The sequence below is a fragment of the Choloepus didactylus genome, chromosome X (genome assembly GCF_015220235.1).
Source record: "Choloepus didactylus isolate mChoDid1 chromosome X, mChoDid1.pri, whole genome shotgun sequence".
Lineage (NCBI taxonomy): Eukaryota > Metazoa > Chordata > Mammalia > Pilosa > Megalonychidae > Choloepus > Choloepus didactylus.
Genome location: NC_051334.1, coordinates 167,617,688 through 167,689,776, shown reverse-complemented (window position 1 = coordinate 167,689,776; position 72,089 = coordinate 167,617,688). Strand labels below are relative to the sequence as shown.

General features: G+C 41.6%; 1 protein-coding gene across 1 annotated transcript; it reads right to left on the bottom strand.

Annotated features, from left to right (window-relative positions):
- Positions 1–14,905: 14,905 nt before the first annotated feature.
- LOC119522962 (piwi-like protein 1) lies at positions 14,906–57,308 on the bottom strand. The gene is given in 21 exon segments (XM_037821701.1): positions 14,906–15,022; positions 15,170–15,317; positions 17,376–17,501; positions 20,995–21,148; positions 21,308–21,378; positions 28,537–28,640; positions 28,758–28,958; positions 40,860–40,932; positions 41,323–41,469; positions 41,471–41,529; positions 42,675–42,789; positions 43,515–43,632; positions 43,725–43,851; positions 51,341–51,449; positions 51,875–52,072; positions 52,736–52,816; positions 53,873–53,994; positions 54,364–54,578; positions 55,073–55,198; positions 56,769–56,880; positions 57,231–57,308. Coding segments are annotated over 21 exon segments (2,601 nt in total).
- Positions 57,309–72,089: the final 14,781 nt, after the last annotated feature.

The following is a 72,089-nucleotide window of genomic DNA, read 5'->3' as shown; positions in this document are numbered from 1 at the left end:
TAGCAATTTCTCTTGCTATTTCTTCTTTAACCGACTGATTGTTTAGGAGTGTGTTGTTTAACCTCCAGGTATTTGTGAATTTTCTCAGTCTCTGATGGTTATTGACTTCTAGTAGTATTCCATTGTGGTCAGAGAATGTGCTTTGAATAATTTCAATGTTTTTAATTTATTGAGTCTTGTTTTATATCCCAGCATATGGTCTATCCTGGAGAAAGTTCCATGAGCACTAGAGAAGTATGTGTATCCTGGTGATTTGGGATGTAATGTTCTATATATGTCTGTTAAATCTAATTCATTTATAAGATTGTTTAGGTTTTCAATTTCCTTATTGGTCTTCTGTCTGGTTGATCTATCTATAGGAGAGAGTGATGTGTTGAAGTCTCCCACAATTATTGTGGAAACATCAATTGCTTCCTTTAGTTTTGCCAGTGTTTCTCTCATGTATTTTGTGGCACCTTGATTGGATGCATAAACATTTATGATTGTTATTTCTTCTTGTTGAATTGCCCCTTTTATTAGTATGTAGTGGCCTTCTTTGTCTCTCAAAACATCCCTGCATTTAAAGTCTATTTTATCTGAGATTAATATTGCTACACCTGCTTTCTTTTGGCTGTAGCTTGCATGAAATATGTTTTTCCATCCTCTCACTTTCAATTTCTTTGTGTCCCTGTGTCTAAGATGAGTCTCTTGTATGCAACATATTGATGGTTCATTTTTTTTAATCCATTCTGCGAATCTATATCTTTTAATTGGGGAGCTTAATCCATTTACATTCAATGTTATAACCGTGAAGGCATTTCTTGAATCAGTCATCATATCCTTTGGTTTATGTTTGTCATATATATTTTTCCACTCTATTAATATCCTTTAATGTACCCATACCGAATCTCTTTAGTACTGAACCTTTCTCCAATTCTCTCTCTCCTTTCTTTGTTTCTCTGTGTGTAGGGCACCCTTTAGTATCTCCAGTAGGGCAGGTCTCTTGTTAGCAAATTCTCTCAGCATTTGTTTGTCTGTGAAAAATTTAAGCTCCCCCTCAAATTTGAAGGAGAGGGGGGCAAGATGGCGGAGTGGTGAGGAGCAGAATTTCGTCTCTCCCCTAGAGCAGCTGGCAATTACCCAAGAACTATATGAAACAGTGTTTTCGGGGTCTCCAGTAACCAGTCACACATCAGACGCAAGTTTGGAATTGGAGGAAAAGCTGAGATCGCAGCGAACAGTGTAAGTTCCCCGGACCAGGGGTCTGGCGCCCCTCCCCACCCAGACTTCACAGACACTCTTGCTGCCGGCTCCCTGAAAGGGGGAAAAAACAAAAACCAAAAAACAGCAATCTGCTGAGGGCAAGAAGAGAGGCTCAACGCAGCCTCAACTGCAGAATTAATTAACAAATTAATTAACTAATTTTAGGAGCTAGGGTGGAAAAGAAGGGCTGGGCTCTGAGAAGTGGGAGCACGTAAAAGCGGGCACCCATTCCCAGACTCCAAAAAAGCCATTTTTTTTCCCCTACATTTTGTCCCTTCTGGCTTCTCACTGATCCCTTATCTTTTTGCATTTCAATAGCCCCCGGCAGGGGTGGAACTGAAGCTGTTGGAGAGTAATTATCAGACAATAGCCCAAAGCATATCTTTAAATGCTCTATTCTGACACTGACAAAACTTCAAGGCTGGGGAAAGGGTTTTAAAAGAGACTCTTTTTTTTTTCTTTTTTCTTTTTCTTGTTTTTTTTTTCTATTTTTTTTTTTAATCTAAAAGTAATATATGTGGTTATTTTCTATCAGAAAGCCCAGGTTGAGGGAATAGGCTGGGCTTGGGGGAGACAGAGTGTACCTACAGTGTCTTTGAGTTCTGTATTCACTGAAGGTCTCCACCCCCGTCTTTAATTGGCAACTCAGGCTGACCAAGGAATCTACCTGGAGAGGCCCCAAAGAGGAGAGGGGAGAAGGGAATAGTGCCCCTGAGAGATAACTGGAGTTCTGAGGATTGGGAGAGTGGAGGGAGGTCCAGCTCAACTGGCAGTCCTCGATTTGGGAACTCAGACCCCAGGGGCTGGAATTCAGATTCCGGCTTCAGTCAGCCACGCCCCCGACAGGATCAGAGTCACCAGGAGAACTAAAGTCTACATACCTCCTTACACTGGTGGGGGAGCTGAGTGCTGGCCAGCGCCACCTGCTGGACAGGAGAGGAAAAGCAACAATTCTAAAGGCCTCATAGGAGGGTCTCATTCTCAGGAAAACTCCATACCCTCCCAATGAGACCTGGGCCTCACTAGACTGGGAAAATCTGACTAGGGTTGACCATATCTGAGGAGATCCACTCACAAAAAGGTTACATAGAGGTAGAGCAAGAAACAGAAAAAACAAGAGGGGAAAAATTCTGATCAACTAAATAGAACCTAAGTTAGAGGTCTAGAATAAGTTGAACTGAATAACAGAGACCAGAGAACAAAGCCAACCAACAAGAAAACCACTAGGTAAAAGATAGAAAACAAGCTCCAAAATAAACTAATCAAGAAAATCAGATGCCTAGACAACTTAAGATAACAAGCCATACCAGGAAACACGAAAACATGGACCAGCCAAAGGAACAAACTAATAGCTCAGCTGAGATACAGGAGTGGAGGCAACTATTGCTAAATAAATTCGATGAAATGAAGGAAGATATAGCAAAAGAGCTGAAGGATATAAAGAAGACACTGGCTGACCATAAAGAAGAATTCATAAACTTAAAAAAACAAATGGCTGAACGCATGGGAATGAAGGCCACAATGGAGGAGATGAAAAACACAATGGAGGGACACAACAGTAGATTTGAACAGGCAGAAGAAAGGATCAGTGAACTGGAAGACAGGTCATTCGAATTCATACACACAAAAGAACAGATGGTGAAAAAAATGGAAAAATATGACCAGGGTCTTAGGGAGCTGAGTGACAACATGAAACGCACAAATATACGTGTTATGGGTATCCCAGAAGGAAAAGAGAGGGGAAAAGGGGCAGAAGGAATAATAGAGGACATATTCACTGAAAATTTCCCAACTCTTATAAAAGACAGAAAATTAGAGATTCAAGAAGTACAACGTACCCCAAATAGAATAGATCCCAATAGACCTACTCCAAGACACTTACTGGTCAGATTGTCCAATGTCAAAGACAAAGAGTGGATTCTGAAAGCAGCAAGAGAAAAGCGATCCATCACATACAAGGGAAGGTCAATAAGACTGTACAGAGTTCTCTGCAGAAACCATGGAGGCAAGAAGACAGTGGCATGATATATTTAAGATACTGAAAGAGAAAAACTGCCAACCAAGAATTCTATATCCAGCAAAACTTTCCTTCAAAAATGAGGGAGAGATTAAAACATTTTCAGACAAACAGACACTGAGAGAGTCTGTGAATAAGAGACCAGCACTACAAGAAATACTAAAGGGAGTGCTACAGGCTGATAGGAAAAGACAGGAGAGAGAGAGTTGGAGAAGAGTGCAGAAATGAAGATTATCAGGAAAGGTAAAAGGAGAGGAAAAAATAAGATATGACATATAAACTCCAAAAAACAAAATGGTAGTAGAAAGTACTGCCCTTACAGTAATAACACTAAATGTAAATGGATTAAACTCCCCAATAAAAAGACACAGACTAGCAGAATGGATTAAAAAACAGGACCCATCTCTATGCTGTCTGCAAGAAACTCACTTTAGACACAAGGGAAAAAATAGACTGAAAGTGAAAGGTTGGAAAAAAATATTTCATGCAAACAACATCCAGAAAAAAGTGGGAGCGGCTATATTAATATCAGACAAGTTAGACTTCAAAAGCGAAACAATGAAAAGAGGCAAAGAAGGACACTGTATATTGATAAAAGGGTCAATTCATCAAGAAAACATAACAGTCATAAATATTTATGCACCAAGCCAGAATGCCCCAAAATTCATGAGGCAAACACTGCGATCACTGAAAGGAGAAATAGACACCTCTACAATAATAGTTGGAGACTTCAATACACCACTCTCATCAATGGATAGAACATCTAGACAGAGGATCACTAAAGAAACAGAGATGTTGAATTGTATGATAAATGAACTAGACTTGACAGACATTTATAGAACACTACATCCAACAACAGCAGGATACACTTTTTTCTCAAGTGCTCATGGAACATTCTCTAGGATAGACCACATGTTGGGTCACAAAGCAAGTCTCAACAAATTTAAAAATATTGATATGATACAAAACACTTTCTGAGACCACAATGGAATGAAGTTGGAAATAAATAAAAGGCAGAAGGTCATAAAATTCACAAACATATGGAGGCTAAACAATACCCTCTTAGAAAACCAGTGGGTAAAGGAAGAAATTACAAGAGAAATTAGTAAATACCTCGAGGCAAATGACAATGAAAACACAACTTATCAAAACTTATGGGATGCAGCAAAGGCGGTGCTGAGAGGGAAATTTATTGCCCTGAATGCCTATATTAAAAGAGAAGAGAGAGCAAAAATTGAAGAGTTAACTGCTCACCTGGAGGAACTAGAGAAAGAACAGCAAACTAACCCCAAAGCAAGCAGAAGGGAAGAAATAACAAAGATTAGAGCAGAAATAAATGCAATTGAGAACAGGAAAACAATAGAGAGAATCAACAAAACCAGAAGTTGGTTCTTTGAGAAAATCAATAAAATCAATGGACCACTGGCTAAGCTAACAAAAAAAAAGAGAGCAGATGCAAATAAACGCAATCAGAAATGGGAAAGGAAATATAACTACCGACCCTGCAGAAATTAAGGAGATAATGAGAAGATACTATGAGCAACTATATGCTGATAAACTAGACAATTTAGATGAAATGGACAACTTCCTAGAAAAGCATAAACAACCAACATTAATTCAAGAAGAAATAGATGACCTCAACAAACCAATCACAAGTAAAGAGATTGAGTCAGTCATCAAAAAGCTGCCAAAAAGGAAAAGCCCAGGACCAGATGGTTTCACATGTGAATTCTACCAAGCATTCAAGAACAAATTAGTACCAATCCTGCTCAATCTCTTCAAAAAAATTGAAAAAGACGGAAAGCTACCTAACTCTTTCTATGAAGCCAACATCACCCTAATACCAAAACCAGACAAAGATACTACAAAAAAAGAAAATTATAGACCAATTTCTTTAATGAATATAGATGCAAAAATCCTCAACAAAATACTCGCAAATCGAATCCAGCAGCACATTAAAAGAATTATACACCACGACCAGGTGGGATTTATTCCAGGTATGCAAGGCTGGTTCAACACAAGAAAATCAATTAATGTAAATACACCACATCAATAAATCAAAGCAGAAGAACCACATGATCATCTTGATTGATGCAGAAAAGGCATTTGACAAAATTCAACATCCTTTCCTGATGAAAACACTTCAAAGGATAGGAATAGAAGGGAACTCTTTCAATATGATAAAGGCAATATATGAAAAACCCACAGCTAACATCACACTCAATGGGGAGAGACTGAAAGCTTTTCCTCTAAGATGAGGAACAAGACAGGGATGCCCACTATCACCATTGCTATTCAACATTGTGCTGGAAGTTCTAGCTAGAGCAATTAGGCAAGAAAAAGAAATAAAAGGCACCCAAATTGGAGAGGAAGAAGTAAAACTTTCACTATTTGCAGATGACATGATTCTATATGTAGGAAATCCAGAAAAATCTACAGCAAAGCTACTAGAACTAGTCAATGAATACAGCAAAGTAGCAGGCTACAAGATCAACACGCAAAACTCTGTAGTGTTCCTATACACAAGTAATGTTCAACAAGAGGAGGAAATCAAGAAAAAAATCCCATTTACAATAGCAACCAAAAGAATCAAGTATTTAGGAATAAACTTAACCAAGGACACAAAAGACCTTTACATGGAAAACTATAAGTAACTGCTAAAAGAAATTGAACAAGACCTAAAAAAATGGAAGAACATACCATGTTCATGGATTGGAAGACTAAATATAGTTAAGATGGCAATTTTACCTAAACTGATTTACAGATTCAATGCAATACCAATTCAAATCCCAACAACTTACTTTACAGAAATAGAAAAACCAATAACTAAATTTATTTGGAAGAGTAAGGTGCCCCGAATAGCCAAAAATATCTTGAGAAAGAGGAATGAAATGGAAGGTCTCACACTACCTGACTTTGAAGCATATTACAATGCTACAGTGCTCAAAACAGCATGGTACTGGCATAAGGACGGATATACTGATCAATGGAATTGAATTGAGTGTTCAGAAGTAGACCCTCGCGTCTACGGACAACTGATCTTTGATAAGGCAGTGAAGCTGAAGGAACTGGGAAAGAGCAGCCTGTTCAATAAATGGTATTTGGAGAACTGGATATCCATTTCCAGAAGAATGAAAGAGGATGTCCATCTCACACCTTATACCAAAATTAACTCAAAGTGGATCAAAGACCTAAACATTAGCACCAAGACCATAAAACTCTTAGAAGAAAATGTAGGGCAATATCTTAAAGATCTTGTGAAAGGAGGTGGTTTCTTAGACCTCACACCCAAGGCGCGAGCAACCAAAGAACAAATAGACAAATGGGATCTCCTCAAAATTAAACACTTTTGTACATCAAAAGACTTTGTCAGAAAAGTAAAAAGGCAACCTACACAATGGGAGATGATATTTGGAAACCACATATCAGATAAGGGTTTAATATCCTGAATATATAAAAGAATCCTGCATCTCAGTAACAGAAAGACAAACAATCCAATTAAAAAATGGGCAAAAGACATGAACAGACATTTTTCTGAAGAGGAAATACAAATGGCTCAAAAACATGAAAAAATGTTCAACTTCACTGGCTATTAAGGAAATGCAAATCAAAACCACAATGAGATATCATCTCACACCTACCAGAATGGCCATTATCCAAAAAACAGAAAATGACAAGTGCTGGAGAGGATGTGGAGAAAGAGGCACACTTATTCATTGTTGGTGGGAATGTAGAATGGTGCAACCACTCTGGAAGACAGTGTGGAGGTTCCTCAGGAAGCTAAATATAGATTTGCCATATGACCCAGCTATTCCATTGCTGGGTATATACTCAGAGGAACTGAAACTTAAGACACAAACAGACATTTGTAAACCAATGTTTATTGCAGCATTATTCACAATTGCCAAGAGATGGAAACAGCCCAAATGTCCATCAAAGGACGAGTGGATAAACAAACTGTGGTATATACACATGATGGAATATTATGCAGCTGTAAGACAGAACAAAGACATGGATCATGTAATAATGTGGATGAACCTTGAGGACATTATGTTGAGTGAAGTTAGTCAGAAACAAGAGGACAGATTCTGTATGGTCTCACTAATATGAACAGACATTAATGAACAAACTTTGGGAGTTAAAAGCTGACAACACAGGCGACCAGGAGACAGAAAGAGGGCAGAGACCAGCCATTTGATGCTGAAGGACTACAGGATGTTTAGGATCGATTGCATAGACCCAGAAATAGATAGCATAATACTGTGTGATGGTAGCACAGTATTGTAAGTACACTGAACATAGATGTCTGTGAGTAAAGCTGAAAGACGTGGGATAGGAGAATGTATGACACCAGAGGTAAAGATAGATGATAAAGACCGGGACTGTATAACGTGGCCAAAACTGGAATGGCCAATGACTGTTACTAAATATACAAATATAAAAATGTTTTTGCATGTGGGAAAGCAAATGAATGTCAACCATGTAGAGAGTTGAAAAGGGGATGGTATTCAGGAAAAAACATAATCTAAGCAAACTGTAGTCTATGGGCAACAGTAACATTGTAATATACCTCCATTAAATGTAACAAAGGCAATATGCCAATGCTAAATGTATATGAGAGGGGGATATAGGGGAGGAATATGGGATTCTTGGTAGTGGTGTTATTTGCTGTCCTTAGTAGTATATTGTATTGTATGACATGTTATTTTTCTTTCTATCATTTTCTTATTGCTAAAAAAACACAATTTTTCTTGTAGTAATCAATATGTTCAAGTGCTGATTGTGGTGATAAATGTACAACTTCATGATGATACCATGAACAACTGATTGTACCCTGTGGATAAATGTATGGTATGTGAATATAACTCTATAAAATTGTAGGAAAATATATATATAGGAGTAATAGCGTTGGAGAAAACATGTTGAGAGGCATGATGCCTCACCAATATGGACTAACTACAATGTGTAAACTCAGAATTGAATCTTAGAACATAGGCTAACGTGGACATAATTGTGATAGTCCCTAGATTGTAAGCTCTTACAGCAGTTAACTCTATCCCTGAATTGTAATGCCTTTCTCTAAACTTTGAGATGCTGATCCCCTAGCGTATAACCTGATTGGTCTTTGGTACAATGCATATCTCTGAGACACCTGAAACTCAGAGCTAGAGCTCGGCAGATATGAATGTCAGTATTAGTGCATACAGCCACTGTCAAAAAAAAAAAAAAAAAAAAAAAAACTGAAAAAGAGCCCAGACTTCAATTAGTGATATGAATGAAGCAGGTCTGGTTAAGACCAGGGCAAGCCAGGCCAAAGGGTAAAGGTTGAAACTGATTGTGTTTTAAAACTTCAACTTCCATATGAGACCAAGGGAATAGATATCTATTTGGTACAGGATCTAAATTTTCTAAAAGGTACAACTCTACAGTCGATTTGTTCAAACACCACAATTGCCTGGAACTTTGAATAGGAAGTGAGATACGGTAGGTTAGTATAGGCTGGAGTGAAATAGTGACACATCCCAGAGTAATTTGGGCAGATAATAAAAAATGTATTTACAGCCTCCCTCTCCGCAGCCCCGAGGATCTGGGGGAAGGTGCGGATGTGTTGGACATCCTCACCTGGACTGGTGTTGATGTCACAAACATTGGGACTGGCAGTTTGATGTGCTGAGCCCTCGAGCATGGGACTTGCCCTTATGAAGCTCGTTACTGCAAAGGAGAATCTAAACTTGCATGTAATTGTGCCTAAGAGTCTCCCCCTGAGTACCTCTTTGTTGCTCAGATGTGGCCCTTTCTCTCTCTAACTCAGCCATCTCGACAGGTGAACTTGCTGCCCTCCTCCCTATGTGGGACCTGACTCCCAGGGCTGTAAATCTCCCTGGCAATGCAGAATATGACTCCCGGGGATGAATGTGGACCCGGCATCGTGGGACTGAGAGGATCTTCTTGACCAAAAGGGGGATGCAAAATGAGATGAAATAGTTTCAGTGGCTGAGAGATTTCTAATGGAGTCGAGAGGTCACTCTGGTAGACATTCTTATGCACTATATAGATAACACCTCTTAGGTTTTAATGTATTGGAATAGCTAGAAGTAGGTGCCTGAAACTACCAGACTCCAACCCAGCAGTCTGGACTCCTGAAGACAATTATATAATAATGTAGATTACAAGGGGTGACAGTGTGATTGTGAAGACCTTGTGGATCACACCCCCTTTATCTAGTGTATGGATGAATAGAAAAATGGGGATAAAACTAAAGGACAAATGGCGTGGGATGGGGGGATGATTTGGGTGTTCTTTTTTCACTTTTATTTTTTATTCTTGTTCTGGTTCTTTCTGATGTAAGGAAAATGTTCAGAGATAGATTGTGGTGACAAATGCATAACTATGTTATACTGTGGACAGTGGATTGTATACCATGGATGATTGTATGGTGTGTGAATGTATTTCAATAAAACTGAATTTAATAAAAAAATACCTTATGCATAAAACAAAAAAAATTTGAAGGAGAGCTTTGCTGGATAAAGTATTCCTGGTTGGAAATTTTTCTCAGAATTTTAAATATATTGTGCCACTGCCTTCTCGCCTCCATGGTGGCTGCTGAGTAGTCACTACTTAGTCTTATGCTGTTTCCTTTGTATGTGGTGAATTGCTTTTCTCTTGCTGCTTTCAGAACTTGCTCCTTCTCTTCCGTGTTTGACAGTGTGATCAGAATATGTCTTGGAGTGGGTTTATTTGGATTTATTCTATTTGGAGTTCGCTGGGCATTTATGATTTGTGTATTTATTGTGTTTAGAAGATTTGGGAAGTTTTCCCCAACAATTTCTTTGAATACTCTTCCTAGACCTTTACCCTTTTCTTCCCCTTCTGGAACACCAATGAGTCTTATATTCGGACGTCTTATATTATCTATCATATCCCTGAGGTCCGTTTCGATTTTTTCAATTTTTTCCCCATTCTTTCCTTTGTGCTTTCGTTTTCCATTCTGTCATCTTCCAGGTCACTGATTCGTTGTTCAACTTCCTCTAGTCCTGTACTATGAGTATCCAGAATCTTTTTAATTTGGTCAAGTTTCTTTAATTTCCATAAGATCATCTATTTTTTTTATTTAATCTTGCAATGTCTTCTTTATGCTCTTCTAGGGTCTTCTTGATATCCTTTGTATCCCGTACTATGGTCTCATTGTTCATCTTTAGTTCTTTGAGTAGTTGCTCTAGGTGCTGTGTCTCTTCTGGTCTTTTGATTTGGGTGCTTGGGCTTGGGTTATCCATATCGTCTGGTTTTTTCATATGCTTTATAATTTTCTGTTGTTTTTGGCCTCTTGGCATTTGCTTAACTTGATAGGGTTCTTTTAGGATTTGTAGACCAATTGAAGTCCTTATCTCTAATTTACCAGATCTACAGCTTCGTGGAGTACACTTTCTCTAACTAACCAGCAGGTGGCGTCCACGGGCCACCTGTTCTCCACAAGCCAGTTCTCCCCTGCTTTGCCTTTGTGGTGAGTGGGGGAGTGAGTCTTGTGGGGTCCAATTGGTGTACCAAGCTTGCGTCTGTAGTTGGTATTGCCCGCCCTGTATATGGGTCGTGTGTCTGGGCGGTCAGGGGGGAGGGTGGCTCTAACAATCAAATCTCCCTGGTGTTCCTGGAGTTTTAAAGCTGCTGCAATAGTCTAATCCTTCAGTTCAGTCCTGCCACAGTTTGTCTCTGCCACTGACCCACAAGTCCTTGGTATTGGAGTACGGCTCCTGAGACTTGCGAGTGGGTCCCTCTTCCAGGCCGTGCACCCCCTGGTCCTCTGTTGAGGGATGATTGTGCTATGTCACAGGTGAGTGCCGTCCCCCCAGGGCAGTTTTGGGCTGCTGGGCTGTGTAGGGAGGCTCCCAGTCTGCTGAAATGATGGCTGAATGGGGCTTTGTTAATTCACACTGCTCCACCTTCCCAACTCTGGGACAACCAGCTGAGGTTGCAGGGAAGGCTAATGTCCATGCCCAGTTTTGTGGTGTGCGCCTGTAATTTGAAGCACTTCCGTCACACTGGGTTGTCTGGGGCAGCTCTGGGCTATGGGGCTGGCGATGGGCAGGAGTGTTTCCTGTCCACCAGGATGATGGCTGTGAGCGGACGCCCCCCCTTTTCTTGGGAAGTTGTGGTGTTTAGTGAATTTTCTCAGCCACTGGATTATTGCCCTTTGTCTCAGAGCTCTCTTAGTTCTGCTCTTGTCTTGACCTGCCCAAATTGCAAGTCTTTGAGGCTTTCTGTATTGGGCTTCTTAGAGTAATTGTTTTAGAAAAAGAGAAAAAGATTAAAACAAAAAAAAGGGCCCTCTTCACAGATCTAATGGGTTATTGAAATGCTAAGAGACAAAGCAATTAGGGCCATTAAGGAAAGGTCCACAGGGCAGAGAGATCAGTTTTTCTTTGGGATTTGCATATGAGCCTCAGGGCCTGAGCCTTGCCCTTCCCCTTTCTATGTTCACTAGAACTCCAAAAAGCCTCGGCTTTTATTTTGGAGTTTTTCTTGCTGTTTTCTGCTATGCCTGTCTCCTCTCTTCTGGGCTGGCTGCTCTCTATTCTCTGGTGTCTGGTCTCAGTCTATCTATGGTTGGAGTTTGGATCAGTAGAATGAGTTTCCGATAAGAGCTGCCACTGCAGTTCTCCCTTCTCCTTCCCAGCGCTGACGGCCCCTCCTCCCATGGGACTGAGCCTGGCAGGGAAGGGCACGGGTCCCCTGGCCGCAAAAACTTACAGACTTCACTGATCTCAGCAGTTCAACGTGTTCATGAATGTTGTATGAAGTATGCCCAAAGTCAAATTTCTCTGTGGTGTACAGTCCACGCAGTTCCTGGCTTTCTACCTCTTTATACAGCTCACCAATCCGCCATCTTGCCCCCTCTGCCCAGAGCAGGATTTTGAGCAGAGATGTGACCTCCTCACTCTGGCTTCTTGTGGAAATCCCATCAAAGAGTGTGGGGGAGAGGAAAGGGGAAAGCTAGAGCAGCCCTTCCGGAGGCTCCTCCTCCAACTCAGGAAAGGTGACAGCGGATGAGACCAGAGCACCAGGACTTCTGAAGGTGGAGCCAGTAAGACCAACTGAGGAATCCACAGTGGGGTACGAGACGAAGAGAGCATTCAAGGGTGGGTCCCAAGGTTTTTGCTTGAACCTCTGGAAGAATGGAGCTCTAGGTTCCTAAGTTGTGGAAGGTCTGAGGGGGAATCACGGTGAGGTTTTTGGACAAGTTTGAGATACCTATTCAACCAGAGGTTCTCAAGTGTGGTCCGGGACCTTTGGGGATCCCTGAGACTCCTGTGGGGCTCCGTCTGATCAAGACTTTTTGTACTTACTTGCTTTTCACCCGCATTCTCTCATGCACATACAGTGGCATTTTCTAGAAGCTACATGACATGTACTGTTGGCTTTCTGACAGTTAATGGCATGTAGGCTTATGTATTTTAAGTTTGGATTTATAATATGGTAAATATAAATAGACAAGCCACAAAAAACAAAAGCTCTTTGGGGGTCTTCAGTAATTTAAGAGAGTAAGGGTGTTGAGACCGAAGGGTTTGAGAAACTTTGGAGTAGACACCCACTAGGCAATGGCGAGGAGGCAGTTGGTGCTGTGCCTGTTTCTAGTTACAAGGAAGAACCCTGGGGTTCAGTCAAAGCCTGTGCTCTTCTGAGCGCTGCCATGAATTCCCTTATGTTTGCTCGGGGTACATCTTGCCTCTCCAGAGAGAAGTGCAATGGCCGCTTTCCTCCAAAAACCAATTCACCTTTAACAAGCAGAGTGGACACCCACTGTGTTTCTGTCAATTCCATCTTGACTGTAGCACTCAAATTTCCCTTTGAGGGACCATTCCGACTCCCCAGACGGTGCTGATCTTACCCAACGACTCCAAGGCAGGCCTCATGGGACCCAGGCCCAACCCACCAGAGCAGGGCACCCACCTTGGAAGGCATGTTCTTTTCACTGGGAAGAAGCCGAGACCTAAGACCAGACTTTGCGCTGGCCAATTCAGTCACATTATTAAAAGGAAGCCTTTCTCACTGAAACCAAGGCAGAAGAAAGCAGAACCAAGCGAAACAGATTTCCCAGAGTCATTCGATTAACTAGACCCTAGATACCTTCTAACTAGTCTTTGCCAAAATTCTCTAATAATCCCCTGGAATGTGTTTAATAGATCACCTGGCTTCCCCCCCTGGATATTCTGATTCTCAGGCCTGGTTTGGGACTTTGTATTATTACAACGCAAACCAAGGTTGAGTTAAGGATGAGTGAGATAATTTTAAAAGAATCAAGTAGGTTAAGGAACCTGGGCTTATAGCCCAGAACAATGTTAACAACAGTTACTAGCTCAGCAACTAAAAGGAAAATAAAATGGTTTTCATTCATAGCACATAAAGCTCAATCCAAGAGGCACTTGTACCATGAGGCCACGTACAGCAACGGTTGAGACCAGCCCCTCTACTGACAGCAGCTCCGGTGGCCCATGTGCGCGCATGAACGTTTACATCCTTTACGTTCATCTGCAACATCTAAAGATGTTCTGACATAAAACTCATTAACTTTAAGACTGCTTTTTGCAAAAGTTCCTGCAAACTCTGTAAGCATGCACATGTAAATGATACAGGCTTCCTAGTCTGCATTTCCTTAGAAGCTGTGGATGCTCACTGTGTGGCAGGCGCAGCATTTCCTAACAGAAGTGTATTGTGACATTAAAATTCACAAGTGAGAAGAATTTACCTTTCTAAATGGAGTCATATCCTTTTGACTGAGTGTATTCTCCAGTAGTTTTTAAAAACATTAAATGGAAAGAAAACACCTGTTTTCAGTAAGAACAAAACTACACAGTTATTGAAATATGGTAGCAGTTGCTTCAATTTTATTTTATAAGGAATAGAATGAGGGCAGAGAAAGGGGAGATGATGCTAAACAAAATAAAACAGTATTAATATAGGTCTTGACTACTTGCGTCTTTTGTTAAAGAGCCTTAAAATGTTTCTTTGAACAGAAATGTAAAACTTTTCAACTATCTTTTTTTACCTTCATACCACCTAGGCACAAAAAAATTTTTTTAAGGAAAAAAGCTTATATTCCCATACAGTCTCACACCTTTCCTATACCTTGTATAGGCTACTTATTAATAGTGGCTTTTATCTTTAAAATGTAAGAGCCATCAGATATCCAAATAAAATGCTACTTATGATTGCAGTGAGGTTCCTACTATATGCCTTTTATCTCCTTTAAATTCAAAATAAATATTTCAAAAAATAAGGCTAATCTAGGTTTCCAAGTGGAACTTGCTCACTCCTGAAAGTACTTTCAAATAAACAGCCAACACTATTTCCAAATAGTGTGAGCGCCGGTTTATAATACAAAGTACTTTATCCACATTTTATCAAAACCAACAGAAAATATCCTTACTACACACTTATGAGAGGCAAACAAGATAAAATATAAAATCTTAGTTTTATCTATAAAATAAGTCAGTTAATAACAATGTTAGGAATAGACTCCAGATCTCTTAATTCCCTTCCCAAGTTTCATCTAGAAAGGTAACAGTTAAAAAAAAACAAAAAGCTTTAAAAAATTCCCAAAGTTATAATTTCAAAAGAAATAAGCAGCTACATCTTGTCGTCTTCTGTCGGTTAGAGGTAGTAAAGGCAATTTGAGAGTGACAGATTTGGTTCTCTGTGAATACTCTGGCCCACAAGGAACGCCAGTTTGTGGGCATACTGGCAAGGTGCAGGAACGCGGATGACACTCTTTAGGGGAAGGAAAGAAAAAGGCTCTATTACTCTATATCTAGCTTCTCTAAACTGTAAATTTCCTTATTAACCAAAATCTTCTTAAAAGATAATTCCATTTGGAAAAGTGAATCTCACTAAACACCAATAGATGAAAATACTTACTGGCCAGTTATAACATACATGGCATAGCTTCTAAGTTAGTCGCTGGATGTGGTCAGGTTTCAGGCCACTGCTGTCATAGATGACATTATAATGTGTGGGAGAAACACTACCACTTCTCACTGCCTGGCTCACAATAAAAAAATCATACCTGGAATTACAAAACAACACACGTAAGGCTTCTCTTTTTGAAAGCTATAATTAAGATGATTCAAGTTTCTCAAAGTGCAGAGATCTTGTACAGCTATACAAACTAATCCCTTCAAGACGTGACATGCTGCCTTGAAGTTCAGGAACTTGTTATCCATGAATAGAAAGATGTTGAAAATACTAGTATTTTTAGATCTTAGCTATTCTTCATTGATGCCGCAAACACCTGCTATAGCTGTAACTGCTGTGCACAACACAACAATGGTTCAGTCTTTCCACCTCCACCTTCCTGAGAGATACCACACTGAGAAGAAAAGCGGGCTCACAAAGGCAGCACTCAGGGGCTGGGGGTCGAATAAGGTCTAGTTTTAGGGACCGTTATTCCCAAAATAGGATTTCACCACAGAACCTTTTCCCATCTTGCAGTTCCCATTGTTATCTAACAAAGATCTACTTATCTAACTGTATTCATTAAGGATTTAAAGCACATCTTCAAGAGGAAGTAGAGAACATGAAAGAATACACACAGAACTAGTATAAGACCCAAATGGCAAAGCAAAAACCAAGTAGTACAAATATGAAGGCATACTTCATTAGATTTGTTCATTTTCCAGGTACCAATGAAACATCAATCCAGAGATGTCCTAATTTTACCTAATAAAGATCTAAGGAAATGAACTCTGCAATTTCTTATATCCATCAAAACTAAAATTATAAAATCAGAATGATCAGAACAGATCCTATAGTTTTTTTGAAGAGTAAGAGGTACAGAAATGTTTAACTTGCCCAAAGGAGCAGAAAAATCACAACAGAGGTGGAATCAAAACCCTTAGTTCCCAATTTAAGCATTTATCATTCAAAGAATTGGTCATTAAAAATGATTCCAGTATTCCTCAGAAGCGGACTTCTCCAAGTGTTTGAATGTTAAGTTTTAAATAGCATCTCTCTAAATTTTCCATGCTTCATAATTCAACTTGAATTTTACCCACTTGATTTAAAGTCTGCTATGCCTGCAGGTCAACTCTACATCTGAGTGGTGGTTACCAGAGTAGTAATCGTGTTAAAAAGTACCATGAGGTCATTCTGAACAGTTAAAGAGAATCCTATAGGGGATGAATTTGCTGTGTTAATATGTTTATGTAGTTTTGTCTTCCAAGGCTGATTTTCCCCCTTAGGTTGTAATCTGAATTAAGGCCATGGATGACATCTGCCCAAGTCAGAAGTCAAAAACAATGCATCTCACAATAAAGGTTTCTATCCACATCCCTTCAAGAGCTGAATAAAGAGAACTGAAGTCTGTATTCCATTAACACGTGGACTCACACAAGAAAACAGCGTTCCATATACAGACTCTACACCTAAGCCAGCACTTCATCCTAATTAAAGCCACTTTCTTCCAAAAAGGCTCCAGAACATGTATGTGCACAGAAGGAAACACGGCGCCCTGACACTCCATGCTCCTCTCCCTCCCCCTCTCCGGAAGGGCTTTGAGGAACTTATTGAGTAAAAATGAACCGAGTTTCCTGATTTCACAGGGGAACCCGTGTGCTGAGGCCACCATGCTGACACTGGGCAGTGCGTGCGCCTGGTTCTCGCCAGCAGCCGCCTCCTCTCACCACAGAGCATGGCTCACTCTTACGGCTCACTCAGAAGCCAGACTTCTCTGCACCTGTGTTTCAGATGAAACTTCAAAACCTTTGGACAACTGCATCACAGGGCTCAACGTTCGGATTAGAAAACAAGAATCTATGGAAGAGGTGACAGATGTAAAAAAAAAAAAAAAGGCAAAAGCAACCTACAGCAGCAGCTCTTAACCTCTGCATATACAATTACTACCACAGGCAAAAACCCTCTTCCCCCAAGGAAAAAACTGCACAGAGAGAAAATTATATTCCCAGTTTCAGGTACTAAGCTAAGAAACCATGAGCTTTAGTAATAATGTTAGATCATATTAGCTGAAGAATTCAGTATTTTTAAGAAGAAATGTGTAAGAACTAAAAAGTAAATGTGCTAAAACACACATGGAACACAAGTCCCCGTCTACTCACACAGAACTTACCATTCTGGCCTGGTGACCTCAACATCAATAACCGTTCCAGGAAGTGGATTTTGAAGTCTTCCTCCAGACTGAGCAAAAAATCTGGCGTTCACTCGTTTCTTCACCACAATTACTGTTAGTCCTGGGCTTAAAGATGATGATGAATGCAACTACATTTAGTCAGTCACATTTTCAGGCATTCAGATATTGAATTTTTCAGACATTGATATACTCTGCTTAAAAAGAACACACATGCCTACTGGAGTACATAGAGTACACAAGTTGTGGAGGAAGTGCCAGCTTCAGGGACCAACAACCGGACTGAAGGCTGGGCCCAGGGTGCCTTCGGGCTCCCCTCTGGCACACTGCTCTTCAGGGGGCGTGCTCTACCAAGTGGGAACGAACCCTTCAGGAAGTTAGTGTGGGCAGTCTCAATGTCTAACCTACCAGTTTTAAAAGTTACCATTTGACCAGTAGCAGAAGAGAGAGAGCCCAGGAATGGCTTCATCACCCCCTCAGCCCACTGCCCACTGAATCTGACACCACAACTCTCCCTCTTTTTTATCCTTTCACTCCCAACTCAATTCTTTGATCAGCTTCCCCACTTTGAGAGTAAACTTCTGAACCAGGATACTCTCCCCCAATGTGAACTTTCAGCTCTACCTTAAATTAAATCCACGGTCTATAAAATGCCTTTTGATCTTCTAAGGTCAGTCCTTTCATTGGCTGTTATCAAGCCTGCTTGAATACCTTTCACACCCTTTTCTCCCACAAAGGTTTGTTTCAAGTCATAAAGAAGAAACGGATCAGAGCACATCAAGCAGTTAGAAGAGGTGACATGAGTCCTCCAGAGACACAGCCATCACTATTGCCTCAGTTTTTCATGTGCCCTTTTCCGACGGCAGCACCAGCTCCTCAGGAGCATTAAAGCTGCTTATCCCACACATTGGGAGCAGAGCACTTTCCATGCGATACAAGCCCTACTCATGTTTGTTCAGTAATTCTGCTGATGTGTTTTTCAGTGAAAATTAAATAGGGCAGCTGGTTCACAGTACACTGTCTGGCCAAAGGGTCAAAAAGGCCCCAAATTGGGAACTTCTGTTCATTAACAAACCCAACTGAGCTCCTTCGTGGTAGTGGATAGCCAAATCTAGGAAAGGAAAGTGATTTTCCTTAAAGGGGGGGATGCTTTTGGAATATCACTGTCCACCCGTGTAGACCGATTGCTGCTCTGCCCAGCTGAGCCAACTCTGGATCTAACATCACAGCAAAAAAGCAGAAAAGCCTCAGGGCCCTCAGTTTCAGAGACATCACCACTTAGAGAGATTACGTTCCAAGTACATAAACTGTGATGGCGACTTGTTGGAAAGCATCGGTCCCAGGAACAAAAAGTTATAAGGTGGGAAATGTAATCCTGAAACATCACAAGAAACAATTTAGCAAAGGTGGACACAGACAAGTCACAAACATGGTGTGAATTTTTCTTTTTCTATTAAACATGCTAAATCCACTAAGTTATGATGCATCTTCATAAAGGTTAAAATCAGTATTCCAATTAAAAAGCAAATATTATGGTATGATAACTAAACTTTGTTAATGTGAGGAAAAATTCTCAGACATTATTTTACTTTTATATACAACTTTGAGCTTTTTTCTAGAAGAATTATCCACCATTAATTGAGTGCTTTTTGGGTACTGTGTGAAGTGCCAACTTGTTAGTAGTTGTTTCCCATTTCACTGATGAAGGCAGGTCTGGGATTCACTCAACTCGGATTTTAAGACCTACTGCCCTTGACCACTGATCTCTACGACCACCAAATAACACAATTCACCGTTAGCTTTATGTAAGGCACTTGCACTCGTTTGTTACACATCAGTTCAAGTTGCCCTTCTCTGCAACACTACATTCCTAGTAGCTAAAGAGGAGCGTGGCAGGAAAGACCCATGGCTGGCAGGGACACCGCTCCCCCTGCCCCCAGTCTCCACGAGGCTCTGTTTACAGGTAGTCACCCTTCCAAGGGCGGGAGTCCCTCCTCCAGAGTCACCTCCGCTGCTCCTGCTGGGAATCACACCCACAGGACTCCAGGAACCACAGACGCAGACTCCACTGGCCAGTCGTGTGTGTGCCCAGCGTCTCAGCTCAAGAAATAAGATGAGCTTGAACTATTACCCTACTCTTCCTGAGTTTCTTTGTCTCTGGGTAAGAGAAGGCAGTGAGGATTAGAAAACACCAAGTGCTAAAGTAGTCAATGATGAAAGAAGCAGTCCATTTAGACCTTCCTCCACTCCTGCCAGACCTCTCCAGAGACAAGCCTCAAGTAGAGAAAGTATGAAAAGCAGCCTACAATACTGCAAAAGCCAAAAGCAAGTGTAATTAACACCAGCACTCACACATGCATTTTCTCTCTAAAAGAATTTTAAAGCATTAACAATTTTTAAAGGGGTAGAAAAGAACAGTAATCTTAACTTCCAAAATATTAAAAATGTTTAGCCTTTTAACCTGAAACACAATTACTTCCAAGAAGATTAAAAAATCCCTGACTTACTGTGGGAAATTAGTGGCATCACATTTCATGAAGAAATTTCCAGGATCAACTCTTGCCGCGTGTGTACGGATTTGCTGACGTTGACCTTGGACTTTTCCTCCTGTAGGTAGGCCAGCTCAAGAACTCAAAAACAGTCTCTTGATGCCCACCCCACAGGCCATGTAAATCAAACCATGCCCCAGACATGGGCAGTGGCTTTCAAAAGCCCCTATTTCTGTTCTGAAGTCTATGATACCAAATGCTGGCTGTAAAGGCCAGGCAAAAATAAGCAGTGTTTAAATATGCATTTGCAAGCATACACAAACAGGCCTCCCTGAAAATTAACCCTCAGATCTCTACTGTTGTGCCCCAAGCCCCTAATAGAACCACAGCTAAGTCCCTGATCACCACTTACTTAAAACCTGACACTGAGAAACATCAACAGTTAAACAACATAACTTATTAAAAAGGCTACCTTGCGATGGATACTTTGCTCAAATGGCACTGACAGTTACGTCTGTCTGTGGGAGAACAGAGGAAGGGAAGGCAAACCCAACCGAGGTTTCAAGGAGAACAAGCACCGCCACTTTCAGTACAGGTCACACCACACTTGGTTGCCTGTATCTTCAAAAAGGAGGAAAACAGAACCGTGTCTTCTTAGGAGTCTTATCAATCATCATACTAAGCAAGTACTACTCCAGTCATGTTCACAAGAAAATTAAGCAAGCGTTCAGCGTAAAACGAGGTCTAGAGAAATTATGGCTGAGGCCATGTGGAATGTGGAGCTCAGTACCCCAATCTGCAGATGCCTATGCGTGGTTTGGAACGATTGGCCCCTTGCCCCTCAAGGCCTCAGGTGAGGAAGGCAGAGGGACTGGATTTGTCAAGGCACCTCAGTGTGTCATTCCATTGTTCCAATCCTCGGCACCCAGCCCTCCCCACCACCAGGAAGAAGCCCCAGGGTAAGACATTCCACCCTCCCCCTTCCAATCCCATAAGCTCCAGTGCATCGCTCAGGCAGGTTCTCACTTACCTTCTCATCTTGTTGCACTGACTTCAAGGATAAAAAGGTGTGACTTTATGAAAAGAAAATGCTTTACAATTTGCATGCTTACTTGTAACCTCTACCAACAGATTTTAGGCAATCCAAAAACTGCGGTACTTCATAGTTAACCAACGTCTTCAGCTGCCCATCTCCAACCCCATCCCGGTACACAATGATCCGACTGGGCATGTATTCATTGCAGCTATTCCAAGCCCTCAGAGCCGCTGAAACAAAATCAGAAGAGTGGTAAATAAATTCACACAGAACAGAAATGGTGTGTTTCTCCCAAATTCTAGGCACATTTTCAAATAACACAGCTCTTAGGATAATTTCTTGAAGACTGCAGTTTAGAGACCAGAATGAAAAGACTACAGAAAGCTCACCTTGCAAGCAGACCTTGAGGCCATCTACTAGCTCCTGTCCTCTATCTTGAAATACACAGCAAGAGAACCAACTATTCAGAGAAAACCATGACTAAGGTGAGATTCAAACTGTCTAGATGTTTTTCCTTTCTGAATTATTCTATAATTAATTTGCTCTTGTCAATTCAAGATCCTCCGTGACTTTTTTTATATTCATTTTATTGAGATATATTCACATACTACGCAGTCATACAAAACAAACCATACATTTGATTGTTCACAGTACCATTACATAGTTGTATATTCATCACCAAAATCAATCCCTGACACCTTCATTAGCACACACACAAAAATAACAAGAATAATAATTAAAGTGAAAAAGCAATTAAAGTAAAAAAGAACACTGGGTGCCTTTGTCTGTCTGTTTGTTTGTCTGTTTCCTTCCCCCATTTTTCTACTCATCCATCCATAAACTAGACAAAGGGGAGTGTGGTCCTTATGGCTTTCCCAATCCCATTGTCACCCCTCATAAGCTACATTTTTATACAATTGTGTTCAAGATTCATGGGTTCTGGGTTGTAGTTTGATAGTTTCAGGTCTCTACCGCCAGCTACCCCAATTCATTAGAACCTAAAAAGGGTTGTCTATATTGTGCATAAGAGTGCCCACCAGAGTGACCTCTCAGCTTGTTTTGGAATCTCTCTGCCACTGAAGCTGATTTCATTTCCTTTCATTTCCCCTTTTGGTCAAGAAGATGTTCTCCATCCCACAATGCTGGGTCTATATTCCTCCCCGGGAGTCATATTCCACGTTGCCAGGGAGATTCACTCCCCTGGGTGTCAGATCCCACGTAGGGGTGAGGGCAGTGATTTCACCTTTCAAGTTGGCTTAGCTAGAGAGAGAGGGCCACATCTGAGCAACAAAGAGGCATTCGGGAGGAGGCTCTTAGGCACAATTATAGGGAGGCCTAGCCTCTCCCTTGCAGCAACATCCGTGACTTCCTTTAAAGATACCTGCTAACATCTCCAAATACTTTTATGATACCTTACACTGATGTAGCAAGATACAGTAAATCCCTTATAGGCATCACAAACTAAGCTTTCTTTTATTTTAAGTCTGTACTATAGTCCATCTGCTGGGGAGAAAATAAAATTCAAACCATAATACCCAGAGACGCTGCCTAGGCTGACATCCAACTGCACACAGAAGCACACTCTTACAACTGTGGCCCTTGAGAGAGCAGTAATCACAGGTTTCATTCCTCTAAGATTTAAAAGGTCTTGAAACATGCCCATTAGCAATATGAACAGATTGATATGCCTCCGCTTTCATTCTTTTCTATTCTTGACTCAAAGAAAAGCACTGAAAATATAGTTTTACTATGTTGAAATACAACTGAGGAGATAAACTGAAAAGGTTTTCCAAAACAAAGTCAACGTGGAAACATGAGATTACATTTCAGTGGCCCAAGGAGAGTACTAAACACAGAAGGTTTTAGGGATGGTCACATTTAATGAGATGCACCCCAAGTAAGCTGCCACACAATTTGAAGATTGCAGAATGAGGGCCACTGGAGAAGTTTTAAAAAGGTAGGGCAGAGAGAGAGAAACAACCATAGAGGCTTAGAGGAAAGCCCCCAGAGGAGCCGAGAGAGCCACTTAAGCCAGGAGCTGAAAGCAACGAAGCCCACGAGAGAAGGACCAGCAGACACAGGGCTTGTGCCTTGCTATCTGACAGAAGAACCTTGGATTCCAGCAGCCCTTCTTCAGAGAAAGGCTGTTGATGCCTTAACTGGGACATTTTCATGGCCTTAGAACCGTAAATTTGTAAACTATTAAAACCCCATTGTGGAGGCGGGGAAAGATGGCAGACTGGTGAGCTGTAGGTTTTAGTTACTCCTCCAGGAAAGTGGGTAAAAAGCCAGGAACTGCGTGGACTGGACACCACAGAGCAATCTGTCTTTGGGCATACTTCATACAACACTCATGAAAATGTCGAACTGCTGAGATCAGCGAAATCTGTAAGTTTTTGCGGCCAGGGGACCCGCGCCCCTCCCTGCCAGGCTCGGTCCCGTGGGAGGAGGGGCTGTCAGCTCCGGGAAGGAGAAGGGAGAACTGCAGTGGCTGCTCTTATCGGAAACTCATTCTACTGATCCAGATTCCAACCACAGATAGACTGAGACCAGACACCGGAGAATCTGAGAGCTGCCAGCCCAGCAGAGAGGGGACAGGCATAGAAAAAAAAAAAAAAAAAAATAACACGAAAAACTCCAAAATAAAAGCAGAGGATTTTTGGAGTTCTGGTGAACACAGAAAGGGGAAGGGCGGAGCTCAGGCCTTGAGGCGCATATGCAAATCCCGAAGAAAAGCTGATCTCTCTGCCCTGTGGACCTTTCCTTAATGGCCCTGGTTGCTGTGTCTATTAGCATTTCAATAACCCATTAGATCTCTGAGGAGGGCCCATTTTTTTTTTTTTTTTTTTTTAATCCATTTTACTTTTTCTAAAACAATTACTCTAAGAAGCCCAATACAGAAAGATTCAAAGAATTGCAATTTGGGCACGTCAAGTCAAGAGCAGAACTAAGAGAGCTCTGAGACAAAAGGCAATAATCCAGTGGCTGGGAAAATTCACTAAACACCACAGCTTCCCAAGAAAAGGGGGGTGTCCGCTCACAGCCACCATCCTGGTGGACAGGAAACACTCCTGCCCATCGCCAGCCCCATAGCCCAGAGCTGCCCCAGACAACCCAGTGTGACGGAAGTGCTTCAAATAACAGGCACACACCACAATACTGGGCGTGGACATTAGCCTTCCCTGCAACCTCAGCTGATTGTCCCAGAGCTGGGAAGGTGGAGCAGTGTGAATTAACAAAGCCCCATTCAGCCATCATTTGAGCAGACTGGGAGCCTCCCAACACAGCCCAGCAGCCCAGAACTGCCCTGGGGGGATGGCACTCACCTGTGACATAGCACAGTCATCCCTCAACAGAGGACCCGGGGTGCACAGCCTGGAAGAGGGGCCCACTTGCAAGTCTCAGGAGCCATACGCCAATACCAAAGACTTGTGGGTCAGTGGCAGAGACAAACTGTGGCAGGACTGAACTGAAGGATTAGACTATTGCAGCAGCTTTAAAACTCCAGGAACACCAGGGAGATTTGATTGTTAGAGCCACCCTCCCCCCTGACCGCCCAGACACACGACCCATATACAGGGCAGGCAATACCAACTACAGACGCAAGCTTGGTACACCAATTGGACCCCACAAGACTCACTCCCCCACTCACCAAAAAGGCTAAGCAGGGGAGAACTGGCTTGTGGAGAACAGGTGGCTCGTGGACGCCACCTGCTGGTTAGTTAGAGAAAGTGTACTCCATGAAGCTGTAGATCTGATAAATTAGAGATAAGGACTTCAATAGGTCTACAAACCCTAAAAGAACCCTATCAAGTTCAGCAAATGCCACGAGGCCAAAAACAACAGAAAATTATAAAGCATATGAAAAAACCAGACGATATGGATAACCCAAGCCCAAGCACCCAAATCAAAAGACCAGAAGAGACACAGCACATAGAGCAGCTACTCAAAGAACTAAAGATGAACAATGAGACCATAGTACGGGATATGAAGGAAATCAAGAAGACTCTAGAAGAGCATAAAGAAGACATTGCAAGACTAAATAAAAAAATGGATGATCTTATGGAAATTAAAGAAACTGTTGACCAAATTAAAAAGATTCTGGACACTCATAGTACAAGACTAGAGGAAGTTGAACAACGAATCAGTGACCTGGAAGATGACAGAATGGAAAATGAAAGCATAAAAGAAAGAATGGGGAAAAAAATTGAAAAAATCGAAATGGACCTCAGGGATATGATAGATAATATGAAACATCCAAATATAAGACTCATTGGTGTCCCAGAAGGGGAAGAAAAAGGTAAAGGTCTAGGAAGAGTATTCAAAGAAATTGTTGGGGAAAACTTCCCAAATCTTCTAAACAACATAAATACACAAATCATAAATGCTCAGCGAACTCCAAATAGAATAAATCCAAATAAACCCACTCCGAGACATATACTGATCACACTGTCAAACATAGAAGAGAAGGAGCAAGTTCTGAAAGCAGCAAGAGAAAAGCAATTCACCACATACAAAGGAAACAGCATAAGACTAAGTAGTGACTACTCAGCAGCCACCATGGAGGCAAGAAGGCAGTGGCACGATATATTTAAAATTCTGAGTGAGAAAAATTTCCAGCCAAGAATACTTTATCCAGCAAAGCTCTCCTTCAAATTTGAGGGAGAGCTTAAATTTTTCACAGACAAACAAATGCTGAGAGAATTTGCTAACAAGAGACCTGCCCTACTGGAGATACTCAAAGGAGCCCTACAGACAGAGAAACAAAGACAGGACAGAGAGACTTGGAGAAAGGTTCAGTACTAAAGAGATTCGGTATGGGTACAATAAAGGATATTAATAGAGAGAGGGAAAAATATGGCAAACATAAACCAAAGGATAAGATGGCCGATTCAAGAAATGCCTTCACGGTTTTAACGTTGAATGTAAATGGATTAAACTCCCCAATTAAAAGATATAGATTCGCAGAATGGATCAAAAAAAATGAACCATCAATATGTTGCATACAAGAGACTCATCTTAGACACAGGGACACAAAGAAACTGAAAGTGAAAGGATGGAAAAAAATATTTCATGCAAGCTACAGCCAAAAGAAAGCAGGTGTAGCAATATTAATCTCAGATAAAATAGACTTCAAATGCAGGGATGTTTTGAGAGACAAAGAAGGCCACTACATACTAATAAAAGGGGCAATTCAGCAAGCAGAAATAACAATCGTAAATGTCTATGCACCCAATCAAGGTGCCACAAAATACATGAGAGAAACACTGGCAAAACTAAAGGAAGCAATTGATGTTTCCACAATAATTGTGGGAGACTTCAACACATCACTCTCTCCTATAGATAGATCAACCAGACAGAAGACCAATAAGGAAATTGAAAACCTAAACAATCTGATAAATGAATTAGATTTAACAGACATATACAGGACATTACATCCCAAATCACCAGGATACACATACTTTTCTAGTGCTCATGGAACTTTCTCCAGAATAGATCATATGCTGGGACATAAAACAAGCCTCAATAAATTTAAAAAGATTGAAATTATTCAAAGCACATTCTCTGACCACAATGGAATACAATTAGAAGTCAATAACCATCAGAGACTTAGAAAATTCACAAATACCTGGAGGTTAAACAACACACTCCTAAACAATCAGTGGGTTAAAGAAGAAATAGCAAGAGAAATTGCTAAATATATAGAGACGAATGAAAATGAGAACACAACATACCAAAACCTATGGGATGCAGCAAAAGCAGTGCTAAGGGGGAAATTTATAGCACTAAACACATATATTAAAAAGGAAGAAACAGCCAAAATCAAAGAACTAATGGATCAACTGAAGAAGCTAGAAAATGAACAGCAAACCAATCCTAAACCAAGTAGAAGAAAAGAAATAACAAGGATTAAAGCAGAAATAAATGACATAGAGAACAAAAAAACAATAGAGAGGATAAATATCACCAAAAGTTGGTTCTTTGAGAAGATCAACAAGATTGACACGCCCCTAGCTAGACTGACAAAATCAAAAAGAGAGAAGACCCATATAAACCAAATAATGAATGAAAAAGGTGACATAACTGCAGATCCTGAAGAAATTAAAAAAAAAAAAAAAAAAAAAAAGGTAGGGCAGTCCTTATGAAGCTCATTACTGCAAAGGAGAGGCTAAACTTGCAAATAATTGAGCCTAAGAGTCTCCCCCTGAGTACCTCTTTGTTGCTCAGATGTGGCCCTCTCTCTCTCTAACTGAGCCACCTCGACAGGTGAACTCGCTGCCCTCCTCCCTACGTGGGACCCGACTCCCAGGGTTGTAAATCTCCCTGGCAATGTAGAATATGACTCCCGGGGATGAATCTGGACCTGGCATCGTGGGACTGAGAGTATCTTCTTGACCAAAAGGGGGATGCAAAATGAAATGAAATAGTTTCAGTGGCTGAGAGATTTCAAATGGAGTCGAGAGGTCACTCTAGTGGACATCCTTATGCACTATATAGCTAACACCTCTTAGGTTTCAATGTATTGGAATAGCTAGAAGTAAATACCTGAAACTACCAAACTCCAACCCAGCAGTCTGGACTCCTGAAGACGATTATATAATAATGTAGATTACAAGGGGTGACAGTGTGATTGTGAAGACCTTATGGATCACACCCCCTTTATCTAGTGTATGGGTGGATGAGTAGAAAAAGGGGATAAAAACTAAAGGACAAATGGGATGGGATGGGGGAGATGGTTTGGGTGTTCTTTTTTCACTTTTATTTTTTATTCTTGTTCTGGTTCTTTCTGATGTAAGGAAAATGTTCAGAGATAGACTGTGGTGATGAACGCATAACTATGTGATCATACCGTGGACAGTTGACTATACCATGGATGATTGTATGGTGTGTGAATGTATTTCAATAAAACTGAATTTAAAAAAAAAAAAAAGGTAGGGCAGTAATAATTATTTGTTTCCTAACTTTTTGCTGGGTTTATAATTGAGAATTTGGCAGGATAAAAATGAAGAATCAACTCTTGTAAGTCACAGACACCCCCCCCCCAGAGAGCAGTCCCTGATTTATGTCTTCTTTTGTGTAACATTTCTAATTCTCTTACGCTTACATGCTCAGTCCCAGTATGTATTATAACTGAGGGTTCAGTGAGAGGATAATATTGCTGCTCACTGAAGATACACAGGCATGTGCTATCCAATATGGTTCCACTAGCCACAAGTGGCTACTGAGCATTTGTAATGGGGCTAGTTTGAACTGAGAAAAATATCTAAGTTTAAAATTTCTGATTATAGTTGGAAAACATAATATTTTGGATATACTGGATTAAAAAATATTTAAGTTAATTTCAACTTTTTCTTTTTTAACTTTCAGTGTGGCTAACCAGGGAACTTTGAATTACATAGTGGCTCACATTACATTTCTATCTCCCGCAGGGACGTAGGCAGAAAACCACGTGACGTTAAGAACCACAAAACACAAGACTCTCCTGGTCTCCCCTGCCTCATCTTTCCCCCTTTGTTCTAGAATCTTCTCTTGCCCTCCTCTTCTATGTAGTGCAAGCGATGACCCCAGGGATGAGCAGCTGTGACCAGTTAATCTACAGCTACCAAGTCTCACTCACAGGGTCATCCCTTCATTGATGCTCGCAACAAATCCTGCGATTGACCTCCGTCCAACTGTGATGTCGTGGTAACAGTCAATACCCACTATCATCGCCAGCTTCAGCTTAAATAGAAATATCGTGATTTTAGACAAACAGAATACTAGCAACATTGAAAAAGCAAATCTATTTTTCTTATTAATAGCAAGTAAATAGTTTTCTCCCAGTTAAATCAAACTTACAGGCATGTGGACCCTCCACAGCTCTCCCTCCATCTTGCAGTTCATCTGAAGGGCGATCTTGGTGGCGATGGCCATGACCGTCTGCTGTTTGCCCCAAGTGCGGGCTACCACACACTGACTCGGAGTAGGGCAGTCTGTGCACAAGTATTTTTTTATAGCATCATATTTGTCCTTCCGATTACTGGACAAAAGACACACAACCTAAAAACAACCAAAAGACCCCATTACCAAGAATTAATAAGACCCAGTGATTAAGTTCAAGGGAGAGGACTGGAAACCAAACCTACCTTTGGATAGAAAGGCCAAACACAATCTATTTTACTATTCCTTTCTGCCATAAAACTGATTAGTGTGGCAATTAATTTTTAGATACTGCTTTTCAAATTCAACTGAATAATAGAGGCTAACAAAGGAACGAAATCAAGTTAAGTAAACAATTATCTGAAAATTGAATACTATTTAATCCTGAGACCTTAGAGATAGAGAATAGGGCAACAGGTTAGTGAAAATGACAAGGTAACAAATGAAAGCCAAGCATAAGGATTTTTTTCAATTTTCTAAAATGCTCACAGTTTGCATTTAACTCACAATCCACAAAGGATCATGTCTTTTAAACTTGTAACATCTGGCCTGAGGATCTGATCAAACTGTCAACTTTCCTAGGAAGTCCATGGACAATTCCTGCAACAAAATAGGTAGCCCGATCTAAATGTACCCCCTGCCCAAATTCTGAGCATCCAGGTTTAAGCTTTCAGAGCTGAATGCAGCTCCTTGGCGCACGACTGTATTTTCCACCCTCCATTCCCAGATTATCTTTTTCTATGTTCCCCAACAAAAGCATCTTCCCACTTGGGGCATCTCCATTACCCCAGACAACAATGTGACAGCCATCTGCCTGTGGCACTTAATGTGGGATGAAGGGTTAAAGAAATGAACCGATTAGAGGAAGCCAGTTCATTTCTTGGGTTTAATGTAATGCAGATACATTACTTATAAAATTTATCTCTGCCACCACATTATCATATGGCCTCTTGGGAGCTAAAGGGAGCAGGGGAAATTCCTTAAAATACTTAAATTCCTTGCAACTGGTAGCTATCTTCAGAGTATGTCTGTGTGAATTTCAATATTTATATAAATACAGAACAGAGAAATACATCTTCAATCCGTTTTTAAGGTAGCCATAGAGAGACTCCTAATAACCACAATCAGTTAAATATCTGAATTATTATTCACATGCAAATCAAGTCATTTTTCCCATTCAATTTTACTTCCTCTTGCACCATAATCACAGGTAATTTTCCCGTTTAGTTTTAATTTCATTCTACTGTCTTGCAATTCCATGTCCCCCTAGCAGATCTGTGTCAGTATTACACTACAGGTATGAAGAGCAGCAGGAATTTACTGGACCACTATGTGTCAGCCACTACAGTTTCAGGTTACAAAAATTACGAGTAATCAACTCATTAGACTTCTGGAAGCTCAATTCTGCTAAGAACAAGAACATCTGAAATACTTGTTTTAGAGATTTGATCCAGTCGGGATCCCAACAAAATAAATGCAATATTCAACCTGGATTATTTAAGGACAATTTAATAAAGGGACTATCTGCAAAGTATAAACAATGCAGGACCCCTCCTTCTCCCCCAGACCCAGTAATTGCAGGAAGCGCTGAAGGGGCAAGGGAAGAGTGGTTACGCAAGCCAGCGAAGGGGAACTGTGGAAAGACATTCTTCCGGAGCTAAGGCTTTCAATTCTGCCAACCAGCTGTGGTCCCACCTTCTTGAAGGAAATTTCCCCAAACTTACTCTCCTCCCATTTTCTTCCAGTATGAGATAGAAAGTCTAGAGGTCATAATTCAAAGTTCTCAGGCAGAGACTGAATACAAAGAGATTCTGTGCTAAATGTGGTAGATGTTGCCAACTCCTAACGTCACTTCCACTGAGTCCATGACCCCTTGTGCCATATTATGGAAGGTGTGTGGTGTTAACCAAGGCACTGTTTCTCATGTACATGAAGAAGCAAATTAAAGAACGCTGAGAAAATACAAGACCAAATCAATCCTGACAGAACTTTGGGGTGCAGGAGGCAATAGAGAAATTTCTAACAAGTTGTATCTCTAAGTCAAAACCTCTGTCAAACAAAAACACTGTTAAGATTTAGAAAAGTGGGGGAGGAGCGAGATGATGGGGGTGCAAAAGAAAGCAAAGAGTGGCAGGAACTAAGCCTTCCAGTGGCAAATAGGCCCAGGTTATATTCACACTAACATTTAGTGGACAATGTTAACATGGCAGAAATAATGAAGTCAGGAAGTATCTGACAGCCTAAAAAGGCTCTGGTTTGACATGACTGGATTACTTTCCCTTCAATGATAACTCAAAAGATTCACTGGACTCGAGAAATGAAGTTAGGTTTGGGACCGACTGAATCGGAGGAGCTGGTGCCATCATCGGTAGTAGCAGGAGCTAACATTTACTGAGTTCTCATAAGTGTGCCAGGCTTTACAAGCTCTTTAGAATTTCTGATGAGTGCTATGGCAAGAAACTGTTATTGCTATTATGACCACCCAGTTTCTTCAAATAAGGAAATAAAGCCAGAAACACTTGCCCAAGATCACACAAATGGCTGAGCCAGAACATGAACCCAGAGACCTAACTTCACAGCTTACATTTTTTTTTTTAATTCAGTTTTATTGAAATATATTCACAAACCATACAGTCATCCATGGTATACAATCAGCTGTTCACAGTATGATCATATAGTTATGCGTTCATCACCACAATCTATTTCTGAACATTTTCCTTACATCAGAAAGAATCAGAATAAGAATAAAAAATAAAAGTGAAAAGAGAATACCCAAACCATCCCCCCATCCCACCCTATTTGTCATTTAGTTTTTACTCCCATTTTTCTACTGATTTTTTTTCAATTTTTTAACTTTGTTTATCAAAAAATTAAAAACAAACAGGCAAACATCAACCAAAAAAACCCCACAACATTTCAAACAAAGCAATGGATTAAGGAAAACAAATAACCTAAAATAACTACTTTGCTTCCAATATGTTCCTACCATACCCCAAGAAAATTAATAAACCATGTCCAAACAGAGGAGTAAGAAAAACAAATAATCTAAAATAACTACATTGCTTCCAACATGTTCCTACCATACCCCAAGAAAATTAACAACCCCTAAGAAAACAAAGGAATAAGAGAAAAAAAACCTAAAATAACTCTATTGCTTCCAACATGATCTTACTATATCCAAGAAAGTTTACAAACCATAATCATTCCTGAGCATTCCCATAACATTGAGATTACCCTCCATAGTTTATCTGTTCTTATTAGATTATCATTCCCCCTCCCCTAATTGGTATCTCTAGGTCCCCTACATTCTACAGTATAAAACATTGTACATTTTTCACAGAATTCACATTAGTGGTAACATACAATATCTCTCTTTTTGTGCCTGGCTTATTTTGCTCAGCATTATGTCTTTTTTTTTTTTTTTTTTTTTTTAATCTTCATTTTATTGAGATATATTCATATACCACGCAGTCATACAAAACAAATCGTACTTTCGATTGTTCACAGTACCATTACATAGTTGTACATTCATCACCCAAATCAATCCCTGACACCTTCATTAGCACACACACAAGAATAACAAGATTAATAATTAGAGCGAAAAAGAGCAATTGAAGTAAAAAAGAACACTGGGTACCTTTGTCTGTTTGTTTCCTTCCCCTATTTTTCTACTCATCCATCCATAAACTAGACAAAGTGGAGTGTGGTCCTTATGGCTTTCCCAATCCCCTTGTCACCCCTCATAAGCTACATTTTTATACAACTGTCTTCGAGATTCATGGGTTCTGGGTTGTAGTTTGATAGTTTCAGGTATCCACCACCAGCTACCCCAATTCTTTAGAACCTAAAAAGGGTTGTCTAAAGTGTGCGTAAGAGTGCCCACCAGAGTGACCTCTCGGCTCCTTTTGGATTCTCTCTGCCACTGAAGCTTATTTCATTTCCTTTCACATCCCCCTTTTGGTCAAGAAGATGTTTTCCGTCCCACGATGCCAGGTCTACATTCCTCCCCGGGAGTCATATTCCACGTTGCCAGGGAGATTCACTCCCCTGGGTGTCTGATCCCACGTAGGGGGGAGGGCAGTGATTTCACCTTTCAAGTTGGCTTAGCTAGAGAGACAGGGCCACATCTGAGCAACAAAGAGGCATTCGGGAGGAGGCTCTTAGGCACAACCATAGGGAGGCCTAGCCTCTCCTTTGCAGCAACCATCTTCCAAAGGGTAAAACCTGTGGTAGAGGGCTCAACCCATCAAACCACCAGTCCCCTATGTCTGTGGTCATGTTAGCAACCATGGAGGTGGGGTAGGCGAATACCCCTGCATTCTCCACAGGCTCCTCAAGGGGGCACTGCATCTTTTTTTTTTTCCTTTTTTTTTTTTTTTTTAACTTTCCCTTCTTTTTTAAATCAACTGTATGAAAAAAAAGTTAAAAAGAAAACAAACATACAATAAAAGAACATTTCAAAGAGACCATAACAAGGGAGTAAGAAAAAGACAACTAACCTAAGATAACTGCTTAACTTCCAACATGTTCCTACTTTACCCCAAGAAAGTTACCTAATATAGCAACATTTCTGTGAACTTGCTCCTACTATATCCATCACAAATTAACAGACCATAGTCATTCCTGGGCATCCCCAGAACGTTAAATAGCTTATCTGTTCTTCTTGGATTATTGTTCCCCCTTCCTTAATTGCTCTCTATTGCTAGTTCCCCTACATTCTACATTAGAAACCATTTGTTTTACATTTTTCAAAGTTCACATTAGTGGTAGCATATATTTCTCTTTTTGTGCCTGGCTTATTTCGCTCAGCATTATGTCTTCAAGGTTCATCCATGTTGTCATATGTTTCACCAGATCGTTCCTTCTTACTGCCGCATAGTATTCCATCGTGTGTATATACCACATTTTATTTATCCACTCATCTGTTGAAGGACATTTGGGCTGTTTCCATCTTTTGGCAATTGTGAATAATGCTGCTATGAACATTGGCGTGCAGATATCTGTTCGTGTCACTGCTTTCCGATCTTCCGGGTATATACCGAGAAGTGCAATCGCTGGATCGAATGGTAACTCTATATCTAGTTTTCTAAGGAACTGCCAGACTGACTTCCAGAGTGGCTGACCCATTATACAGTCCCACCAACAGTGAATAAGAGTTCCAATTTCTCCACATCCCCTCCAGCATTTGTAGTTGCCTGTTTGTTTAATGGCAGCCATTCTAACCGGTGTTAGATGGTATCTCATTGTGGTCTTAATTTGCATCTCTCTAATAGCTAGTGAAGCTGAACATTTTTTCATGTGTTTCTTGGCCATTTGTATTTCCTCTTCAGAGAACTGTCTTTTCATATCTTTTGCCCATTTTATAATTGGGCCGTCTGTACTATTGTCATTGAGTTGTAGGATTTCTTTATATATGCAAGATATCAGTCTTTTGTCAGATACATGGTTTCCAAAAATTTTTTCCCATTGAGTTGGCTGCCTCTTTACCTTTTTGAGAAATTCCTTTGAGGTGCAGAAACTTCTAAGCTTGAGGAGTTCCCATTTATCTATTTTCTCTTTTGTTGCTTGTGATTTGGGTGTAAAGTCTAGGAAGTGGCCGCCTAATACAAGGTCTTGAAGATGTTTTCCTACATTATCTTCTAGTAGTTTTATGGTACTTTCTTTTATATTGAGATCTTTGGTCCATTTTGAGTTAATTTTTGTGTAGGGGGTGAGGTAGGGGTCCTCTTTCATTCTTTTGGATATGGATATCCAACTCTCCCAGCCCCATTTGTTGAAAAGACCATTATGACTCAGTTCAGTGACTTTGGGGGCCTTATCAAAGATCAGTCGGCCATAGATCTGAGGGTCTGTCTCCGAATTCTCAATTCGATTCCATTGATCTATATGTCTGTCTTTGTGCCAGTACCATGCTGTTTTGGCAACTGTGGCTTTATAATAAGCTTCAAAGTCAGGGAGTGTAAGTCCTCCCACTTCGTTTTTCTTTTTTAGAGTGTCTTTAGCAATTCGAGGCATCTTCCCTTTCCAAATAAATTTGATAACTAGCTTTTCCAAGTCTGCAAAGTAGGTTGTTGGAATTTTGATTGGGATTGCATTGAATCTGTAGATGAGTTTGGGTAGAATTGACGTCTTAATGACATTTAGTCTTCCTATCCATGAACATGGAATATTTTTCCATCTTTTAAGGTCCCCTTCTATTTCTTTTAGTAGAGTTATGTAGTTTTCTTTGTATAGGTCTTTTACATCTTTGGTTAAGTTTATTCCTAGGTACTTGATTTTTTTAGTTGCTATTGAAAATGGTATCTTTTTCTTGAGTGTCTCTTCAGTTTGTTCATTTCTAGCATATAGAAACATTACTGACTTATGTGCATTAATCTTGTATCCCGCTACTTTGCTAAATTTGTTTATTAGCTCTAGTAGCTGTATCGTCGATTTCTCAGGGTTTTCTAGATATAAGATCATATCATCTGCAAACAATGACAGTTTTACTTCTTCTTTTCCAATTTGGATGCCTTTTATTTCTTTGTCTTGCCGGATTGCCCTGGCTAGCACTTCCAGCACAATGTTGAATAACAGTGGTGACAGCGGGCATCCTTGTCTTGTTCCTGATCTTAGAGGGAAGGCTTTCAGTCTCTCACCATTGAGTACTATGCTGGCTGTGGGTTTTTCATATATGCTCTTTATCATGTTGAGGAAGTTTCCTTCAATTCCTACCTTTTGAAGTGTTTTTATCAAAAAGGGATGTTGGATTTTGTCAAATGCTTTTTCTGCATCTATTGAGATGATCAATTGATTTTTCCCTTTTGACTTGTTAATGTGTTGTAATACATTGATTGATTTTCTTATGTTGAACCATCCTTGCATGCCTGGAATAAACCCCACTTGGTCATGGTGTATGATTTTTTTAATGTGTCTTTGGATTCGATTTGCAAGTATTTTGTTGAGGATTTTTGCATCTATATTCATTAGGGAGATTGGCCGGTAGTTTTCCTTTTTTGTAGCATCTTTGCCTGGTTTTGGTATTAGATTGATGTTAGCTTCATAAAATGAGTTAGGTAGTGTTCCATTTTCTTCAATGTTTTGAAAGAGTTTCAGTAACATTGGTGCCAGTTCTTTCTGGAAAGTTTGGTAGAATTCCCCTGTGAAGCCATCTGGCCCTGGGCATTTATTTGTGGGAAGCTTTTTGATGACTGATTGGATCTCTTTGCTTGTGATGGGTTGGTTGAGGTCTTCTATTTCTTCTCTGGTCAGTCTAGGTTGTTCATATGTTTCCAGGAAATTGTCCATTTCCTCTACATTATCCATTTTGTTGCCATACAGCTGTTCATAGTATCCTCTTATAATTTTTTTAATTTCTTCAGGATCTGCAGTTATTTCACCTTTTTCATTCATTACTTTGTTTATATGGGTCTTCTCTTTTTGATTTTGTCAGTCTAGCTAGGGGCTTGTCAATCTTCTTGATCTTCTCAAAGAACCAACTTTTGGTGATATTTATCCTCTCTATTGTTTTTTTGTTCTCTATGTCATTTATTTCTGCTTTAATCCTTGTTATTTCTTTTCTTCTACTTGGTTTAGGATTGGTTTGCTGTTCATTTTCTAGCTTCTTCAGTTGATCCATTAGTTCTTTGATTTTGGCTCTTTCTTCCTTTTTAATATATGCGTTTAGTGCTATAAATTTCCCCCTTAGCACTGCTTTTTCTGCATCCCATAGGTTTTGGTATGTTGTGTTCTCATTTTCATTCGTCTCTATATATTTATCAATTTCTCTTGCTATTTCTTCTTTAACCCACTGATTGTTTAGGAGTGTGTTGTTTAACCTCCAGGTATTTGTGAATTTTCTAAGTCTCTGATGGTTATTGACTTCTAATTGTATTCCATTGTGGTCAGAGAATGTGCTTTGAATAATTTCAATCTTTTTAAATTTATTGAGGCTTGTTTTATGTCCCAGCATATGATCTATTCTGGAGAAAGTTCCATGAGCACTAGAAAAGTATGTGTATCCTGGTGATTTGGGATGTAATGTCCTGTAGATGTCTGTTAAATCTAATTCATTTATCAGATTGTTTAGGTTTTCAATTTCCTTATTGGTCTTCTGTCTGGTTGATCTATCTATAGGAGAGAGTGATGTGTTGAAGTCTCCCACAATTATTGTGGAAACATCAATTGCTTCCTTTAGTTTTGCCAGTGTTTCTCTCATGTATTTTGTGGCACCTTGGTTGGGTGCATAGACATTTATGATTGTTATTTCTTCTTGCTGAATTGCCCCTTTTATTAGTATGTAGTGGCCTTCTTTGTCTCTCAAAACATCCCTGCATTTGAAGTCTATTTTATCTGAGATTAATATTGCTACACCTGCTTTCTTTTGGCTGTAGCTTGCATGAAATATTTTTTTCCATCCTTTCACTTTCAGTTTCTTTGTGTCCCTGTGTCTAAGATGAGTCTCTTGTATGCAACATATTGATGGTTCATTTTTTTTGATCCATTCTGCGAATCTATATCTTTTAATTGGGGAGTTTAATCCATTTACATTCAACGTTATAACCGTGAAGGCATTTCTTGAATCAGCCATCTTATCCTTTGGTTTATGTTTGTCATATTTTTCCCCTCTGTCTATTAATATCCTTTATTGTACCCATACCGAATCTCTTTAGTACTGAACCTTTCTCCAAGTCTCTCTGTCCTTTCTTTGTTTCTCTGTCTGTAGGGCTCCCTTGAGTATCTCCAGTAGGGCAGGTCTCTTGTTAGCAAATTCTCTCAGCATTTGTTTGTCTGTGAAAAATTTAAGCTCTCCCTCAAATTTGAAGGAGAGCTTTGCTGGATAAAGTATTCTTGGCTGGAAATTTTTCTCACTCAGAATTTTAAATATGTCGTGCCACTGCCTTCTCGCCTCCATGGTGGCTGCTGAGTAGTCACTACTTAGTCTTATGCTGTTTCCTTTGTATGTGGTGAATTGCTTTTCTCTTGCTGCTTTCAGAACTTGCTCCTTCTCTTCTGTGTTTGATAGTGTGATCAGTATATGTCTCAGAGTGGGTTTATTTGGATTTATTCTATTTGGAGTTCGCTGAGCATTTATGATTTGTGTATTTATGTTGTTTAGAAGATTTGGGAAGTTTTCCCCAACAATTTCTTTGAATACTCTTCCTAGACCTTTACCCTTTTCTTCCCCTTCTGGGACACCAATGAGTCTTATATTTGGACGTTTCATATTATCTATCATATCCCTGAGGTCCATTTCGATTTTTTCAAGTTTTTTCCCCATTCTTTCTTTTATGCTTTCATTTTCCATTCTGTCATCTTCGAGGTCACTGATTCGTTGTTCAACTTCCTCTAGTCTTGTACTATGAGTGTCCAGAATCTTTTTAATTTGGTCAACAGTTTCTTTAATTTCCATAAGATCATCCATTTTTTTATTTAGTCTTGCAATGTCTTCTTTATGCTCTTCTAGGGTCTTCTTGATTTCCTTTGCATCCCGTACTATGGTCTCATTGTTCATCTTTAGTTCTTTGATTAGCTGCTCTAGGTGCTGTGTCTCTTCTGGTCTTTTGATTTGGGTGCTTGGGCTTGGGTTATCCATATCGTCTGGTTTTTTCATATGCTTTATAATTTTCTGTTGTTTTTGGCCTCGTGGCATTTGCTGAACTTGATAGGGTTCTTTTAGGATTTGTAGACCAATTGAAGTCCTTATCTCTAATTTATCAGATCTACAGCTTCGTGGAGTACACTTTCTCTAACTAACCAGCAGGTGGCGTCCACGAGCCACCTGTTCTCCACAAGCCAGTTCTCCCCTGCTTAGCCTTTTTGGTGAGTGGGGGAGTGAGTCTTGTGGGGTCCAATTGGTGTACCAAGCTTGCGTGTGTAGTTGGTGTTGCCTGCCCTGTATATGGGGCGTGTTTCTGGGCAGTCAGGGAGGGGGGGGGGGTGGCTGTAACAATCAAATCTCCCTGGTGATCCTAGAGTTTTAAAGCTGCTGCAATAGTCTAATCCTTCAGTTCAGTCCCGGCACAGTTTGTCTCTGCCACTGACCCACAAGTCCTTGGTATTGGCGTATGGCTCCTGAGACTTGCAAGTGGGCCCCTCTTCCAGGCCGTGCACCCCGGGTCTTCTGTTGAGGGATGACTGTGCTATGTCACAGGTGAGTGCCGTTCCCCCAAGGCAGTTCTGGGCTGCTGGGCTGTGTAGGGAGGCTCCCAGTCTGCTGAAATGATGGCTGAATGGGGCTTTGTTAATTCACACTGCTCTACCTTCCCAACTCTGGGACAATCAGCTGAGGTTGCAGGGAAGGCTAATGTCCACGCCCAGTTTTGTGGAGTGTGCCTGTTATTTGAAGCACTTCCGTCACACTGGGTTGTCTGGGGCAGTTCTGGGCTATGGGGCTGGCGATGGGCAGGAGTGTTTCCTGTCCACCAGGATGATGGCTGTGAGCGGACACCCCCCTTTTCTTGGGAAGTTGTGGTGTTTAGTGAATTTTCTCAGCCACTGGATTATTGCGTTTTGTCTCAGAGCTCTCCTAGTTCTGCTCTTGACTTGACCTGCCCAAATAGCAAGTCTTTGAAGCTTTCTGTATTGGGCTTCTTAGAGTAATTGTTTTAGAAAAAGAAAAAAGGATTAAAAAAAAAAAAAAAAAAAAAAACGGGCCCTCCTCAGAGATCTAATGGGTTATTGAAATGCTAAGAGACAAAGCAACCAGGGCCATTAAGGAAAGGTCCACAGGGCAGAGAGATCAGCTTTTCTTCGGGATTTGCATATGCGCCTCAGGGCCCTTCCCCTTTCTATGTTCACCAGAACTCCAAAAATCCTCCGCTTTTATTTTGGAGTTTTTCGTGTTGTTTTTTTTCTATGCCTGTCTCCTCTCTGCTGGGCTGGCTGCTCTCAGATTCTCTGGTGTCTGGTCTCAGTCTATCTATGGTTGGAGTCTGGATCAGTAGAATGAGTTTCCGATAAGGGCTGCCACTGCAGTTCTCCCTTCTCCTTCCCGGAACTGACAGCCCCTCCTCCCCCGGGACTGAGCCTGGCAGGGAGGGGCGCGGGTCCCCTGGCCGCAAAAACTTACAGATTTCGCTGATCTCAGCATTTCCACGTTTTCATGAGTGTTGTATGAAGTATGCCCAAAGTCAGATTGCTCTGTGGTGTCCAGTCCACGCAGTTCCTGGCTTTCTACCTACTTTCCTGGAGGAGTAACTAAAACATACAGCTCACCAGTCTGCCATCTTGCCCCGCCTCCTCCCACAGCTTACATTTTAATGACCGTGTTACAGATCAAAACAAATAAAAAAAATGACCAAACAAAACAACTGACCCCAAATACCTAAAATTCAGATTACAGACAAAAATCATCTATCACACCTGGCTGCCCCCACCTAGCTTCCCCTTCTCCAATTCCCAACCCTCTATGCTGCCACGAGCATTCCCCAGGGCAACAGGACCCCAAAGACATGCGCACGGCCTCTCAGGATGGGTCTCACACACCATCGCAAACATTCAAAAACAGAAGGAAGAAACTGCCTAAGAAAGTGGCCCCACCTCCAGGTAACCTGGGCACATTCTGAAGTTGACAAACTTCTAGGTCTGGAACGGGGCTAGTTTACCCACAGAGACTTCCGCTCTTCCATCAATCTTACACCACATTGTCTAGGAAAATTTCTATTTAGTCACACATACAGATTCTATGTGCGCTGAGCATCTAAAAGTTGATTTTTACTTTTGTGCCCATTTTTTTCCAGATTTTTCTGTACTAAACCTTGATAGTTGGGAAAAACAAATGATGTGATTAACTTGGAATAATTAAAGCCTTTGAGCCAGAATAAACATGTTAAGATGGCTTTGTCTCCACCCTTCCTCTCCATGTGCACAACTAAAGCTAAAGTCTGTTTAGCTACCTTACTGAAGTAAAATATGTATCTTTTGTGGTTATTTGGGAACCTAATTAGAACATCTGGAAAATGAACTCAAAGTTCTAGGATTTACAAATGAGCTTTAAAAACAACTCATTCACTGAAAACCGCTTGTGCAACAGCTACTTACTATCTGGGTATCAGATGTAACCTTCTGCTGTAACACTCTTAAGTAGGCTTCAGTTCTATCATCCACTTCAATCCTAAAATGAAAGTAAATGATCCAACATTCAGAAAAGTTAATGAGAAACAGAACATGCATAAAAATATTTCCTACAGATTATAGCACACAAAACTTTTCTGTATAAAATACAAAACACTAAGAATAGACATTAAGGAAAAAGGTTGCCCCCTTACATATATATGACAATCATTTAGTTTCAAGCATAAGTTCGAGCAAACAGCCCTACTTCATCTTTTCTCCCACCCTCTCTGACTTACTAAAATATACTTATGTTTGGCTGCATTATAGGAAGCCATATCAAATCTTTAAACTAAGATTATCTAGTTACTGTTTAATATTTTTATTTTCTCATTCCCCCAACACTCCAAATGACTAAACTTTCAGAGTAGAAATGACTTGATAAACTTACATTATTGCTTTTTTCATTTGTATGCCCATGGCTGGTGTAACTTTAAAAAGATTTTGTATCAACGAATTGGCTGCTTCATAATTTCTTCGAGTATAGATCAATAGCCAGTTATCTAGTGGCTTGACACTAATTAATGGTGCACCTCGTTTCTTTTGACCAATCTGCAAATTGTGGATTGTAATCAAATTAGAAGAAAGTTCAGAGATACTGTAAATTCCATTGTAAGTTCTTAGTGATAAAGCCAAAAAGTCTTCAATAACTCTACCACGGCGTACTTTGAACCTTAAGAGTACTACTCTAAATCAGAACTATAGTGACAAATAAGATGCTCTCAGAGGAGAAAGATGGACAAACAGAAAAATGTATGTATCCATAGGATTTCATCAGCTATATTTCAAATACATTGTTATCAAGAGCTAGTGCTGTAAGGCTGACTTGTGCCAGGCATTCTCTTAAGCATTTTTCCCCATCTTCTCTAGAATCTCACAAGGTTAGCTTTTATTTTCCTCATGATAAAGATAGAAAAAATACGGTTTTGAAAGTTAAACAAACTTGACTGAGGTGTCAGATACTGAAAACAAGCCACAAAAACATTTGACAGCAAGGCAGAAAACTAACACAAATTCAAAGCACATCAACCTGGTGCTATTTATCAGAGAAAAAACTCCGGGGCTTTTTACACGCCCTACTCACTCACCTCCCCAACAACCCTGACAGGTACACCTTATTATCTCTACAGGGTATAATAAAAACAACTGCAATTAAAATATTAAGTTACATGTCCAGAATGTTATTCACAGAACGTTTATAAGGCAGGAAGGACATCATTTTCTACAAAAATAGTTAATGTTTTTGGCACTTGAAGTTAGTTTTTTTTTAGCATTCTTGCTTTTCCTTTTCTTGAAGATAAACTATAAAAGACATCACAGTATTTAATACACATCCCTACAGATAAATGGTTCAGGCAAAAATAAAGACAAATAAACTGGGAATTTTCCATGTAAGGAATGCCTTCATGCCAAAAGGATGACAGCCCATTCAGACAGAAGTCTTCTGTCCCTCACTGTAAGTAACTCGGGTCATTGAAAATAATTAAGCCACTGTTTAGCTAAGTCTTCCAGATTATCGGGGGGCCAGGATACAGGCTACACATTCTCCAGTGATTCTGCCTAGCTCTTCCTGGAGTTTACCCATTTTGGAAATGCCAGGGGGACTTCCATTTACTGTGGGTAGAGGTGGTAGGGAGAAGAGGACAGTGAGAAAACAACTATACCGGCAGGTAACTAGGTTATTCCAACTTGCTTTATTGTGAATCTGACCCAAATCTGGCTTAAGATTAAAAACTGCCTTACTGTTTTTCCACCTTGGTGAATCTTTTCTGCTTGCAAAATTCTTCCTGAGAAGGACAGTAAGTTGGAATCAAAGCTCAAACCCCAGTCTCGGAGCTCCCTCTGAACGTTATCATCTCTGTGAATTTAACATATTTACATACCATTAAACTTAAGAAAATAAAGCAAGAACTAATAGGCATATGCAAACAGATATCCACTGCACCTTATAATAAATTTTGATGTTTCTCTCAGGATTTAGATCCTACTGGAATTGCTGGGAAGCACTCAAGAGCAATCTACTACTCTTTTATCACATCTAAGCTTCCCTTTATGACATCCTCCAATTTACTAGAAACAAACTCTTTGAAATAACAAAGATAGAAAATAGATTTGTCCCCAAACACCCCTTTTCTGTTCCATCCATCATCTTTTTCTCATAGAAGTAGAAAGGCCAGAGATACAAAGCTGATCATTATTCCCTGACACATGGTAGCCTCACCAAGAAACCTGAAGACCAAACCCACCCAAATTTTACTGCAAATATAAAAGGACTGAGTCTTGACATTCAGTTACAGTCCTGCTTGTTTCATTTTTCATCTCTTGATTTCGAAACAGGGGTCTGAGTGACTCTGAGTCTTCATCACGGCATCATCCCTCCAAAACTGCACATATCGCAGTGAGAACTTACTTCCGAGAGCAGCCTCACTACGAGTATAAACAGAGGAGAGAAGGGTTTCCCCGACACACAAGTTTTAATTAGGAAAAGTTTCACTGACTCCTGACACTGTCAAGAAGCCCCAAGCCCCTTAAAACACCAAACCAAGCCCTAAAGCCATGCCCCGGGGGATGCCGACGACTTACTTGTGAATGTATTCGATGAGTCTTCCTACCTCCCGCTGCCTCTGCTCCGGAGTTAGTCTAGTGTGGACAGCTAAGTCTTTCATCACATTAAAATCATTACACATCTTATCAGTTAGTCCTTGAAGTAAAACACACAAAGATATATGGTTAAAGAAACAAGTGAGCTTAAACACCTGCTAGGTGCTCCGAGCCAACAAACCTCCAGGGTACCTGTCAGGTAGAAGAGCTCAGGGATCAGCATCGCGGGCCCTTGGAGGGTACCACCGGGACCTCGCCTCCTCTTAGGCTGACTGATCAGAACCGGCTGCTTCAAGTCTGTGATTTCTTGGTTATATTGCTATTCAAGAAAAGAAAGGTATTATCGTTCATAGCAAATGCCTTTAGTAAGATCAACAGCAATAAATATATACATATATACATACATACATACGTAAATAAAGAGTAGTTTTGTGGGGATGTTTTGTCTTTTTACAAAAAATAAGAACGGATGCCAAGATCAAGGCAGGTATCAGCTTCCAAGTAAAGTCTTTAAAATGCATTTTCATCCCCCTCAACAAGTTCTGGTTCATATGCTCTACTGTTTTTCCCCTAAAACCTCAGCCAGTCAACGGTGGTAAGGCTCTCGCTGAGTCTTGACATTCAGTTACAGTCCTGCTTGTTTCACTTTTCATCTCTTGATTTCAAAACAGGAGTCTGGGCGACTCTGAGTCTTCATCATGGCATCATCCCTCCAAAACTGCACATACTGCAGTGAGAACTTACTTCCGAGAGCAGCCTCACTACGAGTATAAACAGAGGAGAGGAAGGGTTTCCCCAACACACAACAGTTTTAATTAGGAAAAGGTTCACTGACTTCTGACACTGTCAAGAAGCCAGCTCTCAATTAGGGCGTAGTAACACCTACCCTGAGACCTGCTGCACGCCGTCACGCCTGATGTGAGTTTCACAGCTTGTCCAGAGACAACGGGCTGACATTCACAACCCAATGCAGGGATGGGGTGAGGCCTCCAGCTCATCCGCCATTCTAGACCCACGTCCACCCTCTCATGAACCACTGCAGTCCAGCTTCTGGCCCTGGGTTTTCAAGAGCTTCTCTCCCTTCCCTCCTGGATCACCACCCATCTCCACTGAACATAAAAAATAAAAGACCATTTCTTTGGTCTCATTCACTCATCAACAGACTGACAGGCATCTGCCGGGTCCTGCCCACCTGTCCTCGTGAATTAAGACACCATGATCATAGCCTATCCTTGACTTTTTCCAACACTGAACTCTTTTACCAGCCACCCAGAAAAAAATACTTATTTCAAACAAAATTTCAAGTAGAATGCACCTATCTGATCTCTGCTTCATGTGTCTACGTGACTTAGTTTATAACAATGTGAACCCTAATAAGGAAAATAGCATCAGCAGTCACCCTCCTTACACACTCTGGTTAACCTGGGCTCACACACAAGGAAGGCGCATGGATTCATCTCAGAAGTGGCCCTCCTCACCCTTTTCCACCACAAGACCTTGATGGTGGAGCTCCTGACTCGAGAACGCTGGGATGCCTCAGGACCTAAAGGAAAAGCCCGTCAAGTCTGTTCACATTTCCCCTACCTCCAAAAGGCCCATACCCTTGGTTCTGTCTAGCATTACTGCTAAACCTTGCCTCTCTGGAGCCCATAGCCCATGCTCTACCTGTCTAAAGGCCCTTCTCTCTCCTGTCCTCCAACTGTTGTCTAGATAATAACTTTAATCCCAAGCCATCACTTATTACTAAAACTGCATTTTCTACTAGCAAGCCCTAAGAATGCCTGGATTCTTTCACATTTCTCAAGCCTACTTCCTTTGATTAATTCTAACTCCTAAAGCCTATTATCCCTGATGGTAAGAGAAGTCTTCAGACAAAGTCATGTGAGTTGAAATGTGCAGCCCAGAGTGCGAGCTGAGTATGCAGTGCTGCAGACAGGGGGGCAACGTGGCTAAAGCCCTATGATGAGGGGTAAGAATAAAGGAGGCAGGGGCTACCCCATTCAGGGTTTCACTGGCTAAAGACCAATGTCCTTGACAAGAACAATGGGAAGCCCTTAATTGTCTACGGTAGAAGAGTAACATCAAATTTGTATAAGTGTGAAAATGGACAAGTAGCAGAAATGAATATAAGAAACCAGCAAAATGAATTACAAAAGAGACAGAGACTGACCCAGGCGAAGATGAGAGTCACTTAGGAGAAAAATGATGAAGGTATTTCAGACAACAATAAGATAATTGGTTATCAAAAGCAAAGGGAGAGAGGCATGGATGTCTGAATTACTCATTATTCATCCATTCTTAATATGACAAATATCTGAGCGTGCCCTAAATGTGAGGCACTGGGGCTGCACAAACAGCCAAGCCCCTGCTCCTCTGGCACCTACAGTCCTTCTGCCCAGGAGCAGAGAACAGAGGGGCCCAGGTTGGGGGTATACCACGTTCACAACTGGCCCCAGGCCAGGCATCTCTGAGACATTCAGATATTGGAACAAGGAGGCAGTTCAGCTGAGAGATGTCTGGGCTAAGCTAGAAATCTGGATGCCTCTGCCATGCTGGACCTGAAGCACAGGCACAGACAAGGTCGCCCAGGGGGCAGAACCTTCAAGAACATCCACATGTAATAAGCCACTTACAAGAGGACCAGGCTGCAGGTAGGAGTCAATATTAATCAGAGAAGGGGGAAATTCAGATGACTTGCTTCAGGTTTAAATCAAACTTTCAGCCAACATCACCTTCAGAGTTGCTGTTTACATAAACCAACTCCTCCATTCCTGGCAGTGATCATTGAAATAAGCCACAAAGAAATGCAAAAACCCAGTTTTCATGATCACCTATGACACTCAGAAGACTCTCTAGGTTAGGCAGGGCTGCAAAACTGAAGGAGTTAAAGGTTAAAAACAGCAGTCAGGACACCAAGCTTGGCTTGATTTCCTTTTACCCAGAGTGAGTCCTTAAGGCGACTTCTCAGAGATCTTGCCTCCCCAATGGCATCTGTTAATTTTCTTTCATAGTAGAGCAGGTAAAGGAAATAACCAGCAAAAAGATATTTCCAAGGTCACGAGTCACATGGATACTTTTGACATGAGATACAAATATATAGTAAATATGCATTTTCCAACTTTTTGGAAACAGGAATTATCTTACAAAAAGTAGGAAAAATGAGATAAATTGTAGGACTTCAAGAACAAACCTTACAAGTTTAATTAACACTTTTCTAGAAATAATTTTCCTGCACTTTTAACAGGGCATGCATGTCAAATGGAATGTGCCCTTCTGAGGCTTGAGGGGCCAGATTCACTTATCTCTGAATATTAAAGTAGTGTTAGCATGCATTCCTATAGAAACATTTTATTCTATTCTAGTTAGTAGTAGTTGCTCTATTTGCCTCTGATGGCCTTTCCATTTGGTGATTAGTGTGCCAAAAGCTAGAACTACCTTTATAAAACTAGCGTTGGAAGATCACCCAATAAACTGATCTAGTCTATGTGATTCAAACAAGCCTATGTGAATTTCATAAATATGTAACTCACAACGTAAGTGTCAGCCCATATCCAGGAGATTGAAGACCCCTTCTAGGTTGTTAAACAGCTAAGCACAGGAAGAGGGACTGGATGGTCAGCTGCCAACTCCTACTGTTTACATTTCTTATCCTACCTACTTGTCCTCTGCATGCTTAGACTCCAGTGTCATCTTTCATTCTATTGCACAAAACCAAATCAGGATAGAATCAGGCCAGGCGGCATAGAGAGGAGTGGAAGCTAAGTAGTCCCCCTGGAACAACTACAAAAAAAACCAGAAACAACTAGTAAATAATCCAGAATAACTGCGGGGGGACAAACGAGACCATCCACTCATCATACACCAACCTGAATTGGGAGGAATGCCTGAGAACACAGCATAAAATCTGTAAGTAAAACCTGCGGACCCAAGTTGTGACACCCCCTCCCCCATAGCCCGAGCTGCAAAGCCTCATGGTGCCAGAGAGAAGCTCTCTCCCAGCAAGCAAATATAGCTCAGCTGAGCTCCAACTGGGGTTTTAAGTAGCGAGTGTGAACTGCTCACTACAGGTACTCATCCCCAAAAAACAGACAGAGGCTTTGGGTGACGACTGACCTGGGAGAGCCGGAGGGTCGCCTTGGACTGGGTCTGAAGGGGACTATCTGTTTCTTTTTTGGCTCAGTGGAGAAAGCCCCAGTCATATTCAGTTTCCAGGGCTGTGACTCAGGGAAGGGTGGAGACAGCACAAGCAGAGAGAGAGACCATTGAAATGCTAATGACCTCCACCTGGGGGGTCTGTCTTCTCTAGGAGGAAAGGGGTGGGGCCCTTTCCATTCAGAACCAGACCCCAGAGCCTGGGGGAACACGGCCATACCTCCTCACACCAGTCAATTATAGGCTAACAGGCATCACCTGCTGGGCAGAAAAGCACAGTGACCTGAAGCATCAAAAGGTGGAGCAATTTTCTAAGACACACCCTCAGGGAAACCAGATACTGAATATTTCTTCCCTCTGGGACCTGAGCCTGTTCTGGTCTGGGAAAACCTGATTTGGATAACCAAGGAAACCATGCCTAGACAACAGAAAATTACAACCTACACTAAGGAAAACAAAGTTATGGCCCAGTCAAAGGAACAAACATACACTTCAACTGAGATACAGGAATTTAAACTAATGCTAAATCAAATCAAAAAGTTTAGAGAAGATACTGCAAAAGAGATAGAGGCTGTAAAGGAAACACTGGGCATGTATACGGCAGAAATCAAAAGTTCAAAAAAACAACTAGTAGAATCAATGGAAATGAAAGGCACAACACAAGAGATGAAAGACACAATGGAAACATACAACAGCAGATCTCAAGAGGCAGAAGAAAACACTCAGGAACTGGAGAACAAAACACCTGAAAGCCTACACGCAAAGGCGCAGATGGAGAAAAGAATGAAAAAATATGAGCAATGTCTCCAGGAACTCAAGGATGAAACAAAGTACAATAATGTACGTATCATTGGTGTCCCAGAAGGAGAAGAGAAGGGAAAGGGGGCAGAAGCAATGATAGAGGAAATAATTAATGAAAATTTCCCATCTCTTATGAAAGACATAAAATTACAGATCCAAGCACAGCGTACTCCAAACAGAAGAGATATGAATAGGCCTACGCCAAGACACTTAATAATCAGATTATCAAATGTCAAAGACAAAGAGAGAATCCTGAAAGCAGCAAGAGAAAAGCAATGCATTACATACAAAGGAAGCTTCATAAGACTATGTGCGGATCTCTCAGCAGAAACCATGGAGGCAAGAAGGAAGTGGTGTAATATATTTAAGATACTGAAAGAGAAAAACCGCCAACCAAGAATCCTATATCCAGCAAAGCTGTCCTTCAAATATGAGGGAGAGCTCAAAATATTTTCTGACAAACAGACAATGAGAGACTTTGAATAAGACACCTGCCCTACAGGAAATACTAAAGGGAGCACTACAGGGTGATAGAAGACAGGAGTGTGTGGTTTGGAACACAATTTTGGGAGATGGTAGCACAACAATGTAAGTACACTGAACAAAGATAACTATGAATATGGATGAGAGAGGAAGGTCGGGAGCATGTGAGACACCAGAAGAAAGGAGGAAAGATAAAGACTGGGACTGTGTAACTTGGTGAAATCTAGAGTATTCAACAATTGTGATAAAATGTACAAATATGTTGTTTTACGAGGGAGAACAAGCAAATGTCAACCTTGCAAGGTATTAAAAATGGGGAGGCATTGGGGGAGGGATGCAATCAGCATAAACTAGAGACTGTAACTAATAGAATCATTGTATCATGCTTCCTTTAATGTAACAAAGGTGATATACCAAGGTAAATGCAGATAAGAGGGGGGGATAGGGGAGGCATGTTAGACACTTGACATTGGTGGTATTGTCTGATTCTTTATTCTACTTTGATTTAAGGTTATTTTTCCTTTTGCTGCTTCCTAGCTGTCATTTTTTTTTTCCTCTTTCTTTTGCCTCTGTACCTTCTTTGACTCTCCCTCCTGCCTTGTGGAAGAAATGTAGATGCCCTTATATAGATAGTGGTGAAGGTGGTGAACACATAAATGTATGACCATGCAGAGAACCAATTATTTACTTGGGATGGAATGTATGATGAGTGAACAAAACCATATTAAAAAAAAAAATGGGTTGATGACAAAACCTCGAGGGCAATATACTGAGTGAAATAAGCCAGACACATAAGGACAATTATGGCAGGGTCTCACTGATAGGAATTAATTATAAAATGTAAACTCATAGACATGAAATATAAGGTACCAAGATATAGGACGAGGTTTAAGAATGGGGAGTGGTTGCTTAGCATGAGCAGAATGTTCAACCAGGATGAACTTAAATGTTTGGAAATGAACAGGGGTGTTGGTAGCAAGATGTGAGAATAACTAACAGCGCCGAATGGTGTGTGAATGAGGTGGAAAGGGGAAGCTCAGAGTCATATATGTCACCAGAAGGAAAGTTGGAGGTCAGAAGATGAGAATGTATAAAACTGAATCCTATGGTGGGTGTGATGGTTGGGTTCATGTGTCAACTTGGCTAGGTGGCCTAGCTGTCTGGTCAAGCGGGCACTGGCCTGACGATTGCTGTGAGGATATTTGAGGCTGGTTAGTAAACCAACGGGCTGGTTTGTTGGATCATCAGTCAATTGACTGCGGCTGACTGATGACTCATCAAGGGGCGTGCTTCCACAGTGAGAGAATGCAATTGGCTGGATTTGGTCTGGGTGATCAGTTGGAGGCTTATAAGCCGGAAGGTTAGAGAACCTTCACTTCTTCGGCTGCTCAGTGAAGCATTTCCTGGGGAGCTCGTCGAAGTTGCTGGTTTGTTTCCTGAGGAGTTCGTCAAAGTTGTCGGTTCATTTCCCGAGGAGTTCGTCGGACGTCTTCCTTGGAGTTGACAGCTTGTTGACGGCTCTGCAGAATTTGGACTCGTGTGCTCCCGCAGTTGCATGAGTCACTTTTACAATTTGATAATCAGAGACATCTCTCATTGATTCTGTTTCCAAGGAGAACTCTAACTAATACAGTGGGCAATGTCCATGATCAACTGTACAAATACTAGAAATCGCTTCCATGAACCAGAACAAATGTATGACAATACAATTAGAAGTTAATAATAGAGGGGCATATAGGGAAGAACTATATACCTATTACAAACTATATACTACAGTTAGTAGTATTTCAACATTTTTTCATAAACAGTAACAAATGTACTATATCAATACTAGGAGTCAACAATTGAGGGGGGTTGGTTAGGGATAGGGGAGGATTAGAGTTTCCTTTTCTTTTTTTCTTTTTTCATCTTTCACTTTATTTCTTGTCTGGAGTAATGAAAAGTTTCTAAAAATTGAACAAAAATTAAGTGTGATGGATGCACAGCTGTATGAGGGTACCCAGGGGCAAGTGATTGTACACTTCAGATCTTTGGATAATTGTATGGTATCTGAACAATCTCAATACAAATGAAAAAAAAAGAAAAAAAGAAAAAAAAAAGTAGATTAAGGCAAAAAAAAACCAAAAACAAATCAGGATAGAACTATTCTCAGTATGCGAACCGTTTCAAATAAAAGCAGTGCTTTAATAATCCCATAATGGGTTCAAGTTGTTTATGCTGTGCTTACCCTAATAAACACATTTCCATACAACTTTCAAAGCAACTTGTTCCAAAAGTGGAACAGTGTCATAAAAGTCTACTGAAGATATTTCAGAATTCTACTAGGATCTAAATACTTTATATTAAAAAGAAAATCAGTCTTAACGTCATACCTTCCTGTAGTATTCTAAGAAGCTGACTTCAGAGCCATCCACTTTCTTAAAGGTACTCTTGGGATTCTGGTCCCAGTCAATGTCATCGACTCTGTATGTTTTGTTATACCTGCAGAATGATCCAGAGTCACTGACACATGACTGATTTGTGAGAGTAACATTACAAGAGAAACCAGACAGTATATACACTCTAAAAACAGTTTCAAATCACCTGGTAAAATACAGTATTATGGAAAGAGGAAGAGAAAGAATTCCTTAAAGACTATATGGGATGGATGGGGAAATGAATGACCAAATTATCTTAAGAGCATAAAATAAAAGCTAAAGAGGATAAAAAGCATATTTGTCCTTTCCAGATGAGTATGTTCCCTCAAAATCTCAGTTCTTGTGAAAACATCCCTTCCCCATTTTCACACCATTCCCACCACTCCACTTTTTATAACTCAACTTCCTATCAACATTATGGAACTAGAATACACAGTATCTTCAGATTTGCAGAACGACTATTTTTTTCATTTTAAAAAGCAGTCTTACTTGGTAAGAAGTATTAAACCTATTAGTTCTTTAGAAACTTGTTCTTGAAATTCATGTTCTTCAGTTTGATGATATAAGTTGAACAGGAAATCCAAAACAGTTTCACTTCGAAGGACTTTATGACTGACATCAGTGCAAAGCATGATGTTGTTTTCATACTGAAGAATAGAAGTAGTGAAGCTGGGCCAAATCACCAACCTGTCAGATAAAACGTGAGTCATGAAGCAACCTTTATGACCATCTAAACATATTCTGATTGTACCAAGCTGTGTTTTTCACCTTTATTAACCGGATCTAAAATTCAAGTTTTTGATAGAGTCAATTTACTTATCTCTGGGTTTTATGTAGTTCCAGATAAAAGACCTGTCTTTTTAAGACCCTCATAAATTAATTCACCTGCTATTTTATAAGTTCTATTTTAAATGAATATACTGACTAGCTTTATTAAGCCTCTGTCCACACTGGCGTAAGATGTGGAACAGGTGCCAATGTAACTGAAAGCACCACAATTACTATAATAAGTCTACACCAGTTGGGCTGCAGTCCTGATAACTCAAACTCCCACAGGGAGTTTTGAAATCATCATCATGACCTTCTGATGAATTTTATCATCTAAGAGCAAACTAAACAGCGCTGGACAACTATTGAGGCTTCCCCAGTAACAGATGAGTATCGGGATTTTTTTAACCCAAATCTTCTGGAAAGCATTATCATTCAACCAAAGTTAAATTTCACCTAGTGTGGTGGATACCATTTAACAGCCACATTAGTAAATATCACTTTAAGTTAGAGCACTATTTTCAAAGTTTGTGATTAAGCCTAAGGAATATGAAAATATGAAACGTTCCACTTCATACAAACCTGTGATTTGGAATATCAATTTGGTCACTTGGGTTATAATAATTCCGTCCAATTTGTTGCAAATTCATGATCTTCAGAAGCCTAGAAGTCAAGAAGTCAGAACAGTTAAACAGGAGCAAGTACTGGTCAGTATCTCTAACACTCTGAGCAGAATGGCATATTTAGAGCAGAAGTCAACCAGCCGTGGCCTGCAGCCAGGCCAAACCCAGATTGCCTACTGTTTCTGTATGGCCCATGAGCTAAGAATAGTTTTTACATTTTTAAACAGTTGGAAAAAAAATAAAAGAATATTACTTCATGACATGTAAATTATATGCATTTCAAATTTCAGTTTCCATCAAGAAAGCTGTATTGGAACACAGCCATCATCGTTCATATCCTGTCTCTGGCTGCTTTTCTACTCTAACAGCAGAGTTGAGTGGTTGTGACCAAGACCGTGTGGCTGGTGAAGCCCAAAGCATTTACTGTCCAGCATTTTACAGAAAGAGTTTGCCAACCCCTTGTTCAGAGAAAAATAAATCTACCAATTATATTAATTCAAGACAAATATTTAGCAAAATGTTTGTCCTCACATCAGATATAAAGTTAAGTTACAGATCCAAGTATTGTGTCCCATTAATCTCATGAGAGTCATCAAAATATCAATTTCAGCCTCATCCCAGATTGCTTCTCACCCAAAGAAAACTTTCTGCATCACACGTGCTCTAATTTTGGGTTTGGAAAATACGGCATCCACATTGAAAGTCAATTACAGAGTATACAGTATGTCTCCCGTGCTGGAGCAAATAAATCACACAGCCTGAACCCTGCCCCTGTTCCTGAGCAGGTACCTCATTGTGGGGAAGAAAAATGGGGAGAAGGAATATACAGTTAGCAATAAGCTCCCAAGGTGGTGGTTCTTAACACAAACTCACGCAGTATTTAAAAGATCTAATGTCAACACAAACAGGGAAGTTAAAGACACATTAATGTTTAAAGCAAATAAACCATACCTTAAAATAATTACAATTCAGATTATCCCTATAACCTTAAACCACTGTAAAACCTAGGTGACAGAGAGGCATTTACTGTACAATTCTTTCAGATTTTCTGCATGTTTGAAGTTTTTTTTTAATGTTGAGAAAAATATGAACATACCTCCTGAATATAATATTATAAAACTGCAAACAAGTTGGTGATGTGGGTGGAAGTTCATTTGTTAAAGTGATTGTTATCCTCACATGCTCTCCATTTCGGGTCTGACTAAACACTTCAGTAACCTGAGGAAGGAGAGGGTAGAAAACCAAACTTTTAATTGCTAAAAGAAAACTAAGCCCAATCACACAATGCCTGTTTAATAAGGCAACACTGAAAGGTACAGGCAAATTTTAAATGGAATTTGAAAAAAAGAATGGCTGTGATAAAGGAGTGTTTGTAGTATCCTAATTCCTCTGTACTCATTAAGTTACTCAGGTAGGTTTGAGAATGAACCAGTAATGCCAGAAGTGAAATCTCTGGGTTTCTTACAAGTCATATCAGATAGGAGGTTCCTGTGTCTAACATTCCCTGTAACTACCCCATATTGCAGCAGTTCTGCCCTGAAGTTAAATCCTCCCCCTCCCTGCCCTCATACAGATATGAGAAACAACCTTGTGCTGGATTCTTTTAGGTAAAAATAAAATCGTTCCATCAAAAGCATGACACCTTCCAATTAAATCTTTGTGTTGAAAAAGAAGAGCCGAACGGAGTCTTCTGGCTTCCATCAGTGGGTTATAGTCAATGTGATACTGATACAAGGCCCACTGGGGACGGGATGTCAGTTGCAAATGGTTGGTGCTCAACCTCACTATAATACCTGAAGAACCTGTCAAGGTCAGTCAGATTCAGTGAACAAAATATCAGCTTCATTCCGTTGCTATGGAACTTTCCCTCCCATAACAATGCAGCCAGTTTTGTGAACAGAAGGCTAGTAAGAACAGCAGATGACACAAGTCCTTAGACACCTGACTTTGGGGACACTCTCCAAAGTCCCCAAAGAGAATGCCTAAAGAAGCGTACATTTAGAAATAAGTCCTCTGTGGACCAAGTAATTTACAACCAAACCAAACCAATCTATTTATGGCATAAAGAGCTCTAAAGAAAACTCAGTGATCTATGTACTATTTAATAAAACAACATTTCAGGGCAGCTAAAGGCATCTGAAACCTATTTCAAAAGAGAAAGAAAATGAAAAAGTCATGCATGATCCTTGCTCAAACACACCATACCAATAATCATATGAAATAAAGGACCTCCTTTTACTGCCCTGCGTACTTGGAAAATAATCCCATGAAAGTGCATGCTCCATAATTAACCTACCTGTTTTTGATTCTTTAACATGACCTAGGTTCTGTCTTGTATTTACACCAAGATCATGAAAATCTCTATGACGACCTCCTCTCTCAGCCAAGGATAACTCCTGAAATCCAGCAGATATCTGGAGTTCTTTAAATAGAGAAAAGGGAAAAAAAAAATCACATGCCTAAGCAGCCTGAAACATGAAAGAAAGAATGACAACACTGACCTCCACAGAGATGTTACTACAGAAAGTCCAGAGGCTACTGAGGTTCAAGCAGCTGGCATCCCACAAGGGAAGAACAGTTTCTGTCCTCGAGGTTCCTCCAGAAAGCCCTCCTGTCGCTGCCCCAGGCCAACTCAGCTGCTCCTTTACAAGACACATGCACCCTATTGAACACTTATGTCCCATCAGTTATTTGCACACAACTCAGAAACTCTTTACAAAAGTAGAAGTCATCTCTTTACACTTAGCTCCAAATACTCCTTCTTGAAAAGATCCAGACAACTGGACTAAAATTCAAGAACTCAGGAATATCTGTTTCTTGACTCTAAATTGTGACTGTTCATATTTGCCTTCCTCGGTAAACTTTTTATCCCAGAGACCTGGTGTAAAGCATTGTCTTGGTTGAATAACTGCTCTAACAGGTTATACATACTGAATCCAACCTGCACAACAGGTCAGAAAGCATTGATTTGAACTTTCTTGAAAATTTTGAATTCATCTTTTAAAAAGGATATTCAGCTCTGGATGTAAAAATCAAATTGCAATTTTCTGAATATAAAAAATGAAGTCTGTTTCCCTTTCTATATATAAGACTGCTATTATTACATTTAGCTGAAGCTTGATTAACTGTCAGTCTGTAAAAGTGACAGATTTCAGAATGGGTAAGATTGGAAACCTTACACAAATTCCACCTTCCAAGCAGCTGCCAGACTCATTTATTCAAAACACAAATCAGACCTCCCCGCTGTTCTATTTAAAACCCTTCAATGTATCCACACCCTTTAGAGAATGAAAAATCAAGGTCCTAAACAATGTCTCATTAACAATAAATCTGTTAAACTTGTCACAATAAATTTCTAAAATAAAGGATAACTGACATTTACTGTGGCAAGCACTCTTCGGGTAGAATCCTCATAAGCACAGTGAAAGGTGACAAGATAAGACCTTGCATTTGTCACCCCAGATACTCTTTAATCCTCACAATCTGACATCAAGCACCCAAATGATCCACTTCTGCAACAAGCAGTGAAAAAGCAGTTTTGGAATCCTAAGTGGTGCTCTGACTCTACCAGTTGCCATGACTTTGGTCTCAGTTTTCATTTCCAAGAAACAGGGCTCACCAACACATGTTGAAGTGTGCTTTATAACGCAAAGTTACAAACACTAAAGCCAACCCGTTTCTGATGAAGCCAGTAAAGATGCCAAGCACATCCTAAAGATATCTAAGTACCTACCCCACCAATTATGTCTAATCACGTCTAATTTGAAGTGTAATCACTCTGTACAGAGCTGACATGACCCCTGGCTATGATGTGCTCTTTTCATTTCCAGGGGGAAAAAGAGTCCGCCAGCACTCCTTGTAGTGGGCTGGCACAGTTGGAGGGTGCCCACTGTCCCTTAAAGGGCTGTTGGAGACCCCATATCCAGGGTCTGTGTCCTCATTGTATCCCAGGTCTCTCTCACACACACGAAGCCTTTGTGCCTGCCCTTCACCTTGTGATTTGGCCATTGCTCCTGGCGTTCCTCTCTGCCGTCCTCGGCCAACAAACTCCCCTTCTGCTGGCGGCTGCTGAGTTCTGGGCGGAACATAACCAGGTTGCTGACTCTGTAATTATTTGCAAATAAAGAAGAGCATTCTTTTTACGAGGTCAAAAGGTCACATATCAGGGAAATAACCAGTCTTAAATACATCTCAGGCATTCGACAATACCGATCTTAATTAGTAATGAAATATTTTTACTAAAAAATTTCTTCAAGAGAAGAATCACTAATTCTAGCTAGGAACTTTGAAAAGCTTCTTATCTACTCAGAAAATAGAACATTATCTTCCTTGCTCAGTTCCTATCTCCTTCATAAGACACAGTTTTAATTTCTTTTCGAGGGCCTAAACTGGTAAGGGTTCAGCAGGTTGTTTTTTGAAGCTCTTTCCGTGGTTCCTCTCGGGGAGGCACTCACTGTGGCGGCACCCACGTGCTGCGCCGGCTCCTGACCGCGAGCTCTTCCTCTCATCCGTGCTCTGGCACGCCCTGTCATCTTCTCTCTGGAGGGAACAAAGGTGAAGACCGGGCTCAGTGCACACAACTGCATTTGACCATTTCCCCACAGTTAACCTCAAAACTAGTTAAGAATCCAAAACAAACTCCCAAGCAAATCCGTATTTTCCTAACTTTTCTGTACCTGCAGATAGTTCCTTGGGCCAAGTTCCGAAAAACGTTCAACACATAAAAGCTCACTGTGGCCTGAGCACCGAGCAATGCAGTGGTGCTCAAATGGTAAAAATAAGGCTGGGAACTCTCTCTGGCTAAGCCAACTTGAAAGGTGAAATCACTGCCCTCCCCGCTACGTGGGATCAGACACCCAGGGGAGTGAATCTCCCTGGCAACGTGGAATATGACTCCCGGGGAGGAATGTAGACCCGGCATCGTGGGACGGAGAACATCTTCTTGACCAAAAGGGGGATGTGAAAGGAAATGAAATAAGCTTCAGTGGCAGAGAGATTCCAAAAGGAGCCGAGAGGTCACTCTGGTGGGCACTCTTACGCACACTTTAGACAACCCTTTTTAGGTTCCAAAGAATTGGGGTAGCTGGTGGTGGATACCTGAAACTATCAAACTACAACCCAGAACCCATGAATCTCGAAGACAGATGTATAAAAATGTAGCTTATGAGGGGTGACAATGGGATTGGGAAAGCCATAAGGACCACACTCCACTTTGTCTAGTTTATGGATGGATGAGTAGAAAAATAGGGGAAGGAAACAAACAGACAAAGGTACCCAGTGTTCTTTTTTACTTCAATTGCTCTTTTTCACTCTAATTATTATTCTTGTTATTTTTGTGTGTGTGCTAATGAAGGTGTCAGGGATTGATTTAGGTGATGAATGTACAACTATGTAATGGTACTGTAAACAATCGAAAGTACGATTTGTTTTGTATGACTGCGTAGTATGTGAATATATCTCAATAAAATGATTAAAAAAAAACAAAAAAAAAAATAAGGCTGGGAAATTGTTTTTAATGCATGATTTCATTTTCCAGTTCAATGATGTATAGTAAACAGACCATCACGGTGCTAGTGACTGGTCCTTTCTTTCCATGGAGTGTATACTCTAGGATGACCCCAGGCCCTGCTGACTGTCTCTTCCCCATCTCTGCACAGTTCTGCAGGCAGCTTAAACCTAACAGACCCATGCTAATATTTTCCTGCCCCATCATTTGTCTCCCATAATCCCATTCTTTATCAGTGGCATCACCATCCACTTTGTCTCAAAAGCAAACGACCAAGTCATTTCTCTTTAAACTACTTCTTTATTACCCTACACCTGATCCATCGATTCCCTCCACCTCTTCAAAGACGTTATGTTTTTAAGTGCCTACAGCAAGCCAGGCTCTGTGCTAGGCATCGGCATATAAAAGGTTACCCCCTAACCTTCACCAACAATGGAGAAGAACCCTGCATCATGAGGTTATCGAGGGTTGAGTCTCAGAGCTAATGCACAGAAACCAGCTCCTTCACGTTTTACTTAAGTGGCTGTGACCTCCTTGTCCCTAACTCAGGTCGTTTGTAAAATGGAGTATAACAGCCAATCACACAGGGCATTTGTGAGGATCCAACAAGAACACCCCATCAAAAGCACCTGACATGTCCATCCCACGCAGCAAATACCAGCCCTTACGGATAAGGCAGATAAAATCATAATTACACATTATAAAATGTGCAGCGAAGAAAACAAGCAAAATGGCCTTAGCAAAACCAGACATACTGAAGAAGCCTGCCTCAAAGGCAGCTGACACTCAAGCTGAGGGACAGAAGGATTAGAAATGGGAACGGAGGTGGTAGCGAGTCTTCCAGGCAAGAAGGAACAACCCACTCTGAAGTGTAAAGACCTACTGAAGGTTTTAGTTGAGGCAGGATATGACATTTCAGTTTCAGAGCACTCTGAATCAGGTTGTTTCTGAATTTTAACACCTTCTAAAATTCTTTGCTCTGTAGTGATCTTAGACAAATCTAATGACATTCTCCAATTTTAAAGACCTCACTGACTATTCGTTTTATAGGGCTAAAAGCAAACATATTAACTCAACATATAAGATCCTCTACAATCTATCTCTAAATCAGAAATTCCAAAACAGTACACAAGATAAACCACTGAGGTGCCAGAATAACACAATTTTTAGTCTCACTTTGAACTATTTTGTTCATTTTACAGCATATATATTGTGATAATAGCTACACAAGTATACTTAAGTTTCATACTAGGCATTTGGCATATGTGCTCGAGTCTCTCAGTGACAGTGCATAGAATCAAATCCAGAAACCCCTGCTCCAAACTCTAGCAAACACTACTTACTTTCATTCACCAGCTGCAAGAAGTTTCATGATTTGTATTAAATCATGGCATACCCTTTCCCTAAAGTGCCTTCCCTCCTTCCTAAACTAGAAGAACCCAGTTTATCCTTTAAGGAGCAGCTCAAATGCCATCTCTCCCATCGTATTCTACAGAGCTGCGTTCCCACCTGTGTTCCGGCAGCTACCACACTGCATGGGAACTGGTTTCCCTGGCTCGCTTCTGTGCACACTTCAGAGCTCCTCCAGACTAAGAGGTTAAATCCTTGTTTAGTCTCCAGCATGCAGCCCAAAACATGCCCCCCCTCCCCAGCAACAACAGTGTGAAATGAAATTTTTTTAAAACTTTAGTCAGAAGTTAACTGCCATCTCCAATACGGAATATTTTCTACATAGTGCAATAGTTCTCAAAATGCAGGCTCTGGCTGCATGAGCAACACCTGGAACTTGTTAGAAATGCAAATGATGGGCATCCCGTTGCCAGCGCCGAGTGGGAAGGTGTGGGGGGAGGTCAGCAATGTGAGATTTAACCAGCTCTGCAGGTGACCCTGATGCACACTGCAGTGTGAGAATGCCCCGTCATCTCATCAAATACACTTCAGGTGTGATGACTGCACAGTTCCAGTTTTCAGCTTCGCTCAGGCAGTGACCCCCAGTGTCCCTGTTCAGTTTCAGAAGTGTCCCAGTTTGGGCAACCCATGATGTAGTCATCCCTACATAAGAAAATACGTTTGTGCCTCCCATAATCACACTTGGGAGAAATAATGTTTTATATTCGTGCCAAAACGACCTTCAAAGTATTTTGCAACAAAATCTCAAAATAAACTGAAAACTGGCTGCACACTATTGAGATAACAGCAGAGCCGGAAAGGAGCGCGGAGATACAAAGTGACCTCTTCCACGGGCCCCCCGTTTCCTCCGGGCCTGCTCCCCGCCCCCCGGGACACCTCAAGGCGAACCCCCTCCGCCCGCCTTGGCACGCATTACCCCGCCTGCGCGCCCTGTTGTCTTGCTCACCCCCGGGCCCATAAAACACAACAGTTTTTCTCTCATTCACTCCATTCCCCCCGTGACTGAGACGGGCCCTGGGCCACAAACTCTGCTCCATAGTCCAAGGGCGAAAGAAGCCGCAAACTCGACGGGCCTCGCGGGACTGGCTCTGGGGCCAGGTCTGCTTCCCAGAACCCACAGCGCGCGCCCCCGCGCTGCCCACGCCTCGCCCTCTGCAGCCCGCAGTTCCCAGGCCTCGCCCCCTCAGCCCGCAGCCTCTCAGCCCCGAGCCCCCGCTGCCCCGCACTTCTCAGACCTCCTCCCCGCAGCGCTCACCTCGCGGCTCCTACAGCCCCACAGACCCCGCACCCCCGCACCTCGCCCTCGTGGCGGTAACAGTAACGGCCGCACCAAGGGTTATTGGGCCTCCGGGATCCCTCCGCGCCGGAACTTCGCGCCCCGCACACGACCCCGCGATGGTCCCTGAGAGATCCTCGGCCCCGCAGAGCCGCGCTGCCGTCGGCCCCTTCGCCTTCAGCCTGGGGCTCTATCACGCAGGGACGAGGGGTCGCGAGCGCCGAGCGCAAGTGGGCGTGGCCCTCTTTTTATGGGCGGATGGACACCGCTTCCAGTACTAGGCTACTCTCAGCACCCACGTGAAGACCGGGCTCAACGGCTAGGCGGCGAGCGCGCGCTGGGTCCTGATTGGCTGCCGCGAGGAAGGCGGTTTTCCCCATGAACGGGGAAGGGGGCGGGCCCAGGCGAGCCCCGCCCCCGCTCTCTGTGGGCGGAGGGCTCTGAGCCATTGGCGCCAGCTTTAGGGTTCGCTTTGTTGCTTCCAAGGTCTGCAGGTGATAGCACCCCAGCGAACTCAGAAAGGGTGACAAGATGGGCTTTGAGCGACCCTCTGGGACTAGCTGACTTGGTCCTTGGCTGGCCCTTAGAATTAGGGTGGGGGAGCATAAATGCAGGAACAGGTCACTGAGACCTGGGGGCTGATGCAGGAAGGGAAGAATTACAGGATGGGGCTTTGTAAATAACTACAAAAGTGTTAACACTGGGGGCCAGGAAGCAGGTAGACTAGATTAACGTGGTTGCCCTTTTGTGAGACCAGGAGCCTCGCAACTCCTGTCTCCTTCCCGTTTCACATATTAAAGTTACATTTTAAGGTCAATTTACCCTTTTTCTCTTTACCGGCTTACAAAGACAACAGGTTAAACATTAGCTGCCTAGGTCACACAGACTGCTGTGCGCCAAGATCTGCAGGCCTGTTTTGCTCAGGCCACGGGCTGCCACATTCACTCATCAGGTGTACAAGCGAGCTTTGCATTTTGCACTTTAATAAAATAAAGGATGATCCAGCTGGCTGTATACCTAAACATTTATCCAATCAGTTAATGGATGATTGCATGCTCATGGGCAACTTTACCTGCATCTCCAACTTGACTTGCATCTGAATCCCCTGAAGGGCTGGTCAAAACACAGATAGTTGGCCAGGCCCCAGAGATTCTGACTCCACATGTCTGTGGTAGGACCCAATAACCTGCATTTCCACAAGCTGCAGGTCATGGTGAAGCAGTGCTGCAGCTGGCCCTGGGTTAGATGTCCTCAACAGGGCCTTATTCCCTCACTGAGGCAAAAAACCAACCCAAAGAAAGCAACTGGTGATACTGTAAAATAACAGTCACTTGTCAAGCTGGGAAAGGGCGCTGATGCTGATTATTACATTCCTACTTCACTGCAGTGGTGGTTCAATAGTTTCTATGTAAGAGGGTGTGCTGGTTTGAATGTATTATGTCCCACAAAATGCCATTATCTTTGATGCAGTCTTGTGTGGTTAGGAAACTATTGGTGTTGATTGGGTTGAAGACTTTTGATTGGATGTTTCCTTGGAGGTGTGGCCCCACCCATTCAGCGTGGGCCTTGATTAGTTCACTAGAGCACTATATAAGCTCAGACAGAAGGAGCGAGCTTGCTACAGCCAAGAGGGACACTTTGAAGAATGCACAGAAGATGAGATAGGAACTGCAGGTTACAGAGATATTTCGGAGATGGCCTTTGAAAACAGACTGTTGATCTGGAGAAGCTAAGAGAGGACAAATGCCCTAAGAGCAACTAAGAGTGATATTTCCGAGGAGCTGAAGCCTAAAGAGGAACGTCCTGGGAGAAAGCCATTTTGAAACCAGAACTACAGAGCAGACGCCAGCCACGTGCCTTCCCAGCTAACAGAGGTTTTCTGGACACCATTGGCCATCCTCCAGTGAAGTTACCCCATTGTTGATGTGTTACCTTGGACACTTTATGGCCTTAAGACTGTAACTGTGTAACCAAATAAACCCCCTTTTATAAAAGCCAATCCATTTCTGGTGTTTTGCATTCTGGCAGCATTAGCAAACCAGAACAGAGAGAGTGTGGGGCATAGTGCAATATGGTTGCCTCTAGAGTCTTGTTTTAAAACTGTGTTTGTACAGCAAGCATACGTTTCTTTTCATACTCGAGTGCGTTCTTTGTAGGAGGGATGGAGAGGGCCAGAGTCTCCCCAGACGACCTTGCCAAGTCCCAAGCTCTCAACTGTGGGATGAAAAGAGCAGACTAGACTTTGGTATAATCTCAGTTCCATGGTAAGAATCAATTGCAGGCACTTCTGAAAAATACAGATTTCCAGAGAATTCTCATTCAGTAGGTATGGGGTGCGAGCAAGGAATTTACATCTAAAAAGTGCCTGAGTGATTCTTCTGCTCAAAGGTGTTTGAGAAATTTAGGGCAAGATCTGTGTTTCTGACATGATTCATACTTATAGGATTTATGAGGAAAGGCTATGCTCAAAGGGAGGAGTCGTTTGGGGAAAAAAAAAAGCATCATAAAGGTTTTTGGTTTTTAAAAAATAAAAGCCATAAATTTGGAATACGACATGATCATTGGCTTCCAGGATGGATATCGGTGAGAAAGATGTTCTAAGATGTCACCAGTAGATGGAGCAATAAAACAAGAAATAAACTTTACTGCCTCCATGCAAAGGGAAGAAAAATATCAGGGATGGACATTAGAGGGTAGAAGTAATACTTTTTCCTATGTTCATGTGCCTAAACTTGTAACTGCTAAAGATACAGTACCCGTGTGAAACATGGGCAGATTTTCATGGAGTGGCGAGTCCCTGGGTGTGTGTACATGCATAAAGTATTACTGTCTCTAGACCTAAGAAGTTGTGATACAGAAGATAAGCAAAACCCCTTCTGATGGTGCAAACATCACATCTCACAAAGCTCACCTAAAATTTAAAAAGATGCAGAGAAAAATTGAGGAAACACTGAGGTTTTTTTTTTTTTTTTTTTTTTTTTTTTAAGTTTCTATATTGACAGCATCACCAGGACCCTCTTGGTGTAACCTGTGACAACTACATGTCAGACTCCAGAAATTCAAAAATGAATAGCTATAGATTCTCCTTCTGGGAGCTCGCTTCTAGAAAAGGTGAATTGGTCTCTTGGAGTGAGAAAGTGTCATGAGTTATCAGAGTGCTTGGGGGAGGGTCGGATTGGGATGATGCTGAAGGGTTGAAGGATGAGTGAGATTTGCAGGGAGCTGCAGGGAAAGTCCCAGTGGGGCACTGTGATTTAGGGTATTGAGGGAACTGCAAGTAATTTGGTGCCGCAGGAGGGATGGGGACATGTGGGTCAGTGACAGCCAGTGGCAGCGAAGGGTCGGGCCAGGTCCTAGAAGCGGAGTAATATAATAAAACCTGAGTGGCCAGCCTGCTCCAGGCACCCTATTGGTTCAGTGATGACACACACGAATAAAATACGCTGTCTGTCCCCTGGTTGATGCTGCGGCCTGGGCTGCTGGCCTTGGATTTCGTGACTGGGAGGTCACCGAAAGAAGAGGGAGAGCAGGACCTGTGACAAACGGGTGCAAGCCTGGGTACTGCAGGTGCCTGCGGTCCTAGCCAGCCCCCCCCCCCCCCGCCAGGAAAGGGGGCCCCAAATTTGCTGGCTCTAGCTTATTTTTAATTGAGGTGAAATGCACAAAACATAAAATTCACCATTTTATAGTGATTGAGTGGCATTTAGTATATTCACAATGTTGTGCAACCATCACCTCTAGTTCCAAGATATTTTCTTCACCCCAGCAGGAGACTCTGTACCTTTTAGGGCTCACGCCCCATCCCCTCCCCCCAGTCCCTAGCAACCAGCAATCTGCTTTCTGTCCCTATGGATTTTTACCCATTCTGGATGTTTCCTTTTAACAGAATCATAAAATATGTGGCCTTTGAGTCTGGTTTCTTTCACTTAACATGTGTTTGAGGTCCATCCGGTAAGACATCGATATCAGTAATCCATTCCTTATCGTGGCTGAATGATATTCCATTGTATGGACAGACCACTATTTGTTTTTCCATTTATCCAACGATGGATGGGTCCAACGTTTTTAAAGAGAAAAGGGTAACTTGGATTTTCTGTGAAATTTTCCTAATTAAAAAAAAATAGCTAAGGGAACACGTGAAATAAATAAAAGAAAAAGCTTTGGCATTGGAACATCATCCACCTGTGTACTCATTTTCAGCCATGGTCACGGCTGGCGAGGACTGTGCTCAGGAGCATCCAGCGGAAGAAAACAGGAGGAAGGAAAGCCTAGAGACAGCACTCCCAGGTCTGTTCTGGTGCCGCGACACTAGGGTCATGGGAGTTTGTGCAGGCACGGTGGGACCCGCTGGCTGGAAAAGAAGGTGGGGCAGTGGCCATGAGCCCGGCTGCCCCAGGCAGGGTATATTCTGCAGCCAGGCAGCTCCTTGAGTTTGGTAAACAGAAAGCTACACAGCTAGAGCCCCTCACCTAGCTCCTGGCCTTCAAAGATCTCAAAACCCCTTTAACCCCACAACGCGGATCTTGCTTGAAAAGTGATAGACGAAGGCGTTGAAAAATACTAAGGCAAGTACTATGAATTCCTTATATGTAACTTTTCAAAAGAAAGATCCCTCTTCCCATCATATTTATCTTGTCACAACTGCTTTGCTGAATTCATTTAATGGATTGTCAAACTTTCTACCTACTCCCCAGACACCTGATCTAACTAGGGGAGCAGACTGGTAACACACATATGTACCCCCAAACAGCAAGTCTAGTTGCTTGTCTGGTAATATTCACTGAAAGGGAAAGAGGAAGCAGATTCTTTTACTTGTCATTGGTGAGGCTAGAATTCATCTGCTTCCTATGTATCAAATCATCATCAAGTTCTGAACAGGTTTTGCAGGGCAGGGATGGAAGAAGAGCCTCTGGGTCTGCAGAAACCTGGGCTCCCCGGGGTCTTAAGGATGGGCCTTGGGCACACTCCTGCAGCCCTCTGAGCTCCTTCTCTCCAGCGAGCAAAGGAGCAAGTTGAAGTCGACCAACTCTTCTTGAAGGGTGGGTGCGGGATACTGATTACGTGCTTCAACTTGGCGGGCCTGGGCCAGGGGACCGGATCCGCCCCTGGGGAGGGTGGTGGGCACGGGCGACAGCGCCCTCCACAGCCCCCCAGGCCTGGGAAAGTGAGGCCGGAGGCAGGCCCCATTTCCTCACCCAAAATACCACCGTTAGGGGAGGCTTGCCGGAGGGAACCGCCTTTTCCCCACCCCCTTATCTTGCCCGCACACCCCCCGTTGCCAGAGCAACTCCCGCCACCACCAGTGCGCATACACTGTTGCCAGACACCGTTGCCAGAGCAACTCCCGCCCCTTTTCAAACAACCTCCGCGCCCTCTTAGAACCAATCCTAACCTCCGCACCCTCTCAGAACCAATCCTAGCCTTTATCCCCTCAGCATTGGCTTGTAACAACCCCCGCCCTCTATGCCAGCCTATATAACCTGTGCTCACCCCTAATAAACGCTCTTGGTTTTACCCTCCTGAAAAAAGCGTCCCGCCGGTTTCCTCTCGCCGCCCTCCACACCTTGCACGCCACCGCCGGGGACCTGGCCAAGTCCCCCGCCTCGCCCTCGCCTCCGGGAAAGAGCCCCCGCCGCCGGTACCCTCTGAGCAACGCCGAGAGCTGAGGGTTCAGCAACCGGCCGCCCCCCGACGCAGTAAACGCGACCGCAGGTGGGCCCCGGGTGAGCAGCCTCCGCCCCTCTTCTAAGGTTTGTTAGAAATGCACCTTCCCAGGCCCCACCCAGGCCCATAGGATAGCCTCTTGGGGGTGGCCCAGGGATCTGCACTTGAACAAGCCCCCCAGGGGATCCTTCTCTCAGTGGCTTTTCCTCCCTTCCAGGCCCCCTTACAGTTATTCACTGGCCGTTGGTCTCTCCTCTGGACAAAGCTGAGCCTTCACTTATATCCAAATTATTTTATATATTATTAGAAATTGTCACAAATTTCAGCATCTGTAATATGCATAGGATATGCATGAAAGAGCACTTTGAAAAATGTCATTCAAAACAAGGTTCATAGTGTTTCAAATGACAATAGTAAAATCACATAAAGATAAACGAACCTGTTGGTGGAAATTTCCATTTCCCTCTATGTTTAGTAGCATAGTTCCTCTGGATTTCTAACTAGTCTAAAATATATTTCTCTTTCAGAAACTGTTGAACACACGAACTGACCAGTAACAGAGGTACAAGTTATTTGGGTCATGATGTGTCAACCTAATCTATATTATTATTTTACTATTTATATATTGATGCCTTTGAAATTCCATCCATCTTCACTTCAATTCTTTAAATTCAGACAGCAACAATCAAATATCTGCAGTTTTGTTGTCTATAAAATTACAATAAATTATATTGAGCTGAGTGATGTGGTGCTTCACCAGTTTATCCAGAAAACTGCACCTGGTAAGCATTTTCTTCCTGTGTTGATAGATCAGAAGCATAGCAGAGAATCACATGCAAAAGTGTAACTTTGAGACAACATGTACAGTACGGCAAGTAGAGCTCAGACTTTGGCTTTCAGCCTTGGCTTGAATATGAGCTCAGCAGTTCTTAACCCTTGGAAATCTCGTGGCTGCAGGCCCTGGTTTCAGAAACACGTACACATGAACTCACTCGTATCTTTTCATACATTATCAGAATGTTCTAGAAGCTACCGAATCCTTCATGCTCGGCCTTGGCTGTGGACTAGACTGTATTAGACTGACCCCAGTGGGCCGTTTGGAAGCCTAAGCATCCAGCATAGATCCCAGGACACCTTTGGAATTTCTACTTAGTGCCAACACACTGCTGTGATGAAGACTTGCCTTTACGTGAGGCGGCTTGAAGAGGTACTGATCGGTTGTGGTCACCGAAATAGCGGCTTGCTAAATGTCTGCTGAATGAATAAAATCTTAAAGAGCAGCTTTATCAAGCATGACCCTGAGCAAGTCACAACTCTGACATTCCAGTCTCCCTACTGCTCCATTAGAACCAAGAATTCCGACCTCATAGGATCATCCTGAACATTAAATGAAATAATATACAGGAAAGGCCTGAAACTGCTCCCAACGTATGGCAATGTAAACATTGAACTAGGAATGGGGGTCTGTAGACCAGCGAGAAGGGTAAAAGAAGTTACGGTGACTGATTTTATTTATTTTAATGAACATAAAACTGTACTCATTTGATAAGTGTTGACGCATGGAAAACTTCACTATGTTAAATTTTGTTACTGAGAATATGGGATAATGCTATCTTAATTGGGTTGAAGTTTATCTTGGGACTTCAAGGATGTACTTTCAGATGCAAAGCAATCCTGTGAACAAGAGCACAGAGACAAATTTAACCTACTTAAGAGAAAAAAACTGTTCTCACAAATGACATGTATTGCATATAAGCTGCTAAGAGTGCAGTATTTTTATCTAAGTTGTATCTCTATTTGTAAACTCATCATTAGCAGTTTATTTTTGTTGCCATGTGTATTTAAAATTACTCAACTTGTTTCTGAAAGAAAACATTCCAAAGTTCTTTTTTTTCCAAAACTCAAACCCATTATCTTCCATTTAATCTCGATTAGTAACACTTTATGCCTTTTAACATAGTCAAAATAAATAATGACATAATAGAAAGTTTGGGAAATAAATGGAAAGGATCATCTATAATCTCAAGAAACTAATAATGCTTTGATCATTTGTGTGTATTCTAGTCTAAAAAGCCTTGATTGCTACATTTTTATGTATTTTCAGTTGTAGCTTATGCATACAATTTTATATCCTGCTTTTTCTTTTGTCATGTAATAATTACATCATATGATTTTCAAATTGCCATTTTCATGACTTTTGCTCTTAGGTAGATTTATCATTAGTTGAAAAACTGTCTCCTTTTGATTGGATCTTTATACTGATTCTAACATTTCAGCATTATAAACAAACTACACCCTTTGTGTAGCTTTTTTTTTTGAGGGGGGAAATACTTTGAGAATAAATTCTCTGAAGCACAGCGCTCCATCTTACAGAAATGTCCATTTCCATGGCCCTTTGTTTATTATAAAATTGATGTTTTTAAAGGAATTGGGGCTGTCAATTGAAGGGTATAAAACAAGATCTGAACAAACGGAACAACACATAAAGTTCCTGGATGGGAAGAGGACAGAATTTAAATGTCAGTTCTTCTAAAATTATTATGTTAATTAAAATCTATTCAACTTCAATCTAATATTGGGGAGATTAGAAAAATGATAGTAATATTTGCACAGGAGAAGGCATTAGAATACTATCATGAAAAAAGAGAGTGATGATGAGGCACTAACTTTTCTTACCAAGTATAAACACTCGATTCAAAACAACATGGTACTGACTTTGGAACAGACAAATAGATCAGTGGGGAATAACAAGGAATAAATGGGAATTTAATTTTACTAAGGTGATTTTCCAATTCAGTGGGAAAAAAAGGATATTTAATAAACTGACACAACTAGCATGCTGGCTAGAAGAAAATCAAGTATTTTGAGCTTACATGCTATACAAAATTAAATTCCTGATGCTTTAAAGGTTTACATGGGAAAAATAAATACTACAAACATTCACTTGAGCCACTCTAAGTTGCAACTAAGTATTACAGAGGTCTTGGTAACTTGCATGAGTAACCCAGAAACTAGGGAAGAAAGATGGACATATTTTAAATCTTAAAACTTTTATATGGCAAAAGGCACCATAAATAAGGTAGATGAACAAATGATATTTTGAGGCAAATATCTCCAACAAGATGACAGCTAAAGGGTTTTTACCATAACATATAAAGAGCTTTTGTGATCCAATAGAACAAGAAAAGAATATTAAAAGACATTTCAAAAGGAGCATAAAAAATGGCTGATAAGATGTTGGTCAGCAAGATAAAAAATTTAAAGTAACACCAGGGATAAATTCTCCAGGGCAGGAAAATGGGGCACATAGTAAGGACTGTGAATCAGAAGGATATTGTGCCAGTTTGAATGTATTATGTCCCCCCAAACGCCATTATCTTTGATGTAATCTTGTGTGGGCAGACCTATCAGTGTTGATTAGATTGTAATTCTTGGGGTGTTTCCATGGAGATGTGCCCCACCCAGCTGTGGGTAATGACTCTGATTGGATAATTTCCATGGAGGTGTTGGCCCACCTATTCTGGGTGGGTCTAAATTAAATCACTGGAGCCATATAAATAGCTGACAAACAGAAGGAACTCAGTGCAGCTGTGAGTGACATTTTGAAGTGGAGCTATGCGGGACACTGATTACGTGCTTCAACTTGGCGGGCCTGGGCTGGGGGACCTGATCAGCCCCTGGGGAGGGTGGTGGGCACGGGCGACAGCGCCCTCCGCAGCCCCCCGGGCCTGGGAAAGTGAGGCCGGAGGCAGGCCCCATTTCCTCACCCAAAATACCACTGTTAGGGGAGGCTTGCCGGAGGGAACCGCCTTTTCCCCACCCCCTTATCTTGCCCGGACACTCCCCGTTGCCAGTGCAACTCCCATCACCACCAGTGCGCATACATTGTTGCCAGACACCGTTACCGGAGCAACTCTAGCCCCTTTTCAATCAACCTCCGCGCCCTCTCAGAACCAATCCAAGCCTTTAACCTCTACAGCTACCCCGCCCTCTAAACGCCCGATATAAGCTTGTACCCTCCCCTAATAAACTCTCTTGGTTTCTTCACCCTAAAAGAACCGTGTCCCGCCTGTTCCTTTCTCGCCGCCCTCCATACTTTGCACGCCTACGCCGGGGACCGGGCCCAGTCCCCCGCCTCGCCCTCGCCTCCGGGAAAGAGCCCCCGCCGCCGGTACCCTCCAAGCAATCCTGAGAGCCTAGGATTTGGCAACTGGCCGCCACCTCCCCCCCCCCAGACGAATCAACTGCGACCGCAGAGCTACAGCCAAGAGGGACACTTTGAAGAAAGCACAGGAGCTGAGAGAGTAGCTTCAGATGAGAGACAGTTTGAAGATGGCCGTTGAAAGCAGACTTTTGCTCCAGAGAAGCTAAGAGAGGACAAATGCCCCAAGAGCAACTGAGAGTGACATTTTTGAGGAACTGCAGCCTAGAGGGGAACATCCTGGGAGAAAGCCATTTTAAAACCAGAACTCCAGAGCTGACACCAGCCACATGCCTTCCCAGCTAACAGGGGTTTTCTGGACACCATTGGCCATCCTCCAGTGAAGGTACCCAATTGCTGATGTGTTACCTTGGACACTTTATGGCCTTAAGACTGTAACTGTGTAACCAAATAAACCCCCTTTTGTAAAAGCCAATCCATCTCTGGTGTTTAGCATTCTGGCAGCATTAGCAAACTAGAACAGATATCAATCCATTTACCATAAACACCAAAATCTAGAAGTCAGGGAAGGGTATCTTCAATATCCTCAGGGAAAATGATTTCCAACTTAGAATTCTCTGCCAAATCCCTCCATCCATCAAGTACAGGAGTGGAATAAATTCATCTGGAGGTAGGCTAGGAAGTAAAAATTTACTTCATTTTCTCAGAAAGCCCCTGCATGGTGTGTCTCAAAAAAATAAAGGAATAAACCAAAAAAGAGGAAGTTCAACCTGGGGTATTGGATAAAGAAAATTCCAAGGTGATGATTAAAGGAAACCTTAAGACAATACTGGCTGAGAAGTCTTAGGGATAATAGCTCAGATGATAGCAACAAACTTCACCTTGTGTTCTGTTGGCCAGAAATGTCCTTTTATGACCCAATATCTGGCAAGGGGGAGATATCCCTAAGATCCTTCAGGTCCAACTCCAGAATAAAGAGAGGAATCACAGTTTCCTGAGGTCCAAGGCTGACTGGGGAAAGGAAACATTCTTGAACAAAGTCAGGGTTCTGTTGGGGAACAAGAAAGTTTGGATACTACACATGCCACTAATATCGACAGAAACCACTACAATCATTTAATGTGTGTGCTTCCCGGTTATTGATCCTCTTCTAATAAACTGCATATCTAGTTTTGTGTCAGTGCCACACTGTTTTGATCATCATTGTTTTATAATCTGCTTACATATATGGTGGACATTTTCATCCATTTGCTTGATTTTCCTTTGTAGGATACTGTTTTATATCATTACTCTTT